At 44.0% G+C, this 72,089-nt stretch overlaps 4 protein-coding genes across 4 annotated transcripts; 1 reads left to right on the top strand and 3 right to left on the bottom strand.

The window, feature by feature from the left end:
• Positions 1–35,552: 35,552 nt before the first annotated feature.
• On the top strand, positions 35,553–38,281 carry LOC109743062 (uncharacterized). The gene is made up of 6 exons (XM_020302143.4): positions 35,553–35,889; positions 36,420–36,616; positions 36,719–36,799; positions 37,193–37,426; positions 37,572–37,649; positions 37,729–38,281. Exons 1-6 carry the CDS (start codon positions 35,772–35,774, stop codon positions 38,014–38,016), a joined length of 996 nt encoding a protein of 331 aa, XP_020157732.1. The 5' UTR covers positions 35,553–35,771; the 3' UTR covers positions 38,017–38,281.
• Positions 38,282–39,854: 1,573 nt separating this feature from the next.
• On the bottom strand, positions 39,855–40,998 carry LOC109743072 (NDR1/HIN1-like protein 13). Its single transcript, XM_020302155.3, has one exon. It carries the CDS (start codon positions 40,917–40,919, stop codon positions 40,062–40,064), a length of 858 nt encoding a protein of 285 aa, XP_020157744.1. The 5' UTR covers positions 40,920–40,998; the 3' UTR covers positions 39,855–40,061.
• A 3,921-nt stretch (positions 40,999–44,919) lies between these two features.
• Positions 44,920–49,146, bottom strand: LOC109743043 (uncharacterized). Its single transcript, XM_020302128.3, has 4 exons — positions 48,784–49,146; positions 48,403–48,684; positions 46,157–47,842; positions 44,920–46,065 (listed from the first exon to the last, which is right to left on the bottom strand). Exons 1-4 carry the CDS (start codon positions 48,794–48,796, stop codon positions 45,215–45,217), a joined length of 2,832 nt encoding a protein of 943 aa, XP_020157717.1. The 5' UTR covers positions 48,797–49,146; the 3' UTR covers positions 44,920–45,214.
• A 239-nt stretch (positions 49,147–49,385) lies between these two features.
• LOC109743052 (vacuolar protein sorting 38) lies at positions 49,386–54,572 on the bottom strand. The gene is made up of 6 exons (XM_020302137.4): positions 54,130–54,572; positions 53,450–53,656; positions 52,816–52,996; positions 51,990–52,150; positions 51,468–51,698; positions 49,386–49,750 (listed from the first exon to the last, which is right to left on the bottom strand). The coding sequence occupies exons 1-6, from the start codon at positions 54,397–54,399 to the stop codon at positions 49,634–49,636; spliced, it is 1,167 nt and encodes a 388-aa protein (XP_020157726.1). The 5' UTR covers positions 54,400–54,572; the 3' UTR covers positions 49,386–49,633.
• Positions 54,573–72,089: the final 17,517 nt, after the last annotated feature.

The raw sequence follows: 72,089 nt of genomic DNA, 5'->3' as shown, positions 1-72,089 counted from the left end.
AATTCTGTCAATTGCTCAATAGTAATTTGTTCACCCACCGTAAATACTATGCTCTTGAGAGAAGCCACTAGTGAAACCTATGGCCCCCGGGTCTATTTTCCATCATATTAATCTCCCGTCAACAAGTTATTTCTAGCGTCGTTTTTATTTTGTTTTCTTTACTTTGCATCTTTATCATAAAAATACCAAAAATATTATCTTATCTTATCTATCAGATCTCACTCTCATAAGTGACCATGTAGGGATTGACAACCCCTTATCGCGTTGGTTGCGAGGATTTATTTGTTTGTGTAGGTGCGAGGGACTCGTGCGTGGCCTCCTACTGGATTGATACCTTGGTTCTCAAAAACTGATGGAAATACTTACGCTACTTTGTTGCATCACCCTTTCCTCTTCAAGGGAAAACCAACGCAGTGCTCAAGAGGTAGCAAGTGTGTCCACGTACCCTCATAGACCGAAAGCGGAAGCGTTAGCACAACGCGGTTGATGTAGTCCTACGTCTTCACGATCCGACCGATCCAAGTACCGAACGCACGGCACCTCCGAGTTCAGCACACGTTCAACTCGATGACGTCCCGCGAGCTTCGATCCACCAGAGCTTCGCCGGAGAGTTTCATCAGCAAGATGGTGTGATGACGGTGATGATGATGCTACCGACGCAGGGCTTCGCGTAAGCACCTCTACGATATGATCGAGGTGGATTATGGTGGAGGGGGGCACCGCACACGGCTTGGAACAATCAACTTCTGTGTCTTTGGGTGCCGCCCCCCCCCCCCCCCCCCCGCCCCCATATATAAAGGAGCAAGGGGGGAGGCCGGCCAGCCTTGGTGCGCCCCAAGGAGAGGAGGAATCCTCTTCCTACTAAGAAGAGGATTCATCCTTTCCTAGTCCAACTAGGAAGAGGGAAGGGGGAAGGAAAGAGAGGGAGAGGGAGATGGAAAGAGGGGCCGCGCCCCCCTACCCTAGTCCAATTCGGACTCCTCATGGGAGGGGTTGTGCCACCTCCTGGGCTACTGCCCTCTCTCTACCCTCAGGCCCACTTAGGCCCAATACTTCCCCGGGGGGTTCCGGTAACCCCTCCGGCACTCCGGTTTTCTCCGAAATCACCCGGAACACTTCTGGTGTCCGAATATAGTCGTCCAATATATCGATCTTTACGGCTCGACCATTTCGAGACTCCTCGTCATGTCCGTGATCATGTCCAGGACTCCAAACTACCTTCGGTACATCAAAACACAAAAACTCATAATACCGATCGTCACCGAACTTTAAGCGTGCGGACCCTACGGGTTCGAGAACTATGTAGACATGACTGATACATGTCTCTGGTCAATAACCAATAGCGGAACCTGGATGCTCATATTGGCTCCCACATATTCTACGAAGATCTTTATCGGTCAAACCGCATAACAACATACGTTGTTCCCTTTGTCATCGGTATGTTACTCTCCCGAGGTTCGATCATCGGTATCTCAATACCTAGTTCAATCTCGTTACCGGCAAGTCTCTTTACTCGTTCCGTAATACATCATCCCGCAACTAACTCATTAGTTACAATGCTTGCAAGGCTTAAGTGATGTGTATTACCGAGTGGGCCCAGAGATACCTCTCCGACAATCGGAGTGACAAATCCTAATCTCGAAATACGCCAACTCAACAAGTACCTTTGGAGACACCTGTAGAGCACCTTTATAATCACCCAGTTACGTTGTGACATTTGGTAGCACACAAAGTGTTCCTCCGGTAAACGGGAGTTGCATAATCTCATAGTCATAGGAACATGTATAAGTCATGAAGAAAGCAATAGCAACATACTAAACGATCAAGTGCTAAGCTAACGGAATGGGTCAAGTCAATCACATCATTCTCCTAATGATGTGATCCCGTTAATCAAATGACAACTCATGTCTATGGCTAGGAAACATAACCATCTTTGATCAACGAGCTAGTCAAGTAGAGGCATACTAGTGACACTTTGTTTGTCTATGTATTCACACATGTATCATGTTTCCGGTTAATACAATTCTAGCATGAATAATAAACATTTATCATGATATAAGGAAATGAATAATAACTTTATTATTGCCTCTAGGGCATATTTCCTTCAGTCTCCCACTTGCACTAGAGTCAATAATCTAGATTACACAGTAATGATTCTAACACCCATGGAGCCTTGGTGTTGATCATGTTTTGCTCGTGGAAGAGGCTTAGTCAACGAGTCTGCAACATTCAGATCCGTATATATCTTGCAAATCTCTATGTCTCCCACCTGGACTTGATCCCGGATGGAATTGAAGCGTCTCTTGATGTGCTTGGTTCTCTTGTGAAATCTGGATTCCTTTGCCAAGGCAATTGCACCAGTATTGTCACAAAAGATTTCCATTGGACCCGATGCACTAGGTATGACACCTAGATCGGATATGAACTCCTTCATCCGGACTCCTTCATTCGCTGCTTCCGAAGCAGCAATGTACTCCACTTCACACGTAGACCCCGCCACGACGCTTTGTTTAGAACTGCTCCAACTGACAGCTCCACCGTTCAATCTAAATACGTATCCGGTTTGCGATTTAGAATCGTCCAGATCAGTATCAAAGCTTGCATCAACGTAACCATTTATGATGAGTTCTTTGTCACCTCCATAAACGAGAAACATATCCTTAGTCATTTTCAGGTATTTCAGGATGTTCTTGACCGCTGTCCAGTGATCCACTCCTGGATTACTTTGGTACCTCCCTGCTAAACTAATAGCAAGGCACACATCAGGTCTGGTACACAGCATTGCATACATGATAGAGCCTATGGCTGAAGCATAGGCAACATCTTTCATTTTCACTCTATCTTCTGCAGTGGTCGGGCATTGATTCTTACTCAACTTCACACCTTATAACACAGGCAAGAACCCTTTCTTTGCCTGATCCATTTTGAACTTCTTCAAAACTTTGTCAAGGTATGTGCTTTGTGAAACTCCAATTAAGCGTCTTGATCTATCTCTATAGATCTTGATGCCCAATATGTAAGCAGCTTCACCGAGGTCTTTCATTGAAAAACTCTTATTCAAGTATCCTTTTATGCTATCCAGAAATTCTACATCATTTCCAATCAACAATATGCCATCCACATATAATATTAGAAATGCTACAGAGCTCCCACTCACTTTCTTGTAAATACAGGCTTCTCCAAAAGTCTGTATAAAACCATATGCTTTGATCACACTATCAAAACGTTTATTCCAACTCCGAGAAGCTTGCACCAGTCCATAAATGGATCGTTGGAGCTTGCACACTTTGTTAGCACTCTTTGGATCGATAAAACCTTCAGGTTGCATCATATACAACTCTTCTTCCAGAAATCCATTCAGGAATGCAGTCTTTACATCCATTTGCCAAATTTCATAATCATTAAATGCGGCAATTGCTAACATGATTCGGACGGACTTAAGCATCACTACGGGTGAGAAGGTCTCATCGTAGTCAACTCCTTGAACTTGTCGAAAACCTTTCGCAACAAGTCAAGCTTTGTAGGCGGTAACATTACCATCAGCGTCTGTCTTCTTCTTGAAGATCCATTTATTTTCGATGGCTTGCCGATCATCCGGCAAGTCAACCAAAGTCCATACTTTGTTCTCATACATGGATCCCATCTTAGATTTCATGGCCTCAAGCCATTTTGCGGAATCTGGGCTCATCATCGCTTCCTCATAGTTCGTAGGTTCGTCATGGTCTAGTAACATGACCTCCAGAACAGGATTACCGTACCACTCTAGTGCGGATCTTACTCTGGTTGACCTACGAGGTTCGGTAGTAACTTGATCTGAAGTTTCATGATCATCATCTTTAACTTCCTCACTAATTGGTGTAGGTGTCACAGGAACCGGTTTCTGTGATGAACTACATTCCAATAAGGGAGCAGGTACAGTTACCTCATCAAGTTCTACTTTCCTCCCACTCACTTCTTTCGAGAGAAACTCCTTCTCTAGAAAGGATCCAAATTTAGCAACAAAAGTCTTGCCTTCCGATCTGTGATAGAAGGTGTACCCAACAGTCTCCTTTGGGTATCCTATGACTACACATTTCTCCGATTTGGGTTTGAGCTTATCAGGTTGAAGCTTTTTCACATAAGCATCGCAGCCCCAAACTTTAAGAAATGACAAATTTGGTTTCTTGCCAAACCATAGTTCATAAGGCGTCGTCTCAACGGATTTAGATGCTGCCCTATTTAACGTGAATGCAGCCGTCTCTAAAGCATAACCCCAAAATGATGGCGGTAAATCAGTAAGAGACATCACAGATCGCACCATATCTAGTAAAGTACGATTACGACGTTCGGACACACCATTACGCTGTGGTGTTCCGGGTGGCGTGAGTTGCGAAACTATTCCGCATTGTTTCAAATGAAGACCAAACTCGTAACTCAAATATTCTCCTCCACGATCAGATCGTAGAAACTTTATTTTCTTGTTACGATGATTTTCTACTTCACTCTGAAATTCTTTGAACTTTTCAAATGTTTCAGACTTATGTTTCATTAAGTAGATATACCCATATCTGCTCAACTCATCTGTGAAGGTGAGAAAATAACGATACCCGCCGCGAGCCTCAACATTCATTGGACCACATACATCAGTATGTATGATTTCCAACAAATCTGTCGCTCGCTCCATAGTTCCGGAGAACGGCGTTTTAGTCATCTTGCCCATGAGGCATGGTTCGCAAGTACCAAGTGATTCATAATCAAGTGATTCCAAAAGTCCATCAGAATGGAGTTTCTTCATGCGCTTTACACCAATATGACCTAAACGGCAGTGCCACAAATAAGTTGCACTATCATTATCAACTCTGCATCTTTTGGTTTTAGTATTATGAATATGTGTATCACTACTATCGAGATTTAATATAAATAGACCACTCCTCAAGGGTGCATGACCATAAAAGATATTACTCATATAAATAGAACAACCATTATTCTCGGATTTAAATGAATAACCGTCTCGCATTAAACAAGATCCAGATATAATGTTCATGCTCAACGCTGGCACCAAATAACAATTATTTAGGTCTAAAACTAATCCCGAAGGTAGATGTAGAGGTAGCGTGCCGACCGCGATCACATCGACTTTGGAACCATTTCCCACGCGCATCGTCACCTCGTCCTTAGCCAATCTAAGCTTAATCCGTAGCCCCTGTTTCGAGTTGCAAATATTAGCAACAGAACCAGTATCAAATACCCAGGTGCTACTGCGAGCATTAGTAAGGTACACATCAATAACATGTATATCACATATACCTTTGTTCACCTTGCCATCCTTCTTATCCGCCAAATACTTGGGGCAGTTCCGCTTCCAGTGACCAGTTTGCTTGCAGTAGAAGCACTTAGTCTCAGGCTTAGGTCCAGACTTGGGTTTCTTCTCCTGAACAGCAACTTGTTTGCCGTTCTTCTTGAAGTTCCCCTTCTTGTTCCCTTTGCCCTCTTTCTTGAAACTGGTGGTCTTGTTGACCATCAACACTTGATGCTCCTTCTTGATTTCTACCTCTGCAGCCTTTAGCATTGTGAAGAGCTTGGGAATTGTCTTATCCATCCCTTGCATATTATAGTTCATCACAAAGCACTTGTAGCTTGGTGGTAGTGATTGAGGAATTCTGTCAATAACACTATCATCCAGAAGATTAACTCCCAGTTGAATCAAGTGATTATTATACCCAGACATTTTGAGTATATGTTCACTGACAGAACTATTCTCCTCCATCTTGCAGCTGTAGAACTTATTGGAGACTTCATATCTCTCAATCCGGGCATTTGCTTGAAATATTAACTTCAACTCCTGAAACATCTCATATGCTCCATGATGTTCAAAACATCGTTGAAGTCCCGGTTCTATGCCGTAAAGCATGGCACACTGAACTATCGAGTAGTCATCAGCTTTGCTCTGCCAGACGTTCATAACATCTGGTGTTGCTCCTGCAGCAGGTTTGGCACCTAGCGGTGCTTCCAGGACATAATTCTTCTGTGCAGCAATGAGGATAATCCTCAAGTTACGGACCCAGTCCGTGTAATTGCTACCATCATCTTTCAACTTTGCTTTCTCTAGGAACGCATTAAAATTCAACGGAACAACAACACGAGGCATTTATCTACAACAACATGACATGCAAAATACTATCAGGTACTAAGTTCATGATAAATTAAAGTTCAGTTAATCAAATTATTAAAGAACTCCCACTTAGATAGACATCCCTCTAATCATATAAGTGATCACATGATCCATATCAACTAAACCATGTCCTATCATCACGTGAGATGGAGTAGTTTTCAATGGTGAACATCACTATGTTGATCATATCTTCTATATGATTCACGCTCAACCTTTCGGTCTCAGTGTTCTGAGGCCATATCTGCATATGCTAGGCTCGTCAAGTTTAACCTGAGTATTCCGCGTGTGCAAAACTGTCTTGCACCCATTGTATTTGAACGTAGAGCTTATCACACCCGATCATCACGTGGTGTCTCAGCACGAAGAACTTTCGCAATGGTGCATACTCAGGGAGAACACTTATACCTTGAAATTTAGTGAGAGATCATCTTATAATGCTACCGTCGATCTAAGCAAAATAAGATGCATAAAATATAAACATCACATGCAATCAATATAAGTGATATGATATGGCCATCATCATCTTGTGCTTGTGATCTCCATCTCCGAAGCACCGTCATGATCACCATCATCACCGGCGCGACACCTTGATCTCCATCGTAGCATCGTTGTCGTCTCGCCAACTACTGCTTCTACGACTATCGCTACCGCTTAGTGATAAAGTAAAGCAATTACAGGGCGATTGCATTGCATACAATAAAGCGAGAATCATATGGCTCCTGCCAGTTGCCGATAACTCGGTTACAAAACATGATCATCTCATACAATAAAATATAGCATCATGTCTTGACCATATCACATCACAACATGCCCTGCAAAAACAAGTTAGACGTCCTCTACTTTGTTGTTGCAAGTTTTACGTGGCTGCTACGGGCTGAGCAAGAACCGTTCTTACCTACACATCAAAACCACAACGATAGTTCGTCAAGTTAGTGTTGTTTTAACCTTCTCAAGGACCGGGCGTAGCCACACTCGGTTCAACTAAAGTTGGAGAAACTGACACCCGCCAGCCACCTGTGTGCAAAGCACGTTGGTAGAACCAGTCTTGTGTAAGCGTACGCATAATGTCGGTCCGGGCCGCTTCATCCAACAATACCGCCGAACCAAAGTATGACATGCTGGTAAGCAATATGACTTGTATCACCCACAACTCACTTGTGTTCTACTCATGCATATAACATCTACGCATAAAACCTGGCTCGGATGCCACTGTTGGGGAACGTAGTAATTTCAAAAAAAATCCTATGCACACGCAGGATCATGGTGATGCATAGCAACGAGAGGGGAGAGTGTGTCCACGTACCCTCGTAGACCGAAAGCGGAAGCGCTAGCACAACGCGGTTGATGTAGTCGTACGTCTTCACGATCCGACCGATCCAAGTACCGAACGCACGGCACCTCTGAGTTCAGCACACATTCAACTCGATGACGTCCCGTGAGCTCCGATCCAGCAGAGCTTCGCCGGAGAGTTTCGTCAGCACGACAGCGTGATGACGGTGATGATGATGCTACCGACGCAGGGCTTCGCCTAAGCATCGCTACGATATGATCGAGGTGGATTATGGTGGAGGGGGGCACCGCACACCGCTTGGAACAATCAACTTCTGTGTCTTTGGGCGCCCCCCACCCCCGTATATAAAGGAGCAAGGGGGAGGCCGGCCAGCCTTGGTGCGCCCCAAGGAGAGGAGGAATCCTCTTCCTACTAGGAAGAGGGAAGGGGGAAGGAAAGAGAGGGAGAGGGAAAGTGGGGCCGCGCACCCCTCCCCTAGTCCAATTCGGACTCCTCATGGGAGGGGCGCACCACCTCTTGGGCTGCTGCCCTCTCTCTCCCCTCAGGCCCACTAAGGCCCAATACTTCCCCGGGGGTTCCGGTAACCCCTCCGGCACTCCGGTTTTCTCCGAAATCACCCGGAACACTTTCGGTGCCCGAATATAGTCGTCCAATATATCGATCTTTACGTCTCGACCATTTTGAGACTCCTCGTCATGTCCGTGATCATATCCAGGACTCCGAACTACCTTCGGTACATCAAAACACAAAAACTCATAATACCGATCGTCACCGAACTTTAAGCGTGCGGACCCTACAGGTTCGAGAACTATGTAGACATGACCGAGACATGTCTCTGATCAATAACCAATAGCGGAACTTGGATGCTCATATTGGCTCCCACATATTCTACGAAGATCTTTATCGGTCAAACCGCATAACAACATACGTTGTTCCCTTTGTCATCGGTATGTTACTTGCCCGAGGTTCGATCGTCGGTATCTCAATACCTAGTTCAATCTCGTTACCGGCAAGTCTCTTTACTCGTTCCGTAATACATCATCCCACAACTAACTCATTAGTTACAATGCTTGCAAGGCTTATAGTGATGTGTATTACCGAGTGGGCCCAGAGATACCTCTCCGACAATCGGAGTGACAAATCCTAATCTCGAAATACGCCAACTCAACAAGTACCTTTGGAGACACCTGTAGAGCACCTTTATAATCACCCAGTTACGTTGTGACGTTTGGTAGCACACAAAGTGTTCCTCCGATAAACGGGAGTTGCATAATCTCATAGTCATAGGAACATGTATAAGTCATGAAGAAAGCAATAGCAACATACTAAACGATCAAGTGCTAAGCTAACGAAATGGGTCAAGTCAATCACATCATTCTCCTAATGATGTGATCCCGTTAATCAAATGACAACTCATGTCTATGGCTAGGAAACATAACCATCTTTGGTCAACGAGCTAGTCAAGTAGAGGCATACTAGTGACACTTTGTTTGTCTATGTATTCACACATGTATCATGTTTCTGGTTAATACCATTCTAGCATGAATAATAAACATTTATCATGATATAAGGAAATAAATAATAACTTTATTATTGCCTCTAGGGCATATTTCCTTCAATAATGGTTGTTCTATTTATATGAGTAATATATTTTATGGTCATGCACCCTTGATGAGTGGTCTATTTTTACTAAATCTCGATAGTAGTGATACACATATTCATAGTATTGAAGCCAAAAGATATAAGTTTAATAATGATAGTGCAACTTATTTGTGGCACTGCCGTTTGGGTCATATTGGTGTAAAGCGCATGAAGAAACTCCATGCAGATGGCCTTTGGAATCACTTGATGCTTGCGAACCATTCCTCATGGGCAAGATGACTAAGACTCTGTTCTCCGGAACAATGGAGCGAGCCACTGACTTATTGGAAAAAAATACATACTGATGTATGCGGTCCGATGAGTGTTGAGGATCGCGGCGGGTATCGTTATTTTCTGACCTTCACAGATGATTTAAGCAGATATGGGTATATCTACTTAATGAAACACAATGAAACATTTGAAAAGTTCAAAGAATTTTAGAGTGAAGTGGAAAATCATCGTAACAAGAAAATAAAGTTTCTACGATCTGATCGCGTAGGCGAACATTTGAGTTACGAATTTGGTCTTCATTTGAAACAATGTGGAATAGTTTCGCAACTCACGCCACCTTGAACACCACAGCGTAATGGTGTGTCTGAACGTCGTAACCATACTTTATTAGATATGGTGCGATCTATGATGTCTCTTATCGATTTACCACTATCGTTTTGGGGTTATGCTTTAGAGACGGCTGCATTCACGTTAAATAGGGCACCATCTAAATCCGTTGAGACGACACCATATGAACTGTGGTTTACCAAGAAACCTAATAAGTTGTCATTTCTTAAAGTTTGGGGTTGCGATGCTTATGTCAAAAAGCTTCAGCCGGATAAGCTCGAACCCAAATCGGAGAAATGTGTAGCGACCAGACCTCAAACAATTTGATCTCTGTGCATCAGTGTCATCCCTGGATCGGTAATGCTGACACACACAGTATTTGAAGGATTTATAACAGAGTAGCAATCACACACTTATTACATCGAATGTCTCAAAAGAGAACTTATTACAATAAATATGGCTTAAGGCCATCTACAACGATAACAGCGGAAGGCTTGGAAGATAAAGTGAGTCCATCAACTCCAACGGCATCACTGAGTGAAGGACCACGACCTAAGGCTCCTTACTCGTCGTCTGAAAAGTCTGCAACATGATACGTTGCAGCCTGAAAATGGGTCAGCACATGGAATATGCTGGCAATGTAACACAAAAGGATAATGAACAGAATAATGCTATCACTACATGCATATATGGCTGGTGGAGGCTGTAGGGTTAATATGTTTTTGTGAAAAGCAAAATTTTCCCTACTGCAAAGGAATGAGTTTTATTTAACTACAAAGTTTGTTGAAAATATTGAGAAGGTAAACCCCCTCTCAATCCCAATTAAAAGTAATCATTAACAACCCATCAAATTAATTAAGTAACGTGATGAGATCAACATGATACTCCAAGAACCAGATACTCAAGATGTCCATAACCGAGGACACGGCTAACCATGGTTAGTTTGTACACTCTGCAGAGGTTTGTGCACTTTTCCCCACAAGACTCGATCTCCTCCGTTTGATTTCTCGCACTACATGATGTTTGAGAAACGGATGACTGAGACATAGTCTTTCAGAAGCGCTAGCACCTTACGATGGGTAGACCGTACCACCTACATCCCCTACATCTGCTAGTCTACCACTATAAGAGTCCACGCGACTTAATCAACTATGCTAGAGCCCATAATAGCTTGTGGCTGCACACGGAAGTTTCTAGTATGAATAATCTCATGATCCCTTTGAGCCTGGGTGGCAGTCCATAGGAGAATCACACGGTACCCCGGGATTTCCAAAAAATACAGGCAATCACTGGGTTCCCCAGGTGCCTCAATCCACCCAGATGTGTATTTAAGTTGCCACCCTAAGTTTAACCATTAATTAACAATCTCACATCAGTCATGGATACACTCAAACCCAATCCACGTCTACGAGCATAGCATAGCAATATAAGCATAACGTAGAAGTAACTCCCATGGTTTGATTATAAACAGGTGAATAGGTACTACCTCAGCTACTTCCCAACCCACAATTTAATTCAGATCCTAACCATGCAATTGTTTGGGGATTGATCTAATGCAGTAAAACTGGGTAGTAAAGAGGTATGATCAAAGTGTTACTTGCCTTGCTCATGATCCGTGAAACCTAGAGATTCGAAGTAGCAAGCGGCGCACTCCGGGTACTCTATCGCAAACAAACAAGCATACAATAAGCACTCATATAATGCATAGGTAAAACTCAAATAAGAGATCTAACCAGAAAGTTCAACTTAAGAACTCCGGTTTGCAAAAAGAATCAAATCAAACGAAGCAACGAAAATCAAACGGCGAAAGAAACAAGCTTCGTTTACTAATCTGGACCTAAGTCAAATTTTACAGTAGCAAAAACTTGTTTGAGTTGGTTAAACGGAAAGAGGGTTTCGAGACGAAACTCTAGGCGCTTGAATCGCCTGATTCCGATAAACGAGCGAAAAGTTATACTAGAACGAAAATCGGATCAGAAATCACGATCAGAAATAATCGCGGAAAAATCCGAGAAAAAGAAAACTGACGAACAGGCTAACGAACGAATGTTCGCCGTCTGCGGTTAAACGGTGAAAATGGTTCGTTAAAACGAACGAACGAACGAGCGTTCGCTATATAACTAAAGTGAACAAAAAAATTAAAAAACTGATCTAATAAAAAAACAACCGCGGTTTTATCAAAAAAACCGGGCGGTTAACCGGCGAAAACCGGCGGCGGATCCGGTGGCTACCTCCGGCGGCGGCGAACTCCGGCGAGGGCGACGGCGGTCGGCGGGGTCCGGCGGGTGGCGGCAGTCGGCGGCGACGGCGGGCGGCGGGGTCGGCAGCGGCTGGGGCGGGGCTAGGGTTTGGGCGGCGGGGTGGGCTGGGCTGGGGCGGCTCGGGGGCGCGCTATATAAAGGGGCCGGACGGGCGGAGTCCTGGCCGAATACGGCCCGAGGTCGGTTCGCATTTTTTAAAAAATAAATTCGCGCAGAAAAACAAATAAAAGAAATACTAAACGGCCTCCAAAAATCCCGAAATAAACTTTCCCCGTCCTCTAAAATCTAGGCGGACAAGATGAACATTTATTTGGGGTCTAAATGCAATTTTGAAAAACGTTTATTTTTCCTAATTCAAATAAAATAGCGACAAAACTCCGAATAAAATCCAATATTTAATTTTTAATATTTTCCTCCAATATTTCATTTATTTTGGAGAAGTCATATTATCTCCTCTCATATATTTGAATACGAAATATTTTCGGAGAGAAAAATAATTAAAAGAAATAATCCTCATTTCAATATTTGATAAAATTCAAATGTGAAAACAGGGAAATCCCCAACTCTCTCCGAGGGTCCTTGAGTTGCTTAGGATTTCGAGGATCGCGAAACGAAATGCAGCAAAAAAATATGATATGCATGAATGATCTATGTATAACATTCCAATTTGGAAATTTGGGATGTTACAAACCTACCCCCCTTAAGATGAATCTCGCTCTCGAGATTCGGGTTGGCTAGAAAATAGGTGTGGGTGGTCTTTCCGTAGGTCTTCCTCTCGTTCCCAAGTGGCTTCATCCTCGGTATGGTGACTCCACTGAACTTTGCAGAACTTGATTACTTTGTTGCGTGTAACTCGGCTGGCAAACTCGAGTATCTTGACTGGTTTCTCCTCATATGTCAACTCACTATCCAAACGTATCGCTTCTAGCGGCACTGTATCTCTTAGAGGAATATCAGTCATCTCCGCGTGGCACTTCTTCAACTGAGAAACGTGGAAGACATCATGAACTCCGGACAAACCTTCGGGTAATAACAACTTGTAGGCAACTTCTCCCATCCGTTCCAAAACTTTGTATGGTCCTACAAAACGTGGCGCTAACTTTCCCTTAACTCCAAAGCGCTTCACTCCTCGAAGTGGAGATACACGAAGATAAACTCGGTCTCCGACTTCGTAAACTGTCTCCTTGCGTTTAGAATCCGCATAGCTCTTCTGCCTGGATTGGGCTACCTTGAGTCTATCGTGAATCAGCTTAACCTTCTCTTCAGACTCTTTAATCAAATGTGGTCCAAACAACTGTCGGTCTCCAACTTCGTCCCACAACAACGGTGTTCTGCACCTCCTTCCGTACAGTGCTTCAAAAGGGGCCATCTTCAAACTGGCTTGATAACTGTTGTTATAAGAGAACTCTGCATAAGGCAAATTATCGTCCCAACTAGATCCATAGTCTAGCGCACAAGCTCTCAACATGTCCTCCAGAATCTGATTTACTCTTTCAGTCTGTCCATCTGTTTGCGGGTGAAAAGCTGTACTGAACTCTAGTCTGGTTCCCAAAGTTTCATGCAACTGAGTCCAAAACTTTGAAGTAAACTGGGTTCCTCTATCTAATACAATGGTCCTCGGAACTCCATGCAGACATACGATCCTGGTCATGTATATCTTTGCCAACTTAGCACTGGTGTAAGTGGTCTTCACTGGGATGAAATGAGCTACTTTCGTCAAACGATCGACTACAACCCATATCGAGTCATAGCCTGAACGAGTCCTGGGTAATCCCGTGATAAAATCCATGCCTAGTTTATCCCACTTCCATTCGGGTATAGGCAATGGCTGTAGCAATCCTGCTGGCTTCTGATGTTCTGCCTTCACTCTCTGACATACATCACAAACTGCTACATACTCCGCAATATCCTTCTTCATTCCGGTCCACCAGAAACTATCCTTCAAATCCAGATACATCTTGGTATTTCCTGGGTGAATCGAATATGGTGAATCATGGGCCTCTTGCAGAATCAGCTTCCTGGTCTCCTAATCATTGGGCACATATACGCGGTCCTCAAACCATAAGGTATCGTGCTCATCCTCACGAAATCCTTTAGCCTTTCCTTTACTCATCCTTTCCTTTATCTCAGTAATCTCCTTGTCCGTCTTCTGAGCTTCTCTGATCTTATCCATCAAGGTAGACTGAATTTCCAAGGCTGCTACATAACCTCTTGGAACTATCTCCAAACACAGCTCGCAAAGGTCTTCTGCTAACTCCTTGGGTAACTCTCCGGTCATGAGGGTATTTACATGACTCTTGCGGCTCAACGCATCAGCTACTACGTTAGCCTTTCCTGGATGATAATGCAATCTCATATCATAATCCTTAATGAGCTCTAGCCATCTCCTCTGTCTGAGCTTCAGCTCCTTCTGCGTGAAGATATACTTCAAACTCTTGTGATCCGTGTATACCTCACAATGGTTTCCGATGAGAAAATGTCTCCATGTTTTCAACGCATGCACTACGGCTGCTAACTCCATATCATGTGTAGCATAATTTAACTCATGGGGTTTAAGCTATCGTGAGGCATATGAAACAACTCTTCCCTCCTGCATAAGTACGGCTCCAAGCCCTCGACATGAAGCGTCGCAATATACTTCATAATCTTTGCGTTGATCTGGTAGAATCAACACTGGTGATGTAACCAAGCGTCTCTTCAACTCCTGAAAACTGGCCTCACGTTCCTCAGTCCAATTGAATTTGGTGTCCTTCTTCAACAATTCCGTCATAGGCTTTGCAATCTTTGAGAAATTCTCAATGAACCTCCGGTAGTATCCTGCGAGTCCAAGAAAACTCCGGATCTCTCCAACTGTCGTGGGTGACTCCCAATTTGTCACAGTGACAACTTTGATGGGGTCTACTGCTATTCCTTCCCCGGATATAACATGTCCAAGGAATCCGACTTCCTTCAGCCAAAACTCACACTTGCTGAACTTAGCGTATAGCTGATGTTCCCTGAGCTTCCCAAGTACCAAACGCAAATGCTCTTTATGTTCCTCTTCGTTCTTAGAGTAGACCAAAATATCATCAATGAACACCACGACGAACTTATCCAAAAACTCCATAAAAACCTTGTTCATCATGTTCATAAAATAGGCAGGTGCGTTAGTCAGACCAAATGACATAATGGTGTACTCATACAGCCCGTACCTCGTTGTAAAAGCTGTCTTGGGTATATCCTGCTCTCGAATCTTCAGCTGGTGGTACCCTGGTCGTAGATCGATCTTAGAAAACACTTTAGCTCCTTGCAACTGGTCAAACAAATCATTGATCATCGGCAGTGGGTACTTGTTCTTGATCGTCACCTCATTCAATCCATGATAATCAACAACCATCCTTAACGATCCATCCTTCTTCTCCACTAGAAGTACTGGTGATCCCCAAGGTGACGAACTTGGGCGAATATATCCCTTATCCAGTAACTCCTTAATCTGCTTCTTAATTTCCTCCAAATCCTTTGCGGGCATTCTATACGGTCTCTTAGATATTGGCCCTGTGCCTGGCAAAAGTTCAATCAAAAACTCAATGTCTCTATCTGGTGGCATGCCTGGCAACTCTTCTGGAAATACATCCGGAAAATCCTTCACCACTGGTACTTCCTCCTGTACAACTCCTGATAAGGAATTTACTTGAGTTCTCTTCGGCACTTGTCGGGATACATACTTGATCCTTCTTCCTTCTGGGGTGGTAAGCTAAATCGACTTACTAGCGCAGTCAATGTTCCCTCCATACTTCGATAACCAATCCATGCCTAATATCACATCCAATCCTTGTGACTCCAATACTATTAGGTCTGAGGGGAACGAGTAGTTACCAATCCTTAACGGTAACCGATCACACCATAGACTAGCCATATACTCTGCTCCTGGCGAGGTTACTAACATGGGTGACCTAAGGGCTTGGGTTGGCAGTTTAAACTTATCCACGAATCCCCTTGATATGTATGAATGCGATGCACCAGTATCAAAAAGTACGACTGCAGTAAATGACTTAACCAAAAACTTACCTATTACTGCATCTGGCCGGGCTTCAACCTCCTCCACATTAACGTGGTTCACTTGTCCCCTGGTGAAAGGGTTGGGCTTCTTCCCAGAGCTTCCATTGCCATTCCCATTCTTGGCTTCAGGACATTCATTGGCGTAATGTCTGGTTTTCTGGCATTTGTAGCACGTCAAGTGGCTTAGATCCTTCTTGGCGGGTGTTGCCGGGTTGGAACGGTTCTGTCCGCTACTTCCTCCATTACCATTACCATTCTTGGGGCCACCATGATTGTGCGAACTTCCTCAATTATGAGTGTGGCCTCCATGGTTATGAACAAGTCCTCCCGAGTTCGGGGTGTAACGGGGTCTCTGCTAGGCTCCAGAATTATACTTCCCTTGTCCATACTTCCTCTTGCGGCTGTCAATCTGCTGCTGCTTCCCTTCGAGCATGAGAGCTCTATCTACCAACTTCTGATGGTTATTGAAATTTGCCACCATCAACTGCATGCTCAGCTCATCATTTAGTCCTTCCAGAAACTTCTCCTTCTTAGCTGCATCTGTAGCGACGTCATTTGGGGCATAACGTGCTAACTTACTCAACTCATCCACATATTGGCCAACAGTGCGCCCTCCATGGCGTAAGTTGCGAAACTCACGCTTCTTCATGGCCATAGCTCCTGCTGAAACATGGGCAGTGCGAAAAGCTTGCTGGAACTGGTCACAGTGTCAATAGGGTAAGTGACTATGAAATTCTCCCACCAAGATGCTGCGGGTCCATCAAGCTGATGTGCGGCAAAACGCACTCTCCGCATTTGTGCATCCTGCAGTGGTCAACTCCCTATCAATCTTGCGAAGCCAATCATCTGCAGCAATCGGCTCAGTGCTACTGGAGAACACCGGCGGATTCAGCCTAAGAAAACGGGCTAAGTGGTCAACTGGTGGGGGTGGTGGTGGGTTGTTGTTATTGTTGTTGTTCCCCTGATTTTGATTCTGGACTAGTATCTGCATCAATGCATTCTGCTGCTGGATCAACTGAGTGAGCTCCGGTGGGAAAGCAAATCCATTGTCGCGTCTCGGAGGCATCTGCTGGGTTTAGAAAAGATGAGAAAACAGAATAGAATGAGGTCTAGAGGGGAAACACTACCCATATGCACATGAGACAAACACAAACATATCACTCAATCAATCAAACAAAGGCATACAATCGGTCTAGAACTATCGTTACAAAAGTGTTTGGACTATACTATATACATGGTGGAATACTACTATTGATTTGGTGGTCTACTAGAAAAATTGATCGGTCGAAGACTCCATGATATCTGCTCCAGCTTCATCAACATAGTCATCATCGCTATCGTCAGGGTCCGAGTCCGTGTCGTCGATGATGATGTAGTTCTCCGGGCAAGTGGAACTGTCATCTTCTCCTCCTGGCGCAGGGTCTCCCATGAAAACTCCGATCTTCCTTGTCAGGTCGTCATTCTTCTCCACTGTTACGACAATTTCCTCCTCATAATCTTCGCGTGTAGCCTTGAGTTCTTCCTCCAGCTCCATGATCTTTGTCATTGCTTTCTTCAAATCCGCCATGCCTGCGCACATCTGGTTCTCCTGGCGTCGAATGTGCTAGTTTAACTCCTGGATGAAAGAGGCAATCGATCTATCCTTCCTGGTGCTGATCATCTCCCATTGCTCATCTCGGTGCCCACAAATCTGGTAGATTGTATCCTTGAGATCATTGTGGTAAACTTCTCCAATGCGTCCCATGGTAATGTGAGCTGCCATACTCTTCCCTAGACTCCAGGTTGGTGCATCGAAAGAAAACTCTATGGGCTCAGTGACTGGTGTGAACGTCCTTCCTGGAACTTGAACTTGAATCATCCAGCGCTCCTCTTCTGGTAAAGTGGCGTTGTAGGTCCCGGTGAAGCTTGGTATTCCAATGTTCATGTATCTAGTGACTTCCTTCAAGTGGTGTCCAAAGGGTGTATCTTCGTCCGGTTGCATGAACTTATTCCTGGCATCCGCCATCCTAAAAGAGTAGAAAAGATGAGGAGTCAGAACTGAGAAGAGAGAGTAGTGATCTTAGGGCTTTAGCTTAGTGCTCGTGTCCTACAGTCAGCGTGTGCTCTGATACCATCTTTGTAGCGACCAGACCTCAAACAGTCTGATCTCTATGCATCAGTGTCATCCCTGGATCGGTAATGCTGACACACACAGTACTTGAAGGATTTATAACAGAGTAGCAATCACACACTTATTACATCGAATGTCTCAAAAGAGAACTTATTACAATAAATATGGCTTAAGGCCATCTACAACGATAACATCGGAAGCCTTGGAACATAAAGTGAGTCCATCAACTCCAACAGCATCACTGAGTGAAGGACCACGACCTAAGGCTCCTTACTCGTCGTCTGAAAAGTCTGCAACATGATACGTTGTAGCCCGAAAACGGGTCAGCACATGGAATATGCTGGCAATGTAACACAAAAGGATAATGAACAGAATAATGCTATCACTACATGCATATATGGCTGGTGGAGGCTGTAGGATTAATATGTTTTTGCGAAAAGCCAATTTTTCCCTACTGCAAAGGAATGCGTTTTATTTAACTACAAAGTTTGTTGAAAATATTGAGAAGGTAAACCCCCTCTCAATCCCAATTAAAAGTAATCATTAACAACCCATCAAATTAATTAAGTAACGTGATGAGATCAACATGATAATCCAAGAACCAGATACTCAAGATGTCCATAACGGGGGACACGGCTAACCATGATTAGTTTGTACACTCTGCAGAGGTTTGTGCACTTTTCCCCACAAGACTCGTTCTCCTCTGTTTGATTTCTCGCACTACATGATGTTTGAGAAACGGATGACTGAGACATAGTCTTTCACAAGCGTTAGCACCTTACGATGGGTAGATCGTACCACCTACATCCCCTACATCTGCTAGTCTACCACTGTAAGAGTTCACACGACTTAATCAACTATGCTAGAGCCCATAATAGCTTGTGGCTGCACACGGAAGTTTCTAGTATGAATAATCTCATGATCCCTTTGAGCCTGGGTGGCAGTCCATAGGAGAATCACACGGTACCCCGGGATTTCCAAAAAATACAGGCAATCACTGGGTTCCCCAGGTGCCTCAGTCCACCCAGATGTGTATTTAAGTTGCCACCCTAAGTTTAACCATTAATTAACAATCTCACATCAGTCATGGATACACTCAAACCCAATCCACGTCTACGAGCATAGCATAGCAATATAAGCATAATGTAGAAGTAACTCCCATGGTTTGATTATAAACAGGTGAATAGGTACTACCTCAGCTACTTCCCAACCCACAATTTAATTCAGATTCTAACCATGCAATTTTTTGGGGATTGATCTAATGCAGTAAAACTGGGTAGTAAAGAGGTATGATCAAAGTGTTACTTGCCTTGCTCATGATCCGTGAAACCTAGAGATTCGAAGTAGCAAGCGGCGCACTCCGGGTACTCTATCGCAAACAAACAAGCATACAATAAGCACTCATCTAATGCATAGGTAAAACTCAAATAATAGATCTAATCAGAAAGTTCAACTTAAGAACTCCGGTTTGCAAAAAGAATCAAATCAAACAAAGCAACGAAAATCAAACGACGAAAGAAACAAGCTTTGTTTACTAATCTGGACCTAAGTCAAATTTTACAGTAGCAAAAACTTGTTTGAGTTGATTAAACAGAAAGAGGGTTTCGAGACGAAACTCTAGGCGCTTGAATCGCCTGATTCCGATAAACGAGCGAAAAGTTATACTAGAACGAAAATCGGATCAGAAATCGCGATCAGAAATAAACGCGGAAAAATCCGAGAAAAAGAAAACTGACGAACAGGCTAACGAACGAACGTTCGCTGTCTGCGGTTAAACGGTGAAATGGTTCGTTAAAATGAACGAAACGAGCGTTCGCTATATAACTAAACCGAACAAAAAAATAAAAACTGATCTAATAAAAAAACAACTACGGTTTTATCAAAAAAACCGGGCGGTTAACCGGCGAAAACCGGCGGCGGATCCGGTGGCTACCTCCGGCGGCGGTGAACTTCGGCGAGGGCGGCAGCGGTCGGCGGGGTCCGGCGGGTGGCGGCGGTCGGCGGCGACGTCGGGCGGCGGGGTCGGCAGCGGCGGCGGCGACGACGGCAGCACCGGGCGGCGGCGGCGCGCGGCGCGGGCGAGGCTAGGGTTTGGGCGGCGGGGTGGGCTGGGCTGGGCGGCTCGAGGGCGCGCTATATAAAGGGGCCGGCCGGGCGGAGTCCTGGCCGAATACGGCCCGAGGTCGGTTCGCGTTTTTTTTGTTTTTTAAATAAATTTGCGCAGAAAAACAAATAAAAGAAAAACTAAACGGACTCCAAAAATCCCGAAATAAATTTCCCCCGTTCTCTAAAATCTAGCCGGACGAGATGAACATTTATTTGGGGTCTAAATGCAATTTTAAAAAACGTTTGTTTTTCCTAATTCAAATAAAATAGTGACAAAACTCTGAATAAAATCCAATATTTGATTTTAATATTTTTCCTCCAATATTTCATTTATTTTGGAGAAGTCATATTATCTCCTCTCATATATTTGAATACGAAATATTTTTGGAGAGAAAAATAATTAAAATAAATAATCCTTGTTTCAATATTTGATAAAATTCAAATATGAAAACAGGGAAATCCCCAACTCTCTCCGAGGGTCCTTGAGTTGCTTAGGATTTCGAGGATTGCGAAATGAAATGCAGCAAAAAAAATATGATATGCATGAATGATCTATGTATAACATTCCAAATTGGAAATTTGGGATGTTATAAAATGTGTCTTCATAGGATACCCAAAAGAAACGTTGGGTACACCTTCTACCACAGATCCGAAGACAAGATATTTGTTGCTAAGAATTGATCCTTTCTAGAGAAGAAGTTTCTCTCGAAAGAAGTGAGTGGGAGGAAAGTAGAACTTGATGAGGTAGTTGTACCTTCTCTCGAATTAGAAAGTGGTTCATCAAAGAAATCAGTTCTAGTGATGCCTACACCAATTAGTGAGGAAGCTAATGATGATTATCATGAAACTTCAGATCAAGTTACTACCGAACCTTGTAGGTCAATCAGAGTGCGTTCCGCGCCAGAGTGGTACGGTAATCCTGTTCTAGAAGTCATGTTACTAGACCATGACGAACTATGAGGAAGCGATGATGAGCCCAGATTCCACGAAATGGCTTGAGGCCATGAAATCTGAGATGGGATCCATGTATGAGAACAAAGTATGGACTTTGGTTGACTTGCCCGATGATCGGCAAGCCATAGAAAATAAATGGATCTTCAAGAAGAAGACCGACGCTGATGGTAATGTTACTGTCTATAAAGCTCGACTTGTTGCAAAAGGTTTTCGGCAAAGTTCAAGGAGTTGACTACGATGAGACCTTCTCACCCGTAGCGATGCTTAAGTCTGTCCGAATCATGTTAGCAATTGCCGCATTTTATGATTATGAAATTTGGCAAATAGATGTCAAAACTGCATTCCTTAATGGATTTCTTAAAGAAGAGTTGTATATGATGCAACCAGAAGGTTTTGTCGATCCTAAAGGTGCTAACAAAGTATGCAAGCTCCAGCGATCCATTTATGGACTGGTGCAAGCCTCTCGGAGTTGGAATATACGCTTTGATAGTGTGATCAAAGCATATGGTTTTATACAGACTTTTGGAGAAGCATGTATTTACAAGAAAGTGAGTGGGAGCTCTGTAGCATTTCTAATATTATATGTGGATGACATATTGTTGATCGGAAATGATATATAATTTCTGGATAGCATAAAAGGATACTTGAATTAGAATTTTTCAATGAAAGACCTCGGTGAAGCTGCTTATATATTGGGCATCAAGATCTATAGAGATAGATCAAGATGCTTAATTGGACTTTCACAGAGCACATACCTTGATAAAGTTTTGAAAAAGTTCAAAATGGATCAATCAAAGAAAGGGCTCTTGCCTGTGTTACAAGGTGCGAAGTTGAGTCAAACTCAATGCCCGACCACTGCAGAACATAGAGAGAAAATGAAAAGTCATTCCCTGTGCCTGAGCCATAGGTTCTATCATGTATGCAATGTTGTGTACCAGACCTGATGTGTGCCTTGCTATAAGTTTAGCAGGGAGGTACCAAAGTAATCCAGGAGTGAATCACTGAACAACGGTCAAGAACATCCTGAAATACCTGAAAAGGACTAAGGATATGTTTCTCGTTTATGGAGGTGACAAAGAGCTTGTCGTAAATGGTTATGTTGATGCTAGCTTTGACACTGATCTGGATGACTCTAAGTCGCAAACTGGATACATATTTATATTGAATGGTGGAGCTGTCAGTTGGTGCAGTTCCAAGGAGAGCGTCGTGGTGGGATCTACATGTGAAGTGGAGTACATAGTTGCTTCGGAAGCAGCAAATGAAGGAGTCTGGATGAAGGAGTTCATATCCGATCTAGGTGTAATACCTAGTGCATCAGGTCCAATGAAAATCTTTTGTGACAATACTGGAGCAATTGCCTTAACGAAGGAATCCAGATTTCACAAGAGAACCAAACACATCAAGAGACACTTCAACTCCATCCGCGATCAAGTCAAGGAGGGAGACATAGAGATTTGCAAAATACATACGGATCTGAATGTTGCAGACCCGTTGACTAAGCCTCTTCCACGAGCAAAACATGATCAGCACCAAGACTCCATGGGTGTTAGAATCATTACTATGTAATCAAGATTATTGACTTTAGTGCAAGTGGGAGACTGAAGGAAATATGCCCTAGAGGCAATAATAAAGTCGTTATTTATATTTCCTTATATCATGATAAATGTTTATTATTCATGCTAGAATTGTATTAACCGGAAACTTGATGCATGTGTGAATACATAGACAAAACAAAGTGTCCCTAGTATGCCTCTACTTGACTAGCTCGTTAATCAAAGATGGTTAAGTTTCCTAACCATAGACATGTGTTGTCATTTGATTAATGGAATCACATCATTAGAAGAATGATGTGATGGACAAGACCCATCCGTTAGCTTAGCATAATGATCGTTAAGTTTTATTGGTATTGCTTTCTTCATGACTTATACATATTCCTTTGACTATAAGATTATGCAACTCCCGAATATCGGAGGAACACCTTGTGTGCTATCAAACGTCACAACGTAACTGGGTGATTATAAAGATGCTCTACATGTGTCTCCGGAGGTGTTTGTTGGGTTGGCATAGATCGAGATTAGGATTTGTCACTCCGAGTATCGGAGAGGTATCTCTAGGCCCTCTCGGTAATGCACATCACTATAAGCCTTGCAAGCAATGTGACTAATATGTTAGTTGCGGGATGATGCATTACGGAACGAGTAAAGAGACTTGCCGGTAACGAGATTGAACTAGGTATGAGGATACCTACGATCGAATCTCGGGCAAGTAACATACCGATGACAAAGGGAATGACGTATGTTGTCATTGCGGTTTGACCGATAAAGATCTTCGTAGAATATGTAGGAACCAATATAAGCATCCAGGTTCCGCTGTTGGTTATTGATCAGAGATGTGTCTCGGTCATGTATACATAGTTCTCGAACCCGTAGGGTCCGCATGCTTAACATTCGATGACGATTTGTATTATGAGTTATGTGTTTTTAGCGATCGAATATTGTTGGGAGTCCCATATGATATCACAGACATGGCGAGGAGTCTCGAAATGGCCGAGAGGTGAAGATTGATATATTGGAAGATGGTATTCGGACGCCGAAATGGTTTCAGAGTGGTTCGGGTATTTTTCGGAGTACCGAGGGGTTACCGGAACCCCCCCCCCGGGAAAGTTATGGGCCTACATGGGCCATAGGGGAGAGGGGAGGCATCCCAGAACGGGTGGCCGTGCCCCCCTACCATGGGGAGTCCGAATTGGACTAGGGGAGGGGGCGCGCCCCACTTTCCTTCTCCTCTTCCCTCTCCTTCCCCTTTCCCCCTCCGTAAGAAAGGAAAGGGGGGCAAATAGGACTTGGAGTCCTATCTGGTTTCCCCCCATGGCGCACCCCTAGTCCGCCGGTCTCCTCCCTCTCCTCCTTTATATACGGGGGCACCCCAAAGCACAATAGTTGTTCTCTTAGCCGAGTGTGGTGCCCCCCTCCACAGTTTACTCCTCCAGTCATAGCATCGTAGCACTTAGGCGAAGCCCTGCGCGGATCACATCACCATCACCGTCACCACGCCGTCCTGCTGACGTAGCTCTCCCTCGACACTTTGCTGGATCAAGAGTTCGAGGGACGTCATCGAGCTGAACGTGTGCTGAACTTGGAGGTGTCGATTGTTCGGTACTTGATCGGTTGATCACGAAGACGTTCGACTACATCAACCGCGTTAACCTAACGCTTCCGCTTTCGGTCTACGAGGGTACGTCGACACAGTCTCCCCCTCTCATTGCTATGCATCTCCTAGACAGATCTTGCGTGATCATAGGATTTTTTTTGAAATTGCATGCTATGTTCCCCAACACTTCATCATCCCGACGGCTACCATGATGAGGAGAGAGTAGTCCACCCTCGGGGCTGAGGGTTTGTAACAGTAGCTATGTGTTTAATCTCTCTCTCTCTCTTTCTCTCGTGTTCTTGAGATGTCACGATCTTGATGTATCGCGGGCTTTGTTAATATAGTTGGATCATATGGTGTTTCCCCCTCTCTATCTTGTTGTGATGAATTGAGTTTTCCCTTTGAGATTTCATTTTATCGGATTGAATACTTTTATGAATTTGAGAGCACTTGATATATGTCTTGCATATGAATACCCGTGGTGACAATGGGGTATTATATTGATTCACTTGATATGTGTTTTGGCACTCAACTCGCAAATTCCCGAGGTGACATTGGGGTAGTCTATGCATAGGGGTTTATGCACGTTCTCGTCTTTTGTTTCTCTAGTAGAAATCTTGGGGCACTCTTTGAGGTTCTTTGTGTTAGATTGAGTATTATGAATCTGAATTTGCTTTGGTGTTATTTTAGTACGAACTCTTGATAGATCGATCGGAAAGAATAACTTAGTGTTATTTTAGTACAAACTCTTGATAGATTGATCGGAAAGAATAACTTGGTGTTATTTTAGTACGAACTCTTGGATAGATCGATCAGAAAGAATAGCTACAAACAATTTCTTCTTATGTTCTCCGCCAGATAGGAACTTTGGAGTGATTCTTCATCGCACGTTGAGGGATGGTTAGCATTGTTGAGAGATTTCACTAGCGAAAGTACGGACCCTAGGCCTCATTTTTAAGCATTGCAATACCATTTGTGCTCTGTTTTATCAATTGCTACCTTGCTGTTTTTTATTGTTCCTATTACAAAAATCAATATCCACTCTCATTACTACGCTTTTATCACCATCTCTTCACCGAACTAGTGCACCTATACAAATTACCATTGTCTTGGGTGTGTTGGGGACACAAGAGACTTTTTATTATTTGGTTGCAGGGTCGTTTGAGAGAGACCATCTTCATCCTACCCTCCCAGGGATTGATAAACCTTAGGTCATCCACTTGAGGAAAAGTTGCTACTGTCCTACAAAACTCCGTGCTTGGAGGCCCAACACGAGTCTACAAGAACAAGTTGTGTAGTAGACATCAAGCTCTTTTTTCTGGCGCTGTTGCCGGGGAGGTGAGTGCATGAAGGTATATATTTAGATCTTGCAATTGAATCTTTCAGTTTCTTGTTTATCACTAGTTTGGTTTATAAAAGAAAACTACAAAAAAATGGAGAATGGGTTACCTCAAGTTGTTCTTTATCTTTATAATGTTTATCTTGAGAATAAGGATTCCGATAATTGTGCTCAATTGCTAAAAAAAGAATTCAAAAAAATTTATGGCAAAAAAACATTGGATGATGGGCATGATTGCAATATTGCTAGTATGAATTCTTTGAATATCCATGATGTTAATGATGATTGCATTAGTCATGATAATTATGTCTCCTATAAGAATGTCAATTTTTGCGGAGTGAATTGGGAATGCAATTGCACACCAAAAAGGGAAGATAGATTTTGTAAGAAGCATAAATGTTTAGAAACGAAAAAGTTGCAAGAGAGGCTAGATGATTGTGCTGAAAGATTTAATTTTTTTGCCATCCTTGTGAACTTTGCAATGAATGTGGTCACTTAAATCTCCAATGCAAATTGTTTCATGATCAAATCGTGTCCAAAAATTGTGATAACTTGATTACCCTCGAGCATCATAAAGAGCTTAGTCTTCTTTTGGAGTATGAAGAAATGAAACGTATAACTGAGGGTATTCCAAAATTTAATCTCAAGAGATTTCTTGATTTTGATCTAGAGGAAATTTATATGTTTTGTGCGGTAAATTGCATTGAGAATCCTTATATTCCCAACTATCTAAAGACAAGAAAACAAATAGAATATGAAGAGTGTACTAATGAAAGGGAAAATATATCCCAATACCCTCCTATTTTCTCTCATGATGAAATAGGTGACGAGGAGGACTCCTATTCAACCAATCTCATCAATAAGAAGCTTGAAAAAATTAATTAAACCCACACATGATGTGATGAAGAAGAAGAAAAGAAGAAAGAATAGAGGTAAAAAGGTATATCTCCCAAATAATGTTGCTCCTATTATTGTTGTGCCTCATGAAAATGAATCAAGAATAATTGTGGAAGATGATGCACCTGATGATGATTTTGCTATGCCTATTGCTTGTTGTGGTAATTATGATTGGGAAGATAATGATGCTTCTTATAATCTTGGAAATCTTTTTGGCACCAACTTGGGAAATTATGATGATAGCAATTGTTATACCGTTGGTGCTATTCATACTATTAATGATGAGAGTGATTATGCTTATGATATGCCAAGCCACAAGCTTGGGGATGCTATGTTTGATGAGAATGGCATGTTTGAGAATTTATTTGCTGCAATTAATGTTTGTCCCAAGCTTGGGGATGCTATGTTTGATGAAGATGATCTTTTTAGCCCCCCTACCTTGAACGATCAAATTTGCTATGATGATTGCATGCCTCCTATCTATGATGAGAACAAAGTTGCTACTTATGATGATTATTGTGATGATACTTATGTTATAAAAAGTAGTGATGATTATATTTATAAAACTTGTCATAGTTATGAATATCCTTTTTCTGAACATTACTCTTTTAATGTGGAAACAATTTTTAGCATTCGAGTTTCATATAATATTCCCACTATTGTGAACGAGAATAAAATTCCTTATATGGAGAGTAATAAATTTTCTATGCTTTTGGATCATGAAAAGAATGATTTATGTGATGGTTATATTGATGAATCTATTCATGATGCTACTGAAAATTATTATGAGAGAGGAACTTATGATTCATGATGCTCTTGTTATGTTTCAATCCTTATCTTTTATGCGAGCATCATTGAACTCATCATGCCTAGCTAAAAGGCATTAAAGAAAAGCGCTTGTTGGGAGACAACCCAACACTTTTACCTACTGTTTTTGTCTGTTCACATGACTATGCTAGTGTAGTAATCATGTTTTATTTCTTTTGTTTCAGTAAAGTGCCAAGTAAAGCCTTTGGGATAGTGTGGATGATAGTTGACTTGATTCTGTCCAAAAACAGAACCTTTTGCGCTCAGTCCTGAAATTTTGAAAATTCATTGGAAAGTGCTTTTGATCTGAATTTTTTATTGGTGATAGATATACAAATTCCCTACGTTGTCCTAATTTTTCAGAATTTTTGGAGTAGCATAAGTATGGTTGGAGTACAGATTACTATAGACTATTCTGTTTTTGACAGATTCTGTTTTCAATGCATAGTTTGCTTGTTTTCTAGTTTCTATGGATTATAGAGATCAATATAAATTGTAGAAATGACATGATATAGTAGGCATTGTGTGAGAACAATTATGAATCTTGTCTTTGACTGTCCAAAGTGAATGGTTTGCTCTTTATCATACTAACCTATCTCACGAAGTTCCGTTAAGTTTTGTGTTATTGAAGTTTTCAAGTTTTGGGTGAGATATTGATATGAGGAGAATAAGGAGTGACAAGAACCTAAGCTTGGGGATACCCAAGGCACCCCAAGGAAATATTCAAGGAAGATCCAAGCAACTAAGCTTGGGGATGCCCCAGAAGGCATCCCCTCTTTCGTCTCCAACATTATCGGTAACCTTACTTGAGGCTATATTTTTATTCATCACATGATATGTGTTTTGCTTGGAGTGTCATTTTATTTTGTTAGGTTCTGCTTGCTTTTATTTATAATAATGTTTTGCATCTTTTATTTCAATAAAAGTGGCAATGATAGCCTTTACTATGCTTATTTTGCAAGTCTACATGTTGCTGTTTGAAAACAGAAAGTTTACCGCTGTTGCAAAAATTCTCTAGAAAAGTCAGAATGTGATAAAATGTTGAAACTTTTTGCACAATAAGCTCTAATAAATTTTCTACAGTGTGTTAAATTTTCAGTATTATTTGAGTTGAATAAGTATTGATACTCTTGCATTCTTTACAGACTGTACTGTTTCGGCAGATTGCTGTTATGTTTGCATATGTTTGCTTGTTTAATGATTCTATTTGAGGATAGGAGTATTAAATATGCAGAGACATTTAGTATGCAATGTTGAATAATAATTTTGGTGATTTGCTACAGTAGAAAATGATAAGGTTTTGCATTGATTTATACTAACTTATCTCACGAGTTCTTGTTGAGTTTTGTGTGGATGAAGTTTTTGAGATTTAGGAAAACCGTGATATGAGAGGAATTAAGGAGACACAAAATCTCAAGCTTGGGGATGCCCAAGGCACCCCAAGATAATATTTCAAGAAGTCTTAAGCACCTAAGCTTGGGAATGCCCCGGTAGGCATCCCACCTTTCTTCTTCAACAATTATCGGTTAGTATCGGTTGAGCCTAAGTTTTTGCTCCTTCACATGATGTGTGCTATTGTTGAAATGCCATTTTATTTTGTTTTGGTTGCTGTTTTAATAAAATACTTAGATCCGAAACTTTTAAATAAGAGAGAGTCCGCAAATAGCTACCCATTTACATAACTACTCGCTTGATCTTCACTTATATCTTTTTGGAGTAGCTTGTCATTTACTCTTATGCTTCACCTATATCCTATGAGTAAAGTTTTGAATGAATTGAATATCACGAAGTTGAAATTATATGTTCATATCATGCCTAGTGGTAGCTTCACATTGGGTTTAGAAAGTGAAATCTTTTGAAGCTTGACAATCACAATATTGGTCATACAAGAAATTCCTGAATGATTACTATAAGGAAGAGAACTTTCACATGCAAATACACTATCTTGGAAATCTTTTGTGATTGTGAGCCCCCATCAAAATATTATATGCCAAAATTGTTGACGTTGGACAAGGAAGACAACGTAATGGTTTATGTTTTTTCATATTCACATAGAAGCTATATTGTCATAGATCCTTCAACATGTGGTGCTTGCCCTCCATTCTTGCCTGCCAAAAATTCCGCACCAAGTAGAGATAATACTTGTGCACCCAAAAACCCTTAAACCGAAATCTTATTTTCAAGAGTCCACCATACCTACCTAAGGATTAAGTAAGATCCTTCAAGTAAGTTGTGATCGATGCAATAAGGCAATTAAAATTGCTTCTAAAAGTGTTAGATCATTTAGTGCAGGAGAAAATTGAGCGTTGTACGAACTTGTGATGGCAAAGAATAAAAGCGGCAGACTGCATAGTAAAGGTTGCTATCATAAGGGGCAATATAACGTGACGTTCTTTTGCACTAAGGGATTGAGCATACAAACAAAAAGCGCATGGCAACCTCTGCTTCCCTCTGCGTAGTGCCTACCTTTTACTTTTATGTATTTACTTTCATGCAAGAGTCGAAGTTTTTCTCTCTATTCCTTTTTATTTTCTTTTTTGGCAAGCATCATGTGGTGAGGAAAGATCTAGGCACATATATCCAGTTGGATGTGGGTAGCATGAGTTATTATTATTGACATGACCCTTGAGGTGAATACGTTGGGAGGCGAAATTATAAGCCCCTATCTCTCTACGTGTACGGTTGAAACGTTTTGCTCATGTGTATGCGGTGAGTGCTAGCAATTATAGAATACTATATGATTGTTGAGTATGTGGAGCTCTTACTTAGACTCTGTTGAATAAGTTGAATTGCAATTGCTTGGTGACTAAGAACATAGGTTGTTGAGTTTCAAGAGAATTCATTGTTTGAACCTTAACATGTGAATTGGTTGCTACTTTGACATGATGAGTTTTATGAGAAAGAGTTGTTGTTATCATGCTAGGGAAAGTGATTGAAATTATCATTGATCAAACTTGTGCACTTTGCTAGCATTCACACTTCATAAATTATTTCTTTTATCATTTACCTACTCGAGGACGAGTAGGAATTAAGCTTGGGGATGCTGATACTTCTCCAACGTATCTATAATTTATGAAGTATTCATGCTGTTATATTATCATTCTTGGATGTTTTACAATCATTTTATAACAATTTTATATCATTTTTTGGGACTAAACTATTGGCCCAGTGCCCAGTGCCAGTTGCTGTTTTTTCGCTTGTTTTTTACATCGCATGAAATCAATATCAAACAGAGTCGAAACACCGTGAAACTTTTTGTGGATTTTTTATGGACCAGAAGACATCCTATGGGCCAGAGCAGCACCTGGGGGTGCCCCAAGGGGGGCCTAACGTACCAGGGCGCGCCCCGGTGGGTTGTGCCCACCTCGGTGGCCTCCCGCACCCCCTCTTTGCCCTATAAATTGCCAAATATTCTAAAACCCTCAGGGGTAACCCCAGATCAAAAGTTCCGCCACCGCAAGCCTCTGTAGCCACGAGAAACCAATCAAGACCCCGTTGCGGCACTCCGCCCGAGAGGGAAATCATCACCGGTGGCCATCTTCATCATCCCGACGGCCACCATGATGAGGAGGGAGTAGTCCACCCTCGGGGCTGAGGGTTTGTACCAGTAGCTATGTGTTTAATCTCTCTCTCTCTCTCTCTCTCTCGTGTTCTTGAGATGTCATGATCTTGATGTATCACGGGCTTTGTTAATAAGTTGGATCATATGGTGTTTTCCCCTCTCTATCTTGTTGTGATGAATTGAGTTTTCCCTTTGAGATTTTGTTTTATTGGATTGAATACTTTTATGGATTTGAGAGCAGTTGATATATGTCTTGCATATGAATACCCGTGGTGACAATAGGGTATTATATTGATTCACTTGATATGTGTTTTGGCACTCAACTCGCGGATTCTCGAGGTGACATTGGGGTAATCTATGCATAGGGGTTGATGCACGTTCTCGTCTTTTGTTTCTCCGGTAGAAATCTTGGGGCACTCTTTGAGGTTCTTTGTGTTGGATTGAGTATTATGAATCTGAATTTGCTTTGGTGTTATTTTAGTACGAACTCTTGATAGATCGATTGGAAAGAATAACTTAGTGTTATTTTAGTACGAACTCTTGATAGATTGATCGGAAAGAATAACTTGGTGTTATTTTAGTACGAACTCTTGGATAGATCGATCGGAAAGAATAGCTACAAACAATTTCTTCTTATGTTCTCCGCTAGATAGGAACTTTGGAGTGATTCTTCATCGCACGTTGAGGGATGGTTATATGATCCAATTATATTAGCATTGTTGAGAGACTGCACTAGCGAAAGTACGGACCCTAGGCCTCATTTTCAAGCATTGCAATACCGTTTGTGCTCTGTTTTATCAATTGCTACCTTGCTGTTTTTTATTGTTCCTATTACAAAAATCAATATCTACTATCATTACTACGCTTTTATCACCATCTCTTCGTCGAACTAGTGCACCTATACAAATTACCATTGTGTTTGGTGTGTTGGGGACACAAGAGACTTTTTATTATTTGGTTGCAGGGTTGTTTGAGAGAGACCATCTTCATCCTACGCCTCCCACGGATTGATAAACCTTAGGTCATCCACTTGAGGGAAATTTGCTACTGTCCTACAAAACTCTGCGCTTGGAGGCCCAACACGGGTCTACAAGAACAAGTTGTGTAGTAGACATCAGGAACTCATACTGAGGACCTTGCACTTTAGGAGGTGCGAGAGTTGGCTATCTGACACTGACCAGTTTTCCTTCATGATTGTAGGCAATTGCCATAGTATACGGAACAGGTGTAGTAGCCGCAACAGCTTCAGAAACAGATGGTCGACTGGCTTCAATGGTGACATTGGCTTCAAGCTGCAGATTGGCTTCAGTAGCTGGAGTGTTAGACATTGTGGCTTCAGGTTGTACAGGTTCAGAGGCGGCGATCACATCAGCTTCTTCTTGATTGTCATCGGCTGATGAAGCCGGAATGTCTTCAGCCTGTTTGGCTTCAGACTCAGTGGCAATACTTGAAGGGATAGCTTCAGGAAATACTTTACGTGCAATAAAACTTGCAGGTTTCACATCCTCTTTAGGGATACTGGACATGGCGGAGGAGGGTTGTGGGCCTTTGCGAAGCCTGCGAAACGCTAGTGACACTTGAGGTGATGGTGTTGTCTTCTCCATGTCTTCGGGTGTTACTTGGGGGGTCTCAAGCACGGGTGTTGACACTTGAGTTGGTGGTGTGCGGGAAATCACTTCATGTAGTGGAGAGTTGGGGTGCTGCTCGTCCCAGAACTCATCTTGGACCATTGGCGTCGGAGGATTGCCAATGCTGATGGGCTCACTGTTCGTTGGAACAGGCGATGATACCACATGATGGGTAATTTGAGGAAGGACTTCATCATCTTTTCTTCTCACATTGTCATCATTACCAATGTCTTCAACCACGATGGAGTCAGTGGCTGGAATGTCTTCTGTGTATGAGCCTCTATGGGAGCAGGTTCATGCACGACCAGTATTCTTTCTTGATTTGTGGAAGCAGGGAGAGCAACAGAGATGGGCTTCACAAGCAGTGGCTCCCGAGGAGCGGATGGAGAAGTTGGTGCTTGTGCCCTGCGTGAAGCTTATGACGACTTCGTCTTTTGCCAAATCTGAGAAGGTGAGGCATCAAAAGCTTCATGTTGCTTGTGCTTCTCGGCTTCAGCTTCAGCTTGCTTAGTCCTCTTCCTCCCAGAGGCAACTGATGGAGCAGATGGCTTCAGACTGGCAAAGCTTGGTGGGAAGATAATTTTAGGCACATCTTGCCTTGAAGTCTTCTTCTTCTTCTGTGGTCAATAGTAGGACGACCATGAGCATTTCTCTTCAAGCTGTCATTGTGAGCTTGTACACATTTTTCTACATAGTCTTTCAGACGATCACATGAGCCCTTTGCTTCGTCGCGACGCCTTTGAAATTTTGCCTTCAGGTCAGCCATCACTGTCTTGAAGCTTTGAATCTCTGGGGTGCTGAGCTTGGCAATATGCTTCTTAGAGACAACCTTCTCATGATCAATCTTGTTTTTCTGCTCAATCACTTTCTAAGCAATGGCTAGTTCCTTGGCAAGGAAACTTTGGAAGGTGACGTTGATGCCAATGGGAAGCTGAAGATCATCAAGAGAGAGTGATGGATCATTAAACCATTCATCAATGAAGTTGTTCAAGATATCGGCATCGAAAAGAGGCTGGTCCTTGAAGATATCAGCTTCTTCCTGCTTGTTCTTGATCAACAGCTCTAGAGCTTCATCATCAAGATCTTCATCACTTGACAAATATATGATATCGTCATCATCTTGCAATATGCTTGATGGTGTAGGGCCTCACCCTTTGGATTTCTTTGTCTTCGGAGAAGTCCTAGACATATCTTCAGAATGCACACTGGATTCAAGAGGTGCAATTTTCAATGGCTTCACTCTTGAAGCTTTTGGTGCAGTGCCAACTTTTGAAGCCTTTGATTTCTTGGCAGGCGACTGAATCATTAGAAGAATGCAAGATAGCTGAGGTTGGTGAGCAAGGTGTCAAGCTTGCAGACTATTATGATAGTCTTAATGCAATGGAAATAGATTTTCCAAAGACACCAGGAAATGATTTGATCCTTACCTCGCTTTACGAAGCGGTGCTCAAGACCAAAGAAATAGGGTTGCAGAACCAACAAAAGTTGATGGTGAACAAAATAGAAAGTTTCAAAAGAAAACGCAACACCAAAAGGAGCAAGGGTGGAGCTTCTTGTGAGGCTATATGTTTCCATCCCATATTTCCTCCATAGGAAACGCCTCAGATACTTATTTATTTGTTCCACCACACCCATAGGTAGCATCAAGGAGCGAATGAATTTTTTTTGAGAGTGAGTAAAAGACTGATTCAATCATAAGTAGCCTTCCATCATATGAAGGTAGAGTAGAGCACCAAAAAGTCTGCTTTCAATTCTCTGCATAATAGGGCAGGATGTTCAATTTGGTTAGAGAAGTGCACTCTTATACGTTTACTGTTTATTACAAGTTTTGTGCCAACTTCCTTCCATGTATTGCAAACACTAGGTGACTATGTTTGTAGTAATTTAGGTGCCACTAGATATATAGCAACACTCTTCGACGTATGAAATATGTAATCTCTCTGTTGTAAGTTAGCTGCTTTTTGTCTCTCGACGAGAAAGTTAGTCACTTAAAACGCCTTTTGACTTTTACTTCCAAAAACTTATTTAGACTAATTATATGATACACCATATCAATGGTGGAGCTTGAATGCGATGTGGGGGGGGTATGGTGTTGGGGGACTAATGAGAATACTTTCTTCTAACTATATCCCTGTAGATCTTTTTCCTTCAAAGATTTGTGCTAGGGGGGGGGGCATAGCCCCCTTAGCTATACACATAACTATACCCCCTGCACCATATACATGTGCAACCGACCATTATTATTTAGTCAGCAATAGGAGACATAATGATAGTTTCATTTTTCTGTAAAATAAAATTGCACTAATATAGTGTAGATGTCGGCGTGGATCTGGCCACTCCACCTCGCATCTTCTATTCATCCCCATCATTTGTGAATCATTAGAATTTCCAGTGATACACAATGGTTAGCAAGGTGAAGAGCATGGCATGCCGTTCCTTAAATTTTGGTGCAGTTGGAAGTTTATCACCATTCCATCCTTTTTTGTTGATATTAGCGCACTATTCTTCTAGTATGCCCAATGTTGAAAAGATTTTAGCAACTTGGGTCTTCTTCTACAAGTTAGATTACGAATAATTGAGTGTGTGGATTCACATCTTAAATTTCTTTGAGATGGCGGTTGTTTCAAAATGCTAACAAGAAAAAAAAGCATTGCTTATGCTCCCTTCTTCGTCTCTTTTGTAACCGTTGAATCAACGCAACATCTCATCTTTTAGTGTAGGGTGGCCAAGGATGTACTTGGAGCTTCAAACCCAGAGGCATTAGTGAGGGACGAGAGGAAGCGCCAAAAAAGGAGGAGCAAATGAAGATATATTTGAAGTTTCAAACGAAGAGGCTTTACATGAAGGAGGCCGTCAAGAGGAGGAGGCTCGACACGAAGAAGGCCGCACAAAAAAAACTCGCTTTTGAGGCCGCCAATGCCGAAATAAAGGCAAAAGAGGTGATGATAGCAATCATGACTATGGACTTGACGTATATGTCCCCAAAGAATGAGAGAAAAAGACCGTGAACTTGATAAACAAACGAATAAAATTCGAACAAAACGTCCCGAGTTTGAGATAGTTGACCTAAGTGATTTGGGCGTGACACCACCACCGCGAAACATTTCCCGCGATCTTGCCTTCCCGCGAGCGCGAAACCTCCCAATCCGTTCCGCTCCCCACCTCGGCCGCGTAATCCCACCCATTCTGCGTGTCAAGCTAGGGTTTCTCCTCCCTCCCGCCCCCATAGATCCCCACACCAAGGCACGCGCTAGAGCCTAGAGGAGCTGCACGATCCGATGGCGCCGCTCTCATGGCGGCACCATACGCTGCTGCAGGCGCTGCTCTCCCGTGGACCGCTCTCGGAGCGAGACTTCCACGCCCTCTTCACCGCCATCTCCGGCGGCAAGAACCCCGGTATCCGCCTGCCCGCTCCGCCCTGCTCTCTCCTCTTCTCCTCCCTTCGATTAGTTCCACCCCCCTTCTCGTTACTCCTAGCCGCCTATGTGTTCGATGTAATGCGCCACCGGGAACTTCTAGTCGCCCATGTGTTCGATGTAATGCGCCCGTGGCAACTTTTAGTCAAGCGCCCGTTCCACTTCGACTGATGTAGTTTTGTAGTTACTGATGTAGCCCCTGTAGGGTTCAAAACCTTTCCTTCTCAGTAGATGAGTTTATGTGGGGTGCAACTTTAATTGATCATTGGAGGATCAACTGCCATTCATAATCGGTTGAAGATTGGGTCTTCTGATTGTCTCAATAATCGTTTTGTGTGTGTTTGATATCATTGTTAGTTCAATTGAGACCTGGTTGGCTGGTAGAATCATGTTTCTAGGAACACATTATATATAGAAGTGTATATCAGCGACCATATTATTGCCTACAGACTGTAATTAGATCACCAAACTCCATCTCCAGCTGAATATGTCTATTGTCATGACCTGCAGCCACTCACCAGCAACTATTCAGTGATACACTTATGAAGATCAACAATGAGCTAGGGTATTTACAATTTGATCTGCGAGCATGTATAAACCAGTATGATGGAACAGTTTATTATGGAGTGGTCAACAACATTTCTGATGAAGAATCGAAGCTTGGCTCCAAGTATTCCGTACCACAGATTGCATTCTACAAGGGACTGGTATGCAGTTGCTTGCTTGAACTAGCTCAACTCAGCACGATGTATGCTGAATGACTTATTTGTATGTTTGCATAACTGTATTCACAATGGTTCTTGTGGCAGTTAGAAGCAATAGTTCATGAAGCTGGAAATGATGGGAGCATAACTAGTATTGAAGCTCTCCACGTCCGGATTGACAACCAGGTTTGTTGTACCAGTCTGTCATGGGCACATGACTCTCTTTTATGTTTAAACAACACCTTACTTGTGCATTCACATACTATCATGTGTGATCATGCAAGAAGCACAAAACTTAGCTGTTTAGGACATAACTGGCGAAGATATCCTGAATGTGTGATCATGATCAAAGCATCATCTACCCCATCCATATGTACTGTACTCACAACAAATTGTTGTCTAGCTATACTAATGGACGTGTGCTTATATTGTAGCTTCATTCAATTGTGATTTACAAACAGTTAAGATGGACGAGTCATGATGTGTATTTTCTGTGCCCTGCTTTGTATCTGCTGATTGCTAGAGTTGAATCTTGTTTGCAATACGGGTATCATAAACTATTGAGTGTTCTACTCTCAGGTCGTGATTGCGGATGGTACACAAGACACTCAATCTCGTCTTCCTTCTTCTATCACAAATTTCTTGTTCTCTCAAAAGGAAAAGACTCTTACTGAACTGATACAAGATCGTTGGCTGGCGTACACCTCGGAGGGCAAGATTGGTCTTGGTATCAGATCATTTCTTGATCTCCGGAGCTGGTTTCGCAGCAATGATATCCCATCATGCGAGGTTTGCAATGAAGCTGGTATAAAGGTATTGATGTGTGATTACTATGATATTGCATTTCCCTTGTTCTTGCCACTTACTCCGTACCATATATTGTACAAGTGTTTTTGTAGAATCTCTATAAACGTTGTGTGCTCTGATACCAGCATTATTATATTTGTATCCACAACAGGCATCAACTTGTTCCAAGGAGGGATGCAATGTGAGAATCCATATCTACTGTCTGAAGAAGAAATTTCCGCAGCGGAAGGTAATTCCCGTAATACCAGTTCCATTGTTACTCATGCTGACGTTGGCGTCACTGTTTGCTAACTTATCTGCACATTTAGGCTTCGAGAGCTTGTCCCCAGTGTGCTACTGAATGGCCCCAGCAGGAAGGCGAGGACGAGGGCGACGAGGAAGCGAACGAGCCCGGCGGGGAAGGTCAGGAGGGCCCATCGGCCGACCCTCCTTCGAGGAGGAAACGCAGAGTCAAGGCTGAACTGGCGGAGGAAGCTGAAGAAGCAGGCCCGTCGACCGCGGTGCCCAGGAGAAGTTCGAGGATGGCCAAAGCCGAGGAGGCAGCGGCTGCAGATGCTTCACAGCCGGCCAGGTCCTCAAAGAGAAGGAAGAAATGATGGCTCTTTGTAGCAAGATCGGCAATGCAATGCTGCTTTTGTCGTGTACATAGCGTAGCTGGTATCACCATGCGGTCCTTCTGAAGAAGTAGCTGGTATCACTATGCTGGTGGTTTCTGCCTTCCTGGAGTTACTTGCTTGACCTTCTCTGCTTGCCCGTTTGCCGCCTGGCTTTAGCCAGCTGGGAAGACAAGGACAAGGACGGCCTCTGTTAGTTTAAGTAGGAGGATGATTATTATATATGCCATTCAGGTGTTGCATTGCATGGCCCTACTTTTCTCCTGTGTAGTAAACAATTCTTCGGGGTCAATCCTCATGTGGCGCGCCACCTCCGTTCACCGTCGGATCGTGCCTCGAGATCCGTGAGACCACGATCCAGAGGGGTGGAGGCCGTCGTGCGTCAGGGCCCAAAGACGCAATCTGAAGTGGCATACAGCTGCATGCCCGGTTTAAGTTAGACTAGTTCAGCAGGTGATAGCTACGTACGTTACGTTGCGACAAGTGGTGATAGATTGTTGAACTGTTCTGTTCCATCCATTTCTCGCGCCAGCCTTAGCTTAGCTTAGGCGCATTATAACAGTTAAAGAAAGGTACTATACAGAAGACTAGCTCGCTAGTGCGGTTTGAGTAAGATCAAGCCGTTGCGACAGTGCCGCATTAGAGGTAACACGTTGAAAAAATTAAGATCGAGGAAGCGGAATACGATGTAGCCATCGCTCGGTCACCTGAGTTCAGAAAAAAATAAAGAAATGTTGAGGAGGCAACAGGACAGACCAGCTTCAGAGCACAGGATCATGGCCAGCCGCTCCAGCACTATGCTCTGTCATGCTTTTATATTGCTCTGGAAACCAAATGGAAACTAGCATTTGTACAAGTTGTATCTTATTTGGAGTTTTATGAGTCGGAGTTTGACAACACAAACGCCGTTATGACCAAACAAGAGAGGATATGCCTTGTCAATAGTACAAATGGCATGCCCAAGACTTGGTAAAAAAAAAAGCTGTACCTCGCTTGTAGAATCATTTTCCTCACTCGTAGTACAATTTTACAGGGTCAATTCAATGGCATGCGCCGGTCAATCTGAAGAAAACCCTGGTGATATGACTCAGCCAATATAAATGCAATAATGGGAGGGAAAAAACGAATATGCAACTCGTTGACGTTTTTGATCTCGAGGCCAAGCCAGGCTGAGTATATCGCAATGATGCAGAGGCCGGGGCTCTAACCTCCTTTTAAGAAGACAAAAAAGGCAACAAAAGTTGTTTCATTGCACCAAATAAAAAAGACAAGTACTATATTCTGAGGGGCTACACTATTGTCAAAACAAGTCTGAAAAAAATTATGAGGTTGGACTCTTTTGAAAAATCAAACAAACTTTATATGAAAAATCCTTCTTCCAGCCAAAAAAAAAAATCCTTTCAAATTCCTATGGGATTCATTTTAATCAAAGAAGGTTCTTTTTTTAGTTATTCATTAAAAAAATGATTCCTTAGTTGGTAAGTAAACCTGAGAAGGCAGGTAATTAATTAGTTAACCACCAACGGTAACTTTAGCTGTACCAATGGTAACGAAAATTTCAATAAAAGAAATATGTGTACTCCCTTCACTTCCACAAATAACATGAGCTCTGGAAGCTTTTAACCCTTTCACTAATAATATATTTAAAAAAAATTCATACTCTTGTATGTGAAACCATAAGCATAGACCAAAATTACTTCCACAATGTAACTACTGTATCGTGTCTTGTAATAATCCTTTTGTAGTAGTATTAACTTATTATACATTTTAAAGACCGTATGTTATCCAAACATGTCTTTCTTTTCAAGACGAGGGGGTAATTAACCAGTTAAATCTGAGATTGATAGTGTATTTCCTCAAATCAAACAATTGAAATCACACCACAAGAAACATGTCTGAAATTTACAAAATTTTAATTCACCCCACCGCCAAATAACTTCCCAGTTAATGCTCGGCCGCTGTTACTATTGCTAGCCGTTGACACATTGGTAACCACGAGCGGCGCCGGCGCCGGTGGCGATCACCAGTCACCACCACCACCACAAGAACGGTCTGACCTTGACCCGGCATCCTCTGTTGGCCGCCGCTGCCTCGCCGGCCAGCTTGTCAACCGTCACCTGGCACGTCGCCTTCACGTCCACCGTCCACGTCCGCAGCACCTTCCCGAACCGCAGCCTCACCGGCACCCGCGCCTCCACCGTCAGCGGCACCGCGCGCGCCGCCTGCTCCGCGGCCAGCTGCTTCCTCTGCTCGTCGCTGAAGCTCACGCCGGTTCCCCTCAGCGTCGTGGAGAACACCGTCACGTTCCTCGGCGCCTGGTGGAACGCCGGCCACTGACCGGCCGCAAGGCGCGCACCGGAGTAGGAGACTGCCACCTCACCGGCGCCGCGGTAGTCAACGCCCACCTTCCTGTTCGCGCCGTTGTCCGCGCGCAGGGCGACGTCGAGCTCCGGCGAGAGCGAAGAGGGCGGCAGGGCGGCCACGTCGAGGCCGCGGATGGAGAGGGAGGCGACGGAGAAGGCGGGCGCGCGGGGGCGGAAGACGAGGTACACGGTGCCCACGAACACGGCGGCGGCGAGAGCAAGGAAGAGCACGGCCCCGCAGGTGCCAAAGAAGGCGCGGCGCAGGCGGCGGCGCCGGACCGGGCGCTCCGCGAGGCTCTTGTACCGGCTGGCCCGGTCGGGGGGCGGCACGCGGAGGACCTGGTCCTTGGGAATCTGGACGATGTACGTCCCGGGCGGTGGCGCCGGCGGGCCGTACAAGGTGGGGTGGAGCGGCGTGGTCTCCGTGGCCGCCGTCGCCGCCGCTGCGTCCTCCTGGTCCGGCGGCGGCAGAGGGGACGCGGGATGCGGCGGAGACTGCATGGGGTGGACGCGGTCGGCCATGACGGGGCCCGGGTCGCGGTGACGTGAGCTCGAGAACAACGGGGGAGAAGAGTGTGTGATCGAGGTGCGTGCGAATGGAGGCTTGCTTGGTTTTATAGGGAGAAGAGACGCGTGAGGAGAAAAGGACAAGCGGGAGGGAAAAGGTCATCTCAGGCTGTTCAAACCGGGCCTATTTATTTTTAGCAAACTATAACAATGCCCGTACGATTGCAACGGGATATAAATATTATAGTACGTTAGCTTGCGATTTACCTGTCAATAATAATGTGATTATGTAAATAAATGTTCATCAAATTCTGATCGTAAATTAACTTATATTTTGACTAGAAGTTTGGTAAGTAAATTAAAGTGGAATTGGTTCAGAATGTAAGTAAATTAAAGTGATTAATTATCATATACATGAAAGGTTAGACGAAGGGGTGGTGGGAAGAGGACGAGACTTGCCTGCGCCCCACGCGTGCGTCCATCCGTGCTCCCGCGTAAGTGGCTTGACTTGATTGGAACAAAATAAGACCCGGGCCCACCCCGTTAAAATCAGGGGGGTGATTAGATTAGGAAGGAAAAAGGAAAAAAAAACAGCCATAGAATGAAGTGGGAGCACGGATGGAAGCATGGGGAGGGAGCAGGCAAGACGGATCCGTGGGAAGAAAGGTGAAATAAGAACCTTACGTTCTTTTTAAGTAAATATAGATTTGATGGAAAAATTGAGCAAAATTTGATTATGAAGGTGTAGATTTGCGTCCCATCATAACCATGGAAGAAAAAAATAACTACACAGTAGTCAGGTTCTACCACAAGGAACCGTAATGTCCTCGCTTCGCCTCTGAGTTTAGTCCTAGCGCCATGATGTCCGGTTTGAAGATCTTGATGGCCGCGCTGCTCGGGCGCGCGACAAGAAGCCGACGACCCTCGTAGCTCTATTCTTCAGGCATTCCTTGCTGCGCGGCCGAGAAGGAGGGCTGGGAACATGAAATCCCGGGTCTTGACGTCGTCCCAAACCCGGCTCATAGGGTCAACAGCGACCAACCTAGCTGCTCCACCTCTCTGCACATCACCGTAGATACTGGAAAGATACGAAACAAGTGTCAGGGATGAGTGTGTCCGACTTGCAGCTGTTGTTGAGCAGCTTGAACATCTTGGGATCGCTTACCCTTGGAGCCACCCATTGCTAGAAGTGGTAGAGCTTGCTAAAAAAAATCCAATCTAAGCTCTCCGAAAGATCCAAGGCAGGGGGCCAGCGCCCCCCCCCCCCCCCCACCCCCAAATATATTAGCTCTATCTCTGGTTGTTTGTACAATCTCATATTGTCTCGGAAATCTATTTATTACTATACACTAAAAGCATGATATGGATCTAACGTTATTCATAAGCCACATTTTATCAATTTATATTAGTACAAAACAAAATTGAAGAGATATATATGAGTTACCGTTGATGCTAAGCTAGATGCTCTTATATGAATGATTTGTTTTTCTTGTTGCCCTTTTTTAGAAGGGGTTGTAGTATTCTTTTATTTCGCACAAGTGTTGTTCTATGTAAAGCCTGGAATGTGGCTAAAATACTAATCTTTCAATTATTTATTAGTTATATATGTCTAATGTTTTTACAAGCCTATACAGTGTCAATTCTTTGGTTCGCTTTTGACCTGCAATGTCTTCATCTGAGTGACAGATATTATGGATTGTACAACTGTTTAGGTGGCTATAGAATATCCACATCATCCCATGTCAGAATATAAGGTACATACATGTTTACCCACACACAAAAAAGGTACATACATGTTTAGACAACTGGTATGTTTTCCATGATGCTTGGGTTTTGAGAATTTGCTCGTGTGATTTGGTTATACCAACAAGAGCATGAGACCCACAAAATAGCCAAGATAACAAAATACAGCACTTCAACATTTGCATTTTTTTGTTTCCGTCTGTCCTTTCATGTGTGATGCTTCCTCTGTTTCACAGTACCTATTGCATGCACCTACATTGGACATAAAAGATACTCCCTCTGTCCTATAATATAAGAGCGTTTTTAACAGTAGTGTAGTGTCAAAAACGTTCTTATATTATGGGACGGAGGGAGTATATATTTTTGACTAACATTTGTTGTAACTAGACAATATTTGCTACATTTAGATAGAAACACTACTGTTGTGTCAAATATGTCCCAATTTGGTACAATATTACTTCAATTATGTACCTCCTAGGTATACATGTGTGGCATATATTCTGAAATGGAGGCAATATATATTATAGTATGGCGTCAAGCAAATAGGTTAGAGAAATCATTTATCTTAATAGGTTGATGCATGCCATCTGCTGGACCAACGCTAACATGTTTAAATCATCAAGTATTTAGTTACGAGTCATGTTTTCCTAGTTCTAGACATTCGTTTTTTTATGGCTCATAAGTTTCTACAATAATGTGAACTACACTATTCTATACCATGCATTATTATTGATGTATATAAGCTTTGTTAATCTTCTGCACTTCGATAATTATTTTATGAAATGGAGCAATGATGTCAATTCGACATAGACATACAACATTCATTCAATAAACCCTTCCAACCTCGGATGACTTGATCACCATGGCATACATCTGTTCTGGCCATCAGAGTTAGTCAATTGTTACTTTGTTAGCTCATTTATGGTCTTAATTTGTACTCCCCCCGTCCCAAAATATAAGACGGAGGGCGTAGGTTTTATTGTTGTCATGTCCTATAAGATGAAATAGTTTAAGTTACATGTTCTACAATTTCTCATATATAGTTGCCAAATCTCATTGTAAACAATATTTTTTGCCTTTATCTACTTTAGCATAGCCTTACGTGTCTTACCCATATTGAAGTATTTTATTAAAAATCCTTTGTGACTTACTTTACATGTGTAAAAGAATTCGAAGCATCTTTATTTTTTGAACTGTAATGGCACTTCACCTTTTTTTCATTTTATTAAATGCCTCAGATGTGAGATTGAGATTTTTGTAGTGAATGGAGCACTAATAAGCAGGTAGGGCTGTGAGGGAGTTAGAAGGAGGTCTGCTCAGGTTCTAGAGAGGAAGGTTGCAAGCAGGGTAAAACAGATAAAAAATAAATGACAGGAAAAATGATCAAATGTTTGAATTCATCTAAATTATGAATAATAGGCTTATAGATATAAATTGTAATACTCCTGTCAAAATTGGAGTCTTAAAATACACGCATCAACATTCTCATGTAAGAACTTGAATAATAAGAAATTAAGTTATTGCTCGCGCAAATTATTGAGACATGCCAAAAGGAACTAACTTCACTAATTTGGTTCAAGTTGTTTTTGTAAATTGTTACAATGTATTCATATGCAAAACAGTAATGGTCAAAGCTGCATCTTTTGAGACCATGCATGTTGCATGCCTAGAGCATTATGTTTTAGAATGGGGAAAATAAATGGGAGGGAGCTGTTTTATTGTCTTACTTCGCAACAAGGGTAAATTTTCTTTATTAAACTTCATAAGCAATCGAAGATCTTTATAACAAATAAATCCCAAACATATATTCATATGAGGTTCCATGTTTTTAGGCATGATTATTATATACAATCACATTGATAGACATTGGAAAAGGAGAATTTTTTGTGCAAAAAGGGAAAATGAGAATCGATTGAATGTCACAAAATAGCAGTAATGTTTCGCCGCTACAAATTCTAATACTTACATTTTCGATCAGATGTACTACCTCCGTCTGGGTTATTGACCCCCTTCGTATTTTGTGTCATATTTTGGTCGTAGATTTGACTAACAAAATATAAGTTGTATGTCACAAAACTTATATTGCTGGATGCATATTCGAAAGAGATTTTCAGTTAAATTAAAGGTCAAAATTTGACCCAAAATGCAAGAAGGGACTAACAACCAGGACGGAGGTAGTAGTAGTAGTAGCACGTTAAGCATTTTGCATCTGAATTGCATTTGGATTACTCGAGTAAATACCTCCTTTTAGTAGGCTTTGAAGCTGATAATGTCAGGGCTAATCAGCAGAGCTCCTGCCAAATTTTTCTTTGAAGTACAGAAGAATATAGTTCGTTACAACCCTACTATTAGCTTATCTGTCTAAAAATTAAAGAAAGGGGAACATTTGAGAACATAGCCATTCATAATTCAAATCCAGTATTCTGCACACAAAAAAAAGGAGTGTAGTGTTTTTGAGCCCTTGCTTAATGGAACTTAGCTTCAGTTTCTTACATCAAAGCTATTTGACACTTTCCAGAGCCCCGGGAGTAGCCCAATGCCTGGATCATGTGTTGCAACTTGCAACTTCAAACATCTTCCTCATGCCGCCCTTCAACAGCAACAGATTTAGGAGTTCCAGCTGAATCTTTGAGCTCAGTTACTTTAGAACCACTGCCAAATGTGTCATAACTAGAATCATCATCCAGAGTTTGGGCCTCGGTAACCTCCAGTTCAGAGTTGAGCTCGACTGGCTTCAGCTCCACCTCAACATCTTGAGACATCTTCCCCTTGTCATGGCCAGAGATTAACTGCTCGAAAGCAGAGCCGGCATCTTCGACGGGCTCTGTTTCAAGACCTAGCGTGCCAGAAGCACTCCCTCCTGTACCTTGAGCAAGCTTGTGCTCTGAGCTATGATGCATCTGATCCTGCACAACTTCGAGTGTATTGAATAGCCTTTTCATCTCTTCAGCTGAGGTCACCTCAATAACATGGAGCCTAGAAGTACCTGCAAGCTGCTGGGTTTTTTCTGCAGTTGACAGCTCTCTGGACCCATTTCCAACTGGGACTTCTGAAGTATGCTCATCTGCAGCAGGAAATGCTTCCTCACTTGACTTTTCTTGAACCGGCACAACATCCCAAGCGTCACATGTCAGTGCTTCGTGATTGATTTGTACAAATTGTGAATTTAGTTCTTCAACTGAACTCGCTTCAATGGCATGCATCCCGGGGTTTGGACATAACGCCGGGTCACTCGAGTCATCTTCAAGTGTAACTGTCAAAGGTTGCCCCATAACGGGCTCTGAAACGGACTGCACTAGCACTTCCTCCATGCGGCTCCTGAATAACGAGTTAACTTCATCTATGGAATTCGCTTCGACGACATGTTGCTCGGAATTATTTACTTTGGATAGACAGCATAGCACTGATTGCTCACTGCCTGCAAGATATTATCAACCTTAGTTGAGCAAAGATTTCCAATAGGAAAAAGTACATTATATTTATTCGTCTGAAAGCCACAACAAATTTACCTGGATGAACTGAAACCTCCGCTTCTGAAGTGCTGGATTCATTTTCCATGGTAGGAAATGAATTTATATCATCACTGGAATCAACATTGTTATTGCCTTCATGCATCCCATAATCTCCTTTCAATACACCAGCATCTGAAATTACTGGGCTTAGTATTTTGATCTCTTCACCTAAATGTGCTTCCTGTGAACAAGATAACCTCCCATCATTCCCTTGCTTAGCAGCATCACTGTCCGAGTGACTACCAAGGGCATCTTCTCCACTGATTTCACCTTTCTCCGATTTGAGGCCACTGCGACACGGATTAGCGGAGTGCCGTCCATGGAAGTTTCCATGCTTTCTAAGCTGTGTTGCTGGAGAGTACGAGCGAGGAGTCCAAGTTTCTTGCAATTGACTGTTATGGTCCCCAATATGGTCAGAAGGAAGATCAAATAGGCTTCCCCTCTGCAGGAGGACAGATGGTGCTGAATCAGGTATCTGGGGCAACTCTATCATTTCCCCTTCCCCTGAGGCATTTGAAGGATCATATGGTTCCCCTCTTGGTGTGGAAATGGAAGGAACCTGGACAAAGAAACGGGATGCCTCCTTCAATTTCTGTGTTGCATCAGTGGTTTGCAAGTCCATCAGCTTCTGGTCGAGTTCAAACTTCAGGACATTCTTTGCTCTCTGCAGCTCCATCAGACCATCAGCCCTACCATTCTTTCCTATGACATCCTCCTGATCATTTCCGTCATCTTTCTCCTCTTCCTCTCCTTCAGCTTCATCATCCGAGATACTGTTGTCGTCATCCTCCTCGAGGTCACTCTCATCGTCATCTGATGAAGAATTCAAGTTGTCCCTGGACCTGGAGGCCAAGGTGGGGTGACCAGTGCCCAAGTCTATCAGTGGGTGCAACTCTTCAAGCATTGGGATTATGTCGGTCATGGATGCATCAGGAGAAGAACTGTCATCAGTAAGATCAGATTCAGAACCATAACAAGGATCCTGCCTGTCAGCAGACTGCCAGCAGGGACTCGTGGGTTCACCAAACTGATAATGATTGTGTACTTCATAGTCACCTCTTTCATTATTGCTGCTCTCAAATTCTCGCAGACCAGCCTTCTCACTAATTTGTTCACCATACCATTCTCTTCCCACAGTGACATTGGTCTGGGCATATTTAGAAGACTCCGTGCTAAGCACAGTATCAGCTGCCACAAATGTGACATTTGTTTCTTCACAGTAATTGTCATGCGTGTTATTGGCCGGGGCTCTCTCCTCGACATATGCTCCTGTACTGCCAGTTCTCTTCTCCAAGCGAGTCTCGATAGTAACACTCTCAACCTCCTTGGTTGAGCAGTCATCAATGGAATTTTTCAACTCCGGGGACAAAGTTTGTTGATTATCAGAGGCTCCTTCTCCAGTCACTGAGGGGGTATTTGGTTCACCATAACTCAAAAGGGCTCCGAGAAGAAGTCCGGTTAACAGCAGGAGGGGAGAGGAAGACACCAGGAAAGCAAGTAAAGGAGGGCAAATCCTATGTAGTAGCAGCAACAAGATCCCAGCACCGAGTACCATAGGATAATCACAAGAAGACTGATATGCGACTGCGAAAGAGGAATGCAATATTCTCTTGGCGTGCAGAACGAGATCGCCTGTGCCGAGATCCTTAGTCATCTGCTTAAATTTTTCCATTAAGCACATTCCTGGCATGATAAAAGGAAGCAAGATGCAGATCATTAGCCTCGGTATAATTCGGATACTAGTGATTATAAAGCATGCGCAGCTGAATTGAGCTCATGATCCTGTGAAAATGTTTGTTATCTATCTGTTTCTAATGCGGTGATGCCTATTGTTGAAGAACACTCCGTATACTAGTACACTAACAATGAACACTGATTGTTGACGTATAAACGTTAAACGTATTGTCTAGTCTCTTCCATCAGATCGGTCTTTTGGTTGCATTGACTAGAGCATGCACTTCTACACTGATAAGAAAGAGCACAGTCCTACAAGATGAACTGGGCAACAAGATTTCTGAGTCATTCTTGGCTTGTAAATGTCTACAAGCGCCGACCTAAGACAGGAGTGGAAGAAACTCCAGTTTGCGGAACAGACCGGCAGAATTACACAGAAGGAAACAAAGATTCATCACAGCATAGGCATAGTGCTTTCACCGAACAATAGCAAACCAGCAACGGCACTCAACGAAACCAGCAGCATGCACAGCACAAGAAGCGTCACTGGGTGAAGGATGGGCTCTCACCTGCGTCGACGTCGACGACGGCGAACAGCAAGAACCAAAATCTCCTAGCGTCACAGGCGCAGATGCATGCAGTGGAGAAATGGCAACCACATGGAACTGGATCGAACAAGTAAAGAAGCGAGAGCAAAGCAAGGAAGCTGCAGTGCGGGTGCACTAGGGAGGCTCCTTTTTCCTGTGTCTGGATCCCTTGCTTTGCACTTGCAGCAGCACCACCCTTGGCAGACAAAAAATGCTTTGGTCGGCACCAAAAGGCAGCCCTGAGGCATCTCTTCTCTCCCTGTCCTGGAGATCATGCGTGAGGAGAAAGTTACTCAGGTGGCATCATAACACTACATGACATGTCCAAATGTACTAGTAGTAGTACAGAGGTCGATCTCCTACCTTTGTCCATCATGAAGCAAATGCTAGGAGATCTCGGCTTACTTTGTCTTTTGTTTTTATTTCCCCTTCTCTTTATGCTTGGTAGTACAATGATGGAACTGTGAGCTTCTGAAATGGCGGCATGTGCTCGACCTTTTCCTGTGGGGCCAGGGCGTGGCGTGCTGGATGGGTATCATTGCTTTGCTAGATCCACAAACTACAATGGCATAAATGATATTGGAAAAAAAAGGGTAAAGTTATTAAGAGATAATGAAAGTAAACGACTCGGCTCCTCGTTTCACTGTTGCCTTGTGTAATTCTCAATCCTGCCAAAGAGTCTTGTGTATATATTTTTTGAATCCCAGGAATTGTTCATCTGCATCAATCAAAGAAAAAAAATATGTTCATCATGCATGCACAGGAACGCATTCGGTACAGAAGAGCAGCAAGGCTACACAACATCAATCACTCGGCAAAGTCCCAGGAAAATTCTTCAAGGCTCGGAAGAGATCAAGTCTTTTGTCTTAACAGCTCTGACCTCGGTGCACTATCACCAAATGGATGCATGTCAATAACATTTGGAAAACAAGCAACCACAGCCCTGGTAACAACAAGCGGTGAGATTTTCTGCACTACAACTCATTTATCATCATCCATCTATTTCATGTACACATCCAAGTGACAACGTTTTACACGGAGAAAGCGATTTACGCGTTTACATCAACATGTCAGCAAAGGGAGACCTGAGCTCATTTCTGTCCTGGGAAAGGAAAGGCGCTCGGTAAAAACAGCACCAGGTTACACTAGGACTCAGCCATAAGCAAGTAATATCATCCCTCAGAAATTCAAAACTGTGTTCCTTTGGGTTAAATCAATCAGAAATGTATTGTTGTGACTGGACAATGGTTGTTAGCTGCTTCAGGTTAGCTAGTACATGTCTTGGGCCAAGACTTTCAGCGCCAATGTGGTTCAGAAGTTGTTCGACATCCTGTCAGGAAACATAACGGGAAGGTTAAACGTCTAAGCAGAATTAATGCATAAAGGGGTGGAAGTAAACACTACACAGCAAGTTCTTTTTGATAACCAACTATTTCAGGGACATATAATTACTCAAATAAAAATCTGGAAAAAATGTGTACCAATTATACGATTGAACTACAGTTTATATTCCAGAAACCCAGAGGAGGGTTCACTGTTACTCATTGGTTGCCATTAAATTTCCATGCATCACTAAGGTCCATGTTTATGATTTTCTACACAGCTTCCCAACTCACAAGTAGTTGAAAATGGCAAATATTTTCATGAGATGCCACTTTTGCTACTTCCACAAAGCTCTGTCAAACTCATTTAAAGTTGACCTTTTTGTCATACCCTGATCCATATCTATCTATACCGAAAAAGGCTTTCGCCCTGCTTTATATATAAAGCAACGATCAACAACTCGGTACAAACGCACGCCAACACAACACACACCCACCCAAGGCAGGATACAAAGGCGCTGAGCGCAGCAATACCACCCCAAGCACTACAAGCGCAACCGGAATCCTCAGTCGCTAACACGCCATCGCAAAGAGATGCAGCCGCATACGACGAACTGTGGGCTCCAAGGCGGCGCGCGGCGCCTTCAGGAAGGGAACAACACCGGAGCGCCGCCACCACCATGAGACGAGTTCGGTCCTGCTGTCGGTCGCGAGACGAGCGATGGACCGCAGCTGGGAGAGGACCAGCCCTTCGACGAAGGTAGCGCCAAGACGACGAGGAGAGGGATCGAAGGCCGATACAGGCCGCTCACCAATGGGCCACCGCTGTGAAACGAGCCAGACCACCGCCATGAGCCACCACCACGCCGTGGCAGCCCACATCCATGCCAGGACCCCGAGCCGCCCTGCAGCGGCTGCGGCGCGCCGCCGAGGTCGCAGCCCACCCCCGCGCCACCTGCCCGCGCCAGATCCCGACCCAGGAGCCGCCACCACTACGAGCACAGCCACCGCGCAATCCGCGCCCCAAAGCAGCCCGGAGTCAGGTCCGGCCTGATCTGACCAGGACGCCACGCCACAACCCAACGGAGGAGCAACCACCTCCCACGCCATCTGGATCCAGCGAACAGAGCAAAGCCACCGTCGCCAACACCAGCGCGCACCACCGCCTCCAGCGAAGAGAGCAAAGCCACCGTCGCCAACACCAGCGGGCACCACCGCCCCCGTGCAGCCCTCCGCACCACCATGTGACGCCCAGCACCGCCGCCAGTCGCCGCCCCACACCACGCCGCGCCCCGGCCCAATTGGATCGACCCGCGGCGACCCCACCACGCAAGAGGGAGATAGCGCCCCGCCGCCGCTGAAGCCGGCCGGGCTTTGCCCGCCGGCGCGAACTGGCGGCGGCGAGAAGGGAGGAGGAGAAGGGGGGCTGCGAGTCGGCGGCGGCTAGGGTTCCTCCCTTGCCGCCTGCAGGAGCGACAGAGGGGGGGGAGGAGTCTCAAACTTCTGCTTGTTGTTCCATATCTATCTACCCACTCTCCCACTCAAGTACAAAAACATGACTATGGTCTGCTTATATTAACATTCTAAAGCACCTATTTGATGCTAAGAGCTTAGCAGAAAGATGTAGGCAGGTCATTCTCTTAAATCATATTTCGTTTGTAAAATCAACAGCTCTAAACTAATGACGCCTACTTTGCATTACATAAATGTAAAAGCTTAACCAACCTTGTTTAACAAGAATACAGCATATGCCGATCTTGTTGTTTCTTGGCCTTCAAAAAACAGAGGAAATTCCATTGTCCTCATGCTTGTGCTCGAAGGGGTAGAAGAACTTACTCCTGGGGCTATAGATGGGTCAACTGAAGGTGCATGATCAACAATATACGAATGTGAACCTCCCAACCGTAGTGGATATCGAAGAGGAACATCGAGATATGATGCAATAAGGGAGACCGCCTATGAGTCAAAAACAAATAAATATAGATTCAGCAGTACAAACAGAGAAAGGCTGGCATACTTAGAGTCTATGAATGAAAACTTCGTGTCATTAATATCACCGCGAAACACAAATTGACGAACAACACTTAGTTATATGTCGATCTGATATAAATATCTCGTCATTCTACAACAGAATATTAACTCATACAGTATAAATTTTCAAACTCCTGTAGAAAGGATTAGAAGCAAACTAGAATGAATGAAGTCAAATTCTACTCATAAATTATTTATCAAGATTTAAATACATACATGTGCAACATATCCAAGAAGAGTAGCAGACTTTTGAATCTCTGTCTTGTCACTGAAGTAGCTGGTCTTTTTTATAGAAAGCTTTGATAACTGTAGACCCAAAATGGCCAAAGGTGCCTGTCCGTTTTGGGAACCATTGGGCGACACTGCTTCACTAACTCCTGAAATTTTTCGGTAGACTTAACAACTGTGACAACAAACTTTAAAATTACAGTCCCAGAACTCGTGATTCATTCTATTTTCTTAAGAGGGAAATGAAACCAGTGTATCTCATTCTTTAATAAAAATTGTCGATTTCATCATAATAGCTATGAAATGCCGATTTCATCATAATAGCTATGAAATGCCAATTTCATAAGAATAGCTACTTAAATGAAAATGTTACATGATGACAGCAGTCATGCTGCAGTGCATGAACATAACTATTGAATAGGAGAAATAATCGTAAGTCCTTAAAGTGCATCGATGCTATACTGTATGAGACAATTCCAAATCTAGAATTGCAGAATAATGCAAAAGGAGTAAGAAGCTAAATGTCTGGGAAGATACGTGTACAACCACTATGCAAATAAGTTTGGCTACTAAGCATCAGCGTTGAATATTTATTGCATAAATGAATAAACTTATTAATCCACCCACAAATAAGTTCATGCAAGCATCAGTAGCAAGAACTGCAGCAAGACAAATATGCACGCTGTATGGTTCTGGTACACCAGTAATATGCTTGTGACTAGTGAAAACATATGCATGGAAATTTAGTATTCCACAGAGAGCTGGTATGGAGAATTGGTGACTCATGAAGGTCGCAACAGGGTGAGTGACATACCTGTTCTAGTGATACTAGAGTTTAATCCAGGCTTTACAATTGGAGATTGCTCATTCAAGGGCCTCACAGGGTATATCTGAGCAACTTGTCCTATCATGTATTGTTGTCTCATCCGTAACATTCGTTCCAGACCTTTAAGACGACCATGGCCATGTTCCCCAGACAGCAATTTACAAGGTTCCTATAACCACCATCACCCATACAAAGATGTTCGAGTGAGATTTGTGGAATAGAAGAGTAACATCATATCCAGTTTTGAAGCTTAGAAAACGTTCTTTCTAGAATCCCCATCATGAAAATCTATTTACACCAGATACCAAATTAAGAGAAGTATATGTTCAAGTAAAGAAATACTCGACGTCAAAATTTGGTCTACGAACATACAGGCCACAATGCACTGCGTGTCTGCGTCTTTATGTAGCCTTTGAATTCAATACTGATAGATTTATTATCGGAATTTACAAGAAGAGCGCCGTTAAATGGCCATGAAACTTCTATTCACCCCACAAAAAACAAGCAGCAGAAAATGCTTTTCTGTAGAAAACTCCATGCACAAGACTTTAATGGCTTCTTAACAGGGGGTTAAAAGAAAACAGTGCAACCACTTCTTGATCGCGCACATACAACTGAATACCTGTAATTTACTTTGTGCTGCGCCAACAGTTTTGTCTGCTACTGTCAGCGTTCTGATCTTGACACAAAGTTGCTCCCTCCAATCATCAACATTCGCAGACACTTCCTTCGTTTGCATCCTCAATTCCCCCATAAAATCAGCATGAGATTGCAATCTCTGCCTCATCTCAGCCAACTCATTATCCTGCTGAAGAACTGCCTTTCTTGCCTGCCCGTCAACATATTTCGAAGTACAAATCAAACATCCAGAATAACTCGTGTTGTAATTTGCAACAAACCTAATTTCATAAAACCAAAGAGATGCATTGAAAAATACAGTAATAGTAGCACGACGAACTTTCACAAGTCAAAAGCAACGAAAGGCCCCTTTTGGTTAAAATGTTTATAGGGCATCTAGTATCTGCGAACAAAATCTGATCACCAGACCGAGGACACACTAGTCACTAGGTAAGTACAAAAAATACTAAAAACAGGTGCGATCAGAGGAACGAAATGTTGCTTGCAAACTGAAGAATGTGTAAAGACTCGCCGTCTCTGATGGAAGTAGACCTAATTCGGGAGCAAAGCAAAGCACGCCGAAGATCCGGCGTGGGAATTGCGGAACAGGGTCTCATCATTTCACTAACGATGAAGCAAGGAGTAACCCTAGGCAGATCGAGCAATAATTAACTAATCAATTACCTCGAGCGCGGACTCGAGGCGCGCGGCGAGGCCGGCCTTGCGGTCCCTGGCGGCGGCGAGCGCGGCGGACAGGCTCCAGAGGCGCGCGAGCTCCTGCTGAAGCTCCTCCCAGCCGACGACCTTGGGGGCGTCGGCACCCAGTACCTCGCTCCCCGGCACGACCACCCACGTGCTGCCGGTGCTGCTGTCGCGCTCCTCCTCCTCCTCCTCTTCCTCCTCCTCCTCTGGCGGGGACGGGTCAGCGCTGGCAGACGAGGGCCCCGGGTCCATGGCCCGGGATCATAGGTAGAAGCTGGTCCGGATTCCTCTAGGGTTTGGAGATTTGCGCTTCTTCCTCTTCTTCTCCGAGAGATCCTGCTCGTTTTTTTTTTCCCTCGATCGAGTTTCTAGTCTGAGTGGAACGAAGGGTCAGCGGAGGAGAATGGCGTGGTTCGTAGCGACGAGGAACAACAATTCAGGCCCACCTCCATCTTGGGCTTGAGACAGTTTTTTTTCTTTCTTTGACCAAGGCTTGAGACAGTTTTTTCATTTTCTGTGTATGTAAACCCGAAATCACCCGTTAGGGTACCCTAGTTTAAAAAACACGAAGTTAGGGTGAGATTACTAATTTTTAACACAGTACAATCATAGACGCTCACATACACTCATCCCTATAAATATACACACACTGAGCATTTTCAAGATACCGAGCTAATCCAACATCTTAAGATTATTAAACAACTCTTTTACTGACTAGTGACGCAACACATCCGAGAATTTTGATGGATTCGTTCTAATGATGGAAGGTTGCTCCCAAACTATGAATTGTTCTCACCAACATGTTTCTCGCATCGAAATGTTCAAGGCTGATTCCTATGTTAATAGGTTTTGAAGATTTTTTTTCTATACATAACTTTGTACTCCATAAAAATAACAAATTTGAACTTCGCAAGTAACACACTAGTAGTTTATGTGATAACACATTTACACTCCATCCCGGGGATAGTGTACTCTCATGAAATGTAACTTGTGCTTCACATACAGTACAACATGTACTTCCCGGCGATCTACACCCCTCCCACGGTGAAATATGTACTTCCTATTACAACATGTACTTCTTGTGTGCCTCCTGCGTAGTCCAGTTGAACTCATCATGTAGTGCACTTGTACTTCCAATGGTAGTCCACTTTGCTTCCAACAACAAATCAACAATAAACTTGTAGTTCACAATAATCTGTTGTTAATTGTTTTAGGGATAGCTTACGCTCATGCCCTACTTTTACTTCTTGTGCATGTGTTGTATTCCATTTGACATATAGAACAATAATTTCAGGAAAAAAATACCAGAAAAAGAAAAAAAGGAAACCCAAAACAACAAAAGAAAAAAAAGAAAAGCTAGAAAAAATCAAACGAAATGAGAAGAAAAAACTAGATTAAGGAATAAATGGAAAAAAGTTAAGTCATCCCAGGAAAATGCATGCTGACCACCAACGTGCTCGCCCCAACACTCCTACACGCCTTCCGCGCGCGGGAGGGGGCGCTCATTAAGTACCCCTGCTACTTGTGAGCTGCGTTGGGATTTCTCTGAAGAGGAGAGTATGATGCAGTACAGTAGAGATAAGTATTTTCCTCAGTTATGAAACTAAGGTTATCAATCCAGTAGGAGAACCAAGCAACGACTAGTTAAAAGCACCTGCACACAAGCAACAAATAATTGCAACCCAATGCGTAGAGAGGTTATTAATCCCTCAACGGTTATAAGCAAGATTAAATTGTATAGTTTTTGATAGATAGATCGGACAAAAATACAAAATAAAATAAATAAAAGGAAATTGCAACAAAGTATTTTTAGTTTTAATATATGATAAAAGATAGACCCGGGGGCCATAGTTTTCACTAGATACTTCTCTCAAGAAAAAAGTATACGGTGGGTAAACAAATTATTGTTGGACAATTGATAGAAAAGCAAATAATTATGACGATATCCAAGGCAATAATCATACATAGGCATCACGCCCGAGAAAAGTAGACTGACTCCCGCCTGCATCTACTATTATTACTCCACACATCGACCGCTATCCAGCATGCATCTAGTGAATTAAGTTCATGGAAATGGAGTAACGCCTTAAGCAAGATGACATGATGTAGACAAGATAAACTTACATATGAATAAACCCCATCTATTTACCTTTAATAGCAACGATACATACTTTCTGTCGCTAGGATTGAGGACCGTAAGATCGAACCCATTACAAAGCACCTCTTCCCATGGCAAGATAAATCAATATAATTGGCCAAACCAACCCAATAAATCAGAGAAGAAATACGAGGCTATAGTAATCATGCATAAAAGAGTTTAGAGAAAATTCAAACAATATTCGTGGATAGATCTGATCATAAGCTCATAATTCATCGGATCCCAACAAACACACTGCGGAAAGTCATTACATCAAATAGATCTCCAAGAACACCGAGGAGAACATTGTATTGAAGATTAAATAGAGAGAAGAAGCCATCTAGCTACTAACTATGGATCCATAGATCCGTGGTAAACTACTCACGCATCATTGAAGGGCAACAAGGATGATGAAGAGCCCCTCCATGATCGAACCCCCCTCCGGCAGAGTGCCGAAAAAGGCCTCCAGATGGCATCTCATGGTTCTGCAACTTGCAGCGGCAAAAAAAGTATTCCGTGGACTCCTCTGTTGGTTTCATGATTTTAGAGAATTTATAGAGGCGGAGTTAGGTCAAACGGAGCCACGTGGGCCCCACAAGCCACCAGGGCGCGCCCTGGTGGCTTGTGGGCCCATAGTCAATCGTCTTGTCTTCTCCCAAAGCTTCTAGTGTTTCTTTTGTCCAGAGAAAAATCTCCAAAAAGTTTCGTGGCATTTGGCCTTCGTTTGGTACTGATATTCTGAAAACGCAGGTTATCTCCCAGAGGGGGTGAATGGGAGATTTTTGGAAATTCGGCAAACTTTGAGGAATTTGACAAAGATTAGAGTGAAGAAATAGAAACACAAGGGAAACTAAGTCATCACAGAATCAAAGTACATGCAATCAGGATACGTAAGAGTGAAGAACATGCAATCATGCATTCATACTCGCATGAAGAATATGAATTGAGGAAATGAAAGATTGTGTGATGAAGTTCTTCAGTTCAAATTCGTTAGAGCACGGATCACAAATTCTTTAGCAGCGGAATAAAGTAAGAGAGAGTTGAGGAATTTGAAACCAGGATGGCTCAGTGAAGACAATGGAATTTGGTAGACCAGTTCCAGTTGCTGCATCAACTGTATGTCTGGTTGAGGTGGCTGAGTCGCAACTCAGAGGACACACAGTCCTCTCTGTATTCCTCTTGAACTAAGACCCGCAGATCTCGTCCAATCACTCGTGGTAAGTCTTCAAGGTAGACTTCCAAAACCTTCACAGACTTGTTCACCGGCACACCACGATGACTCTTGGTGTACTCAGAACTTGACGCCTAACCATCTGGAAGAATGACAGTCTTAAAAGGTAACAGTCGTCGGATCACACAGATCAATCTCTTCAGCGATGCTCAATCACTTTGGCTTTGGGTTTTTCCTCACTTAGGATTCTCTCAAAATTGTGAGATGATGGGTTGCTCTCTTACGACAAGTGTCAAGTTCTCTCGGAGCAGCCAACTAACAAGTGGTTGAGAGGGACGGCTATTTATAGCCAGGGGCAACCCGACATGGAATGTCATAAATGCCCTTCTCTGATTCGACCATTGTCAGGATAAGGATCCACTCAACAGCTGGCACGCGACGCAGCTACGGTCATAATTTGAACTCTCAAATTCGCCGGGGCACTTAATTTCCTCACTTCTAGGCAGATGGCACTGGCGAACTCCTAACTCCTGAGTGTGACCAAATTTATCAGCGGCCATATGAACTTCATCACTATCGCTAGCAAATGCGTCAGCTGTACTGGAGATTTCCAAAGGCTTCACTTGAAGCGGCTTTTGTGTATGGGTTTCAATAGGTGAGCGTCACTTTGGAAATGTGAAATATGTTTCACCTAGACCCCCTTTGACAGTACAGTTTTTTCCTATGACTCAAATAAGAAGAAAAGAAACTATGAAAACAACATCTTCAAGCTTCAAAGTCTTCACATCAATTTCTTCAAAGGTCGTACCAATTTCATCATCAAATTCTTCACTTGAAGAAATTCAATTTTAGGGGTCGTCCTCCATGTGTTAAACCAAATCTTCAGGGACTCTGTTGTTGGGGAATGTAGCAGAAATTCAAAATTTTCTACGCATCACCAAGATCAATCTATGGAGTAACTAGCAACAAGAGAGAGGGGAGTGCATCTTCATACCCTTGAAGATCGCGATGCGGAAGCGTTGCAAGAACGCGGTCGGTGGAGTCGTACACGATGCGATTCAGATCGCGGCCGAATCCGATCTAAGCACCGAACAACGGTGCCTCCGCGTTCAACACACGTGCAGCCCGGTGACGTCTCCCGCGCCTTGATCCAGCAAGGGAGAGGAAGAGGTTGGGGAAGACTCCGTCCAGCAGCAGCACGACGGTGTGGTGGTGGTGGAGGAGCGTGGCACTCCAGCAGGGCTTCGCCAAGCACTGCGAGAGACGAGGAGGGAGAGGGGTAGGGCTGCGCCAAGAAAGAGGGAGACTCGTGTCTATGGCAGCCCCAAAACCCCCACTATATATAGGGGAAGGGGAGGGGCTGCGCCCCCATCTAGGGTCCCCCCCCTAGGGTGGCGGCCAGCCCTAGATGCATCTGGGGGGCGGCCAGAGGGGGAGAGAGGGGGCGCACCCTAGGTGGGCCTTAGGCCCATCTAAGCCTAGGGTTTTCCCCCTTCCCCCCTTCCCTGCGCCTTGGGCCTCTTGTGGGAGGCGCACCAGCCCACCTAGGGCCTGGTCCCTTCCCACACTTGGCCCACGCAGGCCTCCGGGGTTGGTGGCCCCTCCCGGTGGACCCCCGAACCCTTCAGGTGGTCCCGGTACGTTACCGATAATGCCCAGAACACTTCCGGTGTCCAAAACGGGACTTCACATATATAAATCTTTACCTCCGGACCATTCCGGAACTCCTCGTGACGTCCTGGATCTCATCCGGGACTCTGAACAACATTCGGTAACCACGTACATCTATTCCCTATAACCCTAGCGTCATCGAACCTTAAGTGTGTAGACCCTACGGGTTCGGGAACCATGCAGACATGACCGAGACGTTCTCTAGCCAATAACCAACAGCGGGATCTGGATACCCATGTTGGCTCCCACATGTTCCATGATGATCTCATCGGATGAACCACGATGTCGGGGATTCAATCAATCCCGTATACAATTCCCTTTGTCAATCGGTATGTTACTTGCCCGAGATTCGATCGTCGGTATCCCTATACCTTGTTCAATATCGTTACCGGCAAGTCTCTTTACTCATTCCGTAACGCATGATCCCGTGGCTAACTCATTAGTCACACTGATCTCATTATGATGATGCATTACCGAGTGGGCCCAGATATACCTCTCCGTCATACGGAGTGGCAAATCCCAGTCTCGATTCGTGCCAACTCAACAGATACTTTTGGAGCTACCTTTTTTTGCGTCAAATTCAGGAACTTTATTAACGTAGGATCATAGTGTTACAATCAGCCCGCAGGCAAGAAACCAAAAAATCAGGGCTTGCATCAAGCCAACTCTCGGTGCCATCCAGTGTACTAGCTAGACGAGCACACTGATGCGCCGGCATATTAGCTTCCCTACTAACATGAGTAACCGAAAGAGAAGCAAAGATAGCACCAATCTCCTCTAATTCATTCAAGATAGGCGCAACAACTGATCTTGTGTTACTGCGCGATTTCCATAGATCAACTAGCTCCAGGCAGTCAATCTCCATGATCACATGTGAGAAACCACGAAGTTGCGCAAAAATCATCCCGTCTCGAAGAGCAAACAACTCCGCAATGAAGGGGTCCGTAATGCCAACCAGAGGTTTGCACCAGGCACCAAGGAACGCAATGTGTGACCTAGCCACGCCTCCCGCTCCTCCCTTCATGTCCTCGACATTAAGTGCACCGTCAGTGTTTATAGTGACCCAACCAGCTTCAGGTGGCCTCCAGCACTGACCCGCCCTCGCTTTCCTTCCCAAGGAAGGAAGTTCCAGGATCGCCAAGGTCTCGTGAATCCACTTCAACGCTTGAACAGGGTTGTAACCTTCACGATCATGAGTCCAATTGTTCCGTGACGACCAAATGCTGTGCATAATGGTAATTATCTTGCATCTTTCCTCATCAATGAACATAGGATCAAGCAGAATATCACGTGCCCACGTGTCGTGGTGCAAGCGTGGGAGAGAGAGCTGGAATCTGTCCTTAGCGGCAGCCCAGAAAGCCTTTGCATGAGTACAATGGATTAGTGCATGTAGCATGTCCTCGTCCATCGCTTTGCAAACATCGCACAGACCCAACTGCTTGATGTGACGATAGTGTAAGGTGGTCGAGTCAGGTAGTATCCCTCGGAGAACTCTCCACCAAAATACCCGAACTTTGGGAACGACTCGAAGTCGCCATAAAGCAGTCCACAACTGTTTGTTAGCTGATGAAGTTTCTGCGATCGCTCCTTCCTCTAAAGAGCCAAGCTCGTTGCGAGTCATAAGAGAACGATACGCTGATTTCACAGTGTAGATACCCGACTTCTCCAAAGCCCAGGCCAAAGTATCTTCACCACCCGCCGGATTGAGTGGTATATTTAGGATGGCTACCGCGTCCGGGTGCAAGAAATTCTGACGGACTAGTTGTTCATTCCAGTTCCCCGTGTATTCATCAATAAGATCTGAGACCCTTGTTAACGGCGTAGTGCCGATGCGCCCCGAGGATTTCAGTGCGGTCGTGTTCGGAATCCAACTATCTGTCCATGTTGAGATGGTTGAGCCATCGCCTACTCGACGAATGAGACCAACCTGTAATGCATCTCGCCCTGCAACAATGGCCTTCCAGGTTGCCGAAGCTCTGGCCGAAACTGTCGCATTAAGAAAATCCGTGTGAGGGAAATATTTGCCCTTCAGTACCCTAGCACACAAAGAATCCGGTCTGGTTAGAAGGCGTCAGCTGTGTTTCCCAAGCATCGCTAGGTTGAAACCTTGCATGTTGCGGAAACCCATGCCGCCCTTCACTTTCAGCACCTCCAGCTTTTCCCAAGAGAGCCAATGTAGGGAACGTTTGTCGATCGAACTGCCCCACCAATACTTAGCCATACAAGAAGTGATCGACTTGCAAACTTTCTTAGTCAGGAGGAAACAACTCATACTGAAAGTGGGAATCGACTGGACGACTGTCTTGAGAAGAACCTCCCTAGCCGCACAGGCCATGTTTCGCTCTGACCAGCCACGCATTTTATCGCGACACCTGTCCACCATGTGATCAAAGGTCCCACTGGTAATTTTGCCAATCGCCGTCGGGAGGCCCAGGTAACGTTCAGAGAAAGCTTCCACGAAAATGCCAAGAGATTGCTTCAAACTCTGTCGTAGGGGCTGACCCGTGTTGGCACTGAAATAGATCGAGCTTTTCTCTCGGTTCACTGCCTGTCCAGAACACTCAGCGTAAATCCCGAGAATCTCATTGAGCCTCTCTATGCTTTGAGATTTTGCACTGAGGAAAACCAAGCTGTCGTCAGCAAATAGTAGGTGGTTAACCCACGGTGCATGAACGCTCACCCGGATGCCTCTATCAACATATGCGCCACCAAAATTATTCAGGAGTGATGTAAGGCCTTGAGCACATATTAAGAACAAGTATGGTGACATGGGGCATCCTTGACGAAGCCCCCTTGAAGGGGTAAAATAAGGGAGAAGATCTCCATTAACCTTGATTGTGAACCGGAATGAAGTCAGACACTTCATAATCAAACGAATAAAGTTATCACCGAAGCCCAGCCTGAAGAGCATCGCCTCGAGATAATGCCATTCCACTCTATCATATGCTTTGAGCATGTCAAGCTTCACCGCGCAACATGCATTTTCCCCCTTCTTTCGCCTTTTGATAGCATGAATACTTTCGTACGCCACCAGTACGTTATCTGTGATTAAGCGTCCCGGGATGAAAGCGCTTTGTTCCTCTCCAATCACCTCATCCAAAATCCCTCGGACTCTATTTGCAATTGCTTTCACTGCAATCTTATAAAGGACAGGGCATAGTGCAATCGGCCTGAACTGAGATATTTTTTGTGGATGTCGTACCTTGGGAATCAGTGTGATGGAAGTGTCGTTCGGTCCCAAAGGTAATTCTCCTCCGTTCAGGAACTCTAGCACGGCCATTGTAATATCCTCACCAAGGATCTCCCAATGTCGTTGGTAAAAACCTGCTGTAAAACCATCGACCCCCGGGGCCTTGGATGGCGCCATGTCAAACAGGGCCTCTTTCACTTCTGCCGCCACATATGGTTTGTTAATGTGATCGTTCATTTGCTCGGTGACGCTAGGTTGCACGCAGTTCAAAAGTTCATCCATGGGTTTGAAACCTTGTGTCTGATACAAAGCGTGATAGAAATTGCTAATTTCCTCCTTCACCTCCTCCGGATCTTGCAGAATTTGGCCTTGTGAATTTTCCAGAGAAGTGATACGGTTAATCCTCTTGCGATGGGCGGCTTGAGCTTGAAAGTATCCGGTATTGCGATCTCCCACCCGTAACCAGAGCACTCGCGACCTTTGCTTAAGCCAGATCTCCTCTTGTCTCATGGCTTCTCGCAGTTGCGATGCTACCGCTAGCTCCTCCTCCGTAGGCCCTCGGCCCATCGAGACGCTCCGTAGCCGGTCTAGGCGCTTCTGAAGTTTGCGAACTTTCTTTGAGAGATTTCCAAATTCTCGCTCGCCCCAGGCTCCTAGATCTTTCTGCACTGTCCCTAGTGCATACACTACACCTTGCAAACCTCTCTGGCCAGCACCGGCTTGCCATAAATTGCGCACGAGCTGGTCATACTGACCATGAGATTGCCATACATCTTCGTATCTGAAGCTTCGTTTTGCTCGAGGCCAACTGTTATTCAAACTTGTTCTGAGTTCAGCTACGACGAAGCAATGGTCTGACTCCACACTGCTTAAATGCTTGACAGAAGTAAACTGAAACAGGTTCAGAAACCCCGCATTGGCAAGCACTCGATCCAACCTGGCTTTCACGTTTGCGAGCCCCGGTTGTCTGTTATCCCATGTATAGGGAATACCTCTCCATCCCAAGTCTTGTAAGGAACGATCATCAACCGCATCCCGGAACGCCCTCATCTGGTATTCCGGTCGCGCATTAACACTGAAATGCTCGTCCGCTTGCATTGTTTCATTAAAAACACCCATGCAGATCCATGCATCATGCGGGACAGCAAAAAGCGTGCGGAGAAACCGCCAGCTGTGATGTCTATTTTCCACTCGTGGCGCTCCATAGAAACCAGTGAAACGCCAAGTTTTATTATCCTGTTTGACAGATACATCAATGTGAGATTGACTGAAATTATTCAGACTAACGTCCACATCTTTAGACCAAAAAATTCCAATGCCTCCACTAAGCCCGTCGCTGTCGACGGCATAACAACCAGAGAAACCTAAAGTAAATTTCAGATCTTCCACTCTTTTGCCCTTGATCTTGGTCTCCATTACGAACAGAAGGGCGGGTCCTTCTTGCTTCACAATCTTGCGAAGCTCTCGAACTGTCTGAGGGTTCCCAAGCCCTCGACAGTTCCAGCTGATAGTACTCATTGCGACTGGCAGCGCTGACTAGCAGTCGCTACCGATGTTTCAGACGAAGGGGGTGTCGGTTTCTTCTTCTTTGTTTCTCTCTCCACAAAGGCGGATCCCAGATCCTCTGTCTCTCCAACTGGAGCCACTCCCCGCTGATCATTTTCATTTTCAGGCGCTTCTCCTTTCTCTGTGATAGCAAGGGGAGTTGTCACCACTTTCCGATAGACTTGAGTAGGTGGCCCTCCTTTCCTCTTGTTCAGAGATGGATTCTTGACAGGAGAGGTCACTTCAACCCCATCTTTCTGCTTGGAACTAGACGAGCGCGATTCTCGTGTGCTGCGTTGCGACTCTGGCTTCTCCTTTGTCAAGTTCTCCCCAGAAAAACCCTTCTTCCGATCCTCGGGCGCCCGGAGGCTTGCCTTGAAGGGAAGATCGCCATTAGCATCCCTTGTCCCTGGGGTGGGACAGAAGAGATCGGCATGACCTAATCGTCCACAAGAGAAACAAAAGTGGGGTATCTGTTCATACTCAATATCATAGCAGTCCACTTGATCTCTCTTGGTTGATTCAATGACAATCCATCTGCGGAGGGGTTTAAGCACATCGATGGTGACTCATGCCCTGAGGAACCCTCCCACTGGATCAATCTGGGCGATGGCAGCGTTTTTGTCAATCTGGCGTGCTATCGCCAAGCCTCTTGTGTTATTCCTGAGGTTAAAAGGTAGATTAACTACCCTAACCCAGACCGGCAACCTGTCGAACTTGAGTTCCGACGGCTGCATGTGCTCTTCAAAGTACTCCAGGATCACCGCGTTTTTGCTAATGTGCCAAGGAGCGCCTTCCCAGACGCGATCTCGATCTCGCTTGGAGTCGAATTCAGCGGCGAACAAATTCTCCCCTAGGGGCCGGAATTCCAGCCCCCTAGGGTTTCCCCATGCAGGACGTAAGGCGTTGCAGATCGTTTGTATGTGGAGGAGATTCCGGTGCAAAACCTTCCCTGCCAGTAGCCACTTTGCCTGAGCATCATCGTTAGCGTCGTCGATCACCAGAGGCGTTGCCTCCTCCTCGGAGATGTCCAGCTTGCCGAGTGCCTCCTCCATCTGCGCCCGCGCGGAGCGAGGGGATAGGGCACCGCTCCTCTTCCAACCTTTGCCGGCAGCCGATGTTGCCATCGTCCCCGAGCTCTTCCTTGTGGCCCGCCGATGGATTCAGCAGCCGCCGTCGAGATCCACCCAAAACCTAGTCGCCGCCAGGGAGTCTAGGGTTTAGAGGAAAACTTGATACGGTGAACCACTTCGTTTTTCTTTCGGAGCTACCTGTAGTGCACCTTTATAGTCACCCAGTTACGTTCTGACGTTTGGTACACCCAAAGCATTCCTACGGTATCCGGGAGTTGCACAATCTCATGGTCTAAGGAAATGATACTTGACATTAGAAAAGCTCTTAGCAAACGAACTACACGATCTTGTGCTATGCTTAGGATTGGGTCCTGTCCATCACATCATTCTCCTAATGATGTGATCCTGTTATCAATGACATCCAATGTCCATGGTCAGGAAACCATAACCATCTATTGATCAACGAGCTAGTCAACTAGAGGCTTACTAGGGACATGTTGTGGTGTATGTATTCGCACATGTATTATGGTTTCCAGTTAATACAATTATAGCATGAACAATAGACAATTATCATGAACAAGGAAATACAATAATGACCATTTTATTATTGCCTCTAGGGCATATTTCCAACAGTCTCCCACTTGCACTAGAGTCAATGATCTAGTTCACATCACTATGTGATTGTAATGAATCCAACACCCATGGGGTTTGTTCATATCTCGCTTGTGAGAGAGGTTATTAGTCAACGGGTCTGAACCTTTCAGATCCGTGTGTGCTTTACAAATCTCTATGTCATCTTGTAGATGCAGCTACCACGCGCTACTTGGAGCTATTCCAAATAACTGCTCTACTATACGAATCCGGTTTACTACTCAGAGTCATCCGGATTAGTGTCAAAGTTTGCATCGACGTAACCCTTTACGACGAACTCTTTTACCACCTCCATAATCGAGAAAATTCCTTAGTCCACTAGTTACTAAGGATAAGTTCGACCGCTGTCATGTGATCCATTCCTGGATCACTCTTGTACCCCTTGACTGACTCAGGGCAAGGCACACTTCAGGTGCGGTACACAGCATAGCATACTGTAGAGCCTACGTCTAAAGCATAGGGGACGACCTTCGTCCTTTCTCTCTCTTCTGCCGTGGTCAGGTCTTGAGTCTTACTCAATACTCACACCTTGTAACACAGCCAAGAACTCCTTCTTTGCTGATCTATTTTGAACTCCTTCAAAATCTTGTCACGGTATGTATTCATTTGAAAGTACTATGAAGCGTTTTTGATCTATCCTTAGAGATCTTGATGCTCAATGTTCAAGTAGCTTAATCCAGGTTTTCCATTGAAAAACACTTTTCAAATAACCCTATATGCTTTCCAGAAATTCTACATCATTTCTGATCAACAATATGTTAACAACATATACTCATCAAAAATTCTATAGTGCTCCCACTCACTTCTTTGGAATTACAAGTTTCTCATAAACTTTGTATAAACCCAAAATCTTTGATCATCTCATCAAAGCATACATTCCAACTCCGAGATGCTTACTCCAGTCCTTAGAAGGATTGCTGGAGTTTTGCATACTTGTTAGCATATTTCAGGATTGACAAAACCTTCTGGTTGTATCACATACAACCTTTCCTCAAGAAAATCGTCGAGGAAACAATGTTTTGACATCCTACCTGCAAGATTTCATAAATAATGCAGTAACTGCTAATATAATTCCAACAGACTCTTAGCATCGCTACGAGTGAGAAAGTCTCATCGCAGTCAACTCCTTGAACTTGTCGGGAAACATCTTAACGACAAGTCGAGCTTTCTTAATGGTGACACTTACCATCATTGTCCGTCTTCCTTTTAAAATCCATCTGCACCCAACAGCCTTACGACCATCAAGTAGTTCTTCCAAAGTCTATACTTTGTTTTTATACATGGATCCTCTCTCGGATTTTATGGCCTCGAGCCATTCGTCGGAATCCGGGCCCACCATCGCTTCTTCATAGCTCGTAGGTTCATTGTTGTCTAGCAACATGACTTCCAAGACAGGATTACGTACCACTCTGAAGTAGTACGCATCCTTCTCGACCTACGAGGTTTGGTAGTGACTTGATCCGAAGTTTCATGATCACTATCATAAGCTTCCACTTCAATTGGTGTAGGTGCCATAGGAACAACTTCCTATGCCCTGCTACACACTAGTTGAAGTGACTGTTCAATAACCTCATCAAGTCTCCACCATCCTCCCACTCAATTCTTTCGAGAGAAACTTTTCCTCGAGAAAGGACCCGTTTCTAGAAACAATCACTTTGCTTCCAGATCTGAAATAGGAGGTATACCCAACTATTTTGGGTATTCTATGAAGATGCATTTATCCGCTTTGGGTTCGAGCTTATCAGCCTGAAACTTTTTCACATAAGCGTCGTAGCCCCAAACTTTTAAGAAACGACAGCTTAGGTTTTTCTAAACCACGGTTCATACGGTGTCGTCTCAACGGAATTGTGTGGTGCCCTATTTAAAGTGAATGCGGTTGTCTCTAATGCCTAACCCATAAACGATAGTGGTAATTCGATAAGAGACATCATGGTATGCACGATATCCAATAGGGTGCAGTTATGATGTTCGGACACACCATCACACTATGGTGTTCCAGGCGGTATTAGTTGTGAAACAATTTCCACAATGTCTTAATTGTGTGCCAAACTCGTAACTCAGATATTCATCTCTATGATCATATCATGGACATTTTATCCTCTTGTCACGACGATCTTCAACTTCACTCTGAAATTACTTAAACCTTTCAATAATTCAGACTTGTGTTTCATCAAGTAAATATAATTAGCATCTACTCAAATCATCTGTGAAGTAAGAACATAATGATATCCACTGCGTGCCTCAGCACTCATTGGACTGCACACATCAAAATGTATTACTTCCAACAAGTTACTTTCTTGTTCCATCTTACTGAAAAAGAGGCCTTTCAGTCATCTTGCCCATGTGGTATGATTTGCATGTCTCAAGTGATTCAAAATCAAGTGAGTCCAAATGATCCATCTGTATGGAGTTTCTTCATGCATATCTACCAATAGACATGGTTCGCATGTCTCAATCTTTTCAAAAACGAGTGAGTCCAAAGATTCATCAACATGGAGCTTCTTCATGCGTTTTATACCAATATGACTCAAATGGCAGTGCCACAAGTATGTGGTACTATCATTATTGTCTTATATCTTTTGGCATGAACATGTGTATCACTACGATCGAGATTCAATAAACCATTCATTTTAGGTGCAAGACCATTGAAGGTATTATTCAAATAAACAGAGTAACCATTATTCTCCTTAAATGAATAACCGTATTGCAATAAACATAATCCAATCATGTCTATGCTCAACGCAAACACCAAATAACAATTATTTAGGTTTAACACCAATCTCGATGGTAGAGGGAGCGTGCGATGTTTGATCACATCAACCTTGGAAACACTTCCAACATATCGTCATCTCACCTTTAGCTAGTCTCTGTAGCCTTTTATTTCGAGTTACTAACACTTAGCAACCGAACCGGTATTTATTACCCTGGTGCTACTAGGAGTACTAGTAGAGTACACATTAATATAACGTATATCCAAAATACTTCTGTCGACCTTGCCAGCCTTCTCATCTACCAAGTATCTAGGGTAGTTCTGCTTCAGTGACCGTTCCCCTCATTACAGAAGCACTTAGTCTCGGGTTTGGGTTCAACCTTGGGTTTCTTCACTAGAGCAGCAACTTATTTTCCGTTTCATGAAGTATCCCTTCTTTCCCTTGCCCTTCTTAAAACTAGTGGTTTTACTAACCATCAACAATTGATGCTCCTACTCGATTTCTACTTTCGCGGTGTCAAACATCGCGAATTGCTCAAGGATCATCATGTCTATCCCTGATATGTTATAGTTCATCACGAAGCTCTAATAGCTTGGTGGCAGTGACTATGGAGAACCATCACTATCTCATCTGGAAGATTAACTCCCACTCGATTCAAGCGATTGTAGTACTCAGACAATCTGAGCACATGCTCAACGATTGAGCTTTTCTCCCTTAGTTTGCAGGCTTAAGAAACTTGTCACAGGTCTCATACCTCTTGACGTGGGCACTAGTCTGAAATCACAATTTCAGTCTTTGGAACATCTCATATGTTCTGCGACGTTTCAAAAACGTCTTTGGCGCCTCAATTCTAAACCATTAGCATTACGCACTGAACTATCACGTAGTCATCAAAACGTGTATGTCAGATGTTTCGCAACATCTACAGACGACGCTCGAGGTTCAGCACACCGAGCGGTGCATTAAGGACATAAGCCTTCTGCGCAGCAACGAGGATAATCCTCAGTTTACGGACCCAGTCCGCATAATTTCTACTATCAACTTTCAACTAAATTTTCTCTAGGAACATATCTTAAACAGTAGAACTAAAGCGTAAGCTATGACATAATTTGCAAAGACCTTTTGACTATGTTCATGATAATTAAGTTCATCTGATTATTTAATGAACTCCCACTTAGATAGACATCCCTCTAGTCATCTAAGTGAACATGACCTGAATCGACTAGACCGTGTCCGATCATCACGTGAGACGGACTAGTCATCATCGGTGAACATCTTCATGTTGATCGTATCTACTATACGACTCATGTTCGACCTTTTGGTCTCTTGTGTTCCAAGGCCATGTCTGTACATGCTAGGCTCGTCAAGTCAACCTAAGTGTTTCGCATGTGTAAATCTGGCTTACACCCATTGTATGCGAATGTTAGAATATATCACACCCGATCATCACGTGGTGCTTCGAAACAACGATCCTTCGCAACGGTGCACAGTTAGGGGGAACACTTTTCTTGAAATTTTAGTGAGGGATCATCTTATTTATGCTAGCGTCTTTCTGAGCAAATAAGATGTAAACATGATAAACATCACATGCAAATCATAAAGTGACATGATATGGCCAATATCATCTTGCGCCTTTGATCTCCATCTTCGTCACCGGCATGACACCATGATCTCCATCATCATGATCTCCATCATCGTGTCTTCATGAAGTTGTCTCGCCAACTATTACTTCTACTACTATGGCTAACGGTTAGCAATAAAGTAAAGTAATTACATGGTGTTTTTCATTGACACGCAGGTCATACAATAAATTAAGACAACTCCTATGGCTCCTGCCGGTTGTCATACTCATCGACATGCAAGTCGTGATTCCTATTACAAGAACATGATCAATCTCATACATCACATATGTATAATTCATCACATCCTTTTGGCCATATCACATCACATAGCATACCCTGCAAAAACAAGTTAGATGTCCTCTAATTGTTGTTGCATGTTTTACGTGGCTGCTATGGGTTTCTAGCAAGAACGTTTCTTACCTACGCAAAATCCACAACGGTGATATGCCAATTGCTATTTACCCTTCATAAGGACCCTCTTCATCGAATCCGATCCGACTAAAGTGGGAGAGACAGACACCCTCTAGCCACCTTATGCATCAAGTGCATGTCAGTCGGTGGAACCTGTCTCACGTAAGAGTACGTGTAAGGTCGGTCCGGGCCGCTTCATCCCACAATGCCGCCGAATCAAGATAAGACTAGTAACGGTAAGCAAATTGAACAAATCATCGCCCACAACTACTTTGTGTTCTACTCCTGCATAGAATCTACGCATAGACCTAGCTCATGATGCCACTGTTGGGGAACGTAGCAGAAATTCAAAAATTTCTACGCATCACCAAGATCAATCTATGGAGTAACTAGCAACGAGAGAGAGGGGAGTGCATCTTCATACCCTTGAAGATCGTGATGTGGAAGCGTTGCAAGAACGCGGTCGGTGGAGTCGTACACGAAGCGATTCAGATCGCGGCCGAATCCGATCTAAGCACCGAACAACGGTGCCTCCGCGTTCAACACAAGTGCAGCCCGGTGACGTCTCCCGCGCCTTGATCCAGCAAGGGAGAGGGAGAGGTTGGGGAAGACTCCGTCCAGCAGCAGCACGACGGCGTGGTGGTGGTGGTGGAGTAGCATGGCACTCCAGCAGGGCTTCGCCAAGCACTGCGAGAGATGAGGAGGGAGAGGGGTAGGGCTGCGCCAAGAGAGAAGGAGACTCGTGTCTATGGCAGCCCCAAAACCCCCACTATATATAGGGGAAGGGGAGGGGCTGCGCCCCCATCTAGGGTTCCCCCCCTAGGGGTGGCGGCCAGCCCTAGATGCATCTGGGGGGCGGCCAGAGGGGGAGAGAGGGGGGCGCACCCTAGGTGGGCCTTAGGCCCATCTAAGCCTAGGGTTTTCCCCCTTCCCCCCTTCCCTGCGCCTTGGGCCTCTTGTGGGAGGCGCACCAGCCCACCTAGGGCCTGGTCCCTTCCCACACTTGGCCCACGCAGGCCTCCGGGGTTGGTGGCCCCTCCCGGTGGACCCCCGAACCCTTCAGGTGGTCCCGGTACGTTACCGATAATGCCAAGAACACTTCCGGTGTCCAAAACGGGACTTCCCATATATAAATCTTTACCTCCGGACCATTCCGGAACTCCTCGTGACGTCCTGGATCTCATCCGGGACTCCAAACAACATTCGATAACCACGTACATCTATTCCCTATAACCCTAGTGTCATCGAACCTTAAGTGTGTAGACCCTACGGGTTCGGGAACCATGCAGACATGACCGAGACGTTCTCTAGCCAATAACCAACAGCGGGATCTGGATACCCATGTTGGCTCCCACATGTTCCACGATGATCTCATCGGATGAACCACGATGTCGGGGATTCAATCAATCCCGTATACAATTCCCTTTGTCAATCGGTATGTTACTTGCCCGAGATTCGATCGTCGGTATCCCTATACCTTGTTCAATCTCGTTACCGGCAAGTCTCTTTACTCGTTCCGTAACGCATGATCCCGTGGCTAACTCATTAGTCACACTGATCTCATTATGATGATGCATTACCGAGTGGGCCCAGATATACCTCTCCGTCATACGGAGTGACAAATCCCAGTCTCGATTTGTGCCAACTCAACAGATACTTTCGGAGCTACCTGTAGTGCACCTTTATAGTCACCCAGTTACGTTGTGACATTTGATACACCCAAAGCATTCCTACGGTATCCGGGAGTTGCACAATCTCAT

This window comes from Aegilops tauschii, chromosome 5, assembly GCF_002575655.3.
Source record: "Aegilops tauschii subsp. strangulata cultivar AL8/78 chromosome 5, Aet v6.0, whole genome shotgun sequence".
NCBI classification, from domain to species: domain Eukaryota; kingdom Viridiplantae; phylum Streptophyta; class Magnoliopsida; order Poales; family Poaceae; genus Aegilops; species Aegilops tauschii.
Note: the sequence above shows the minus strand (reverse complement) of the source record. Positions and strands in the feature narration are given on the sequence as shown.

Excerpts from the sequence above, each read along its gene's own strand:
- LOC109743043 (XM_020302128.3), bottom strand. Across the intron at positions 47,843-48,402 it reads CGTCGTCGACGTCGACGCAG|GAATGTGCTTAATGGAAAAA; the intron begins GTGAGAGCCCAT and ends TTATCATGCCAG. Across the intron at positions 46,066-46,156 it reads GGAGGTTTCAGTTCATCCAG|GCAGTGAGCAATCAGTGCTA; the intron begins GTAAATTTGTTG and ends AATATCTTGCAG.
- LOC109743062 (XM_020302143.4), top strand. The coding sequence starts at position 35,772 with ATGGCGCCGCTCTCATGGCGGCACCATACGCTGCTGCAGGCGCTGCTC. Across the intron at positions 36,617-36,718 it reads TTGCATTCTACAAGGGACTG|TTAGAAGCAATAGTTCATGA; the intron begins GTATGCAGTTGC and ends TTCTTGTGGCAG. Across the intron at positions 37,650-37,728 it reads AGAAATTTCCGCAGCGGAAG|GCTTCGAGAGCTTGTCCCCA; the intron begins GTAATTCCCGTA and ends CTGCACATTTAG.
- LOC109743052 (XM_020302137.4), bottom strand. The coding sequence starts at position 54,399 with ATGGACCCGGGGCCCTCGTCTGCCAGCGCTGACCCGTCCCCGCCAGAG. Across the intron at positions 53,657-54,129 it reads GCCTCGAGTCCGCGCTCGAG|GCAAGAAAGGCAGTTCTTCA; the intron begins GTAATTGATTAG and ends GTTGACGGGCAG. Across the intron at positions 51,699-51,989 it reads TTCTTGGATATGTTGCACAT|GCGGTCTCCCTTATTGCATC; the intron begins GTATGTATTTAA and ends TTTGACTCATAG.
- LOC109743072 (XM_020302155.3), bottom strand. The coding sequence starts at position 40,919 with ATGGCCGACCGCGTCCACCCCATGCAGTCTCCGCCGCATCCCGCGTCC.